Genomic DNA, 72,089 nt, shown 5'->3' with positions numbered 1-72,089 from the left:
TCCATTGGACTCATAATACTCGAATTCAATAGGATCCGAATTCGGAACAGGCACATAAAGGCACAGGCCAAGCATGTTTAAATTAAAGTTTAAACCATTCCACAATAAATAAATAAATAGTACACCAGAGTGTCAATTCCCTTGGCGTGTTAATACTAAAATACCGGTAAGGAAGTGACTCATTTTATAGAAATACATGAAACCACGCCCTTTTAAATATAGACCTAATTTATATGCTCCTATGATTTTTTCCCCCTCTCTCGGTAACGTCATTTGCTATCGACCAATCACCGCATCATTCAATTGACAAGCCTTGATCTTGAGTAAAAGGTGCGCAATGATAGGTCAGTCCTACAGGTTTTATACGCGGGGTTTTACAAGGTGTAGGCCTATGTGCCTATGTGTTGTTTTGCAGTCTACCTCTAGAATACATCATATACATGAGGTCATTACATTTAAATTCATTAAATTCTTTATTTTCATCAATGTTTGTCATTCTATATTGTCATTTAAAGCTGATTGATTCTACCAGCAGACTGAATTGTGGCTGGGTAAAATACACTTAAAGATGGTCTGAGTTCAGCCAACACATCATTATAGCAACTTTCTGAGAATTTCCGTCTTAGACAGAACAAGCAGTTCCTTAGATTGTTACTTAGATTGTTATTCAACCTGGTAGTAACAATGTTTACAAATGCAGGAATTCTGAGATAACAAACAGTGCCTTTTATCATCTTATCACATGTTTAAAGGTCTAATACAGCTGTTTTCTTTTTAAAATCTCAATATCAAATAATCTCTGGGTAACAATTAAGTACCTTACTGTGATTGTTTTCAATTAAAATCGTTAAATTTTTATATATATATATATATATCTCAAGCAAGAGTTTTGCTAGGAATGTCTGGGAGAGGTCTGAGTGGGGAGAGGAAAACTATCTGTTATTAGCAGAAAGGTTTGGAACTCTATTTCTTATTGGTCTATTAACTAATTTACTATCTGGTGATGTCACCAGGCAGGCTAAAGCTCAATCTCACCAAAACAGGCAGAAATTTCAGGTGGTCTTTTCAAACAGCTTTTACAATAAAATGGCATTATCATCATTTTCTCAATTTCTCAGTATTATTCAAAGCACATAGTGTGGAAATGCAGTATATATAAAACACAGGACAATTACGTTTTTGACTGCACTGGGGGCCTTTAATACCAACATTCCAGAAGGGCTCAGTAGCAGAATTGATACAGTAAATTAGCTGTATTATAAAAGGCCTAATAGTTTGGGTGATCGTTGGCTTTCTCCAGAGAATAAATAGTAATCAACAGATTCAAACTTTTATATTCGTTTTTTTTTTGGTTTGTATGTCCTGCAAGGTCTGCACTTCTCCCACCAGACCACCAGGTACTATAGAACACCGTGAGGTTGTGTGTAATGGAATGATGACAACATACCTAGATTTAAATGCCAGGCGACAAGCGCCAAGTGATGGTTGTGCTGGAACAAAGTCAAGGTTTTGGGTTAAACCATGTTGTGGACAGGGGTGGACTTGGACAATAATTCAGCCCTGGCATTTTCTCCACACCAACCCACATCACCAATTAGACTATAGTTGCTATTTTTACTGTGAAAATAGGAATCAGAATTTCAAGAATTGTTCAATAGAGAAGAATTACATACATTTTTATGTGCACTAATTAATATAATCGGCTAATTAATTTGGGGTTCAACACCTGAGGAAGTGGAAACTCAAAACACATTAACTAGATCGCTAACTCTAAATACAATACCCACTGCTAGTAGCCATGTATTCATCCAACAGTAAATGTAATGTCCTAAAAAAACATTGCAGTTGTAGGCTACTACCCATGAGACCTATGTCCTCGCAGTGGCCGGTGCGCATTTCGTAAGTGCGCCGCTCCATATCTCAAAGCTATATCAAATATCTTGGTTGTAAAATAGTTGCTATTGAGCTGTATATTGAGAGTTAGGAAATAAAAAATACCAACAGAAAGCTGATACCCTCCCCTCTCTTCGACAGGGACAAAACTTCCAAAGCTGTGTGCTTCACGTAACTGCATTTTGAAATGTTATACGATCAGAACACATTTCTCTTGAGCAGGCCACAGCGAGGACACCGGCACAGGGCCAGGGAGACACATTCATTACAGGAATCACGAGGATAACACGCTTTACTGTTTGACCAAATAATGCTGTTAGCCGCCCAAAAAATTTAAATTTTGAGTGAGATGACAATGGAGAATGTACTTTTTTTATTTATATATTTTTTATAGTATTTTATTAGGATCCCCATTATCTGTTGCTGAAGCAGCAGCTACTCTTCCTGAGGTCCACACAAAACATAAAATATGACATAATACAGAACATCAATAGACAAGAACACCTGAAGGACTGAACTACATAATAAGAACACGCATACATTAGTACATATACATAAAGTGCATTCGGAAAGTATTCAGACCACTTCACTTTTTCCACATTGTTATGTTACAGCCTTATTCTAAAATGTTTTAAATAGTTTTTTCTCCCTCATCAACCTACACACAATACCCCATAATGACAAAGCAAAAACAGGTTTTTAGAAATGTTTGCAATTAAAATGATATAAATAAACTGAAATATTACATTTACACATGTATTCAGACCCTTAACTCAGTACTTTGTTGAAGCACATTTGGCAGCGATTACAGCCTGTATTTGTTGAGTTTCTCCCATTCTTCCTCTGTCAGGTTGGATGGGGAGCGTAACTGCACAGCTATTTTCAGGTCTCTCCAGAGATGTTTGATTGGGTTCATGTCCGGGTTCTGGCTGGGCCACTCAAGGAAATTCAGAGACTTGTTCCGAAGCCACTCCTGTGTTGTCTTGGCTGTGTGCTTAGGGTCATTGTCCTGTTGGAAGGTGAACCTTCGCCCCAGTCTGAGGTCCTTAGCGCACTGGAACAGGTTTTCATCAAGGATCTCTCTGTACATTGCGCCGTTCATCTTTCTGACTAGTCTCCCAGTCCCTGCCGCTGAAAAACATCCCCACACCATGATGCCGCCACAACCAAGCTTCACGGTAGGGATGGTATTGGCCAGGTAATGAGCGGTGCCAGGTTTCCTCCAAACGTGACGCTTGTCATTCAGGCCAAAGAGTTCAATCTTGGTTTCATCAGACCAGAGAATCTTGTTTCTCATAGTCTGAAAGTCCTTTAGGTGCCTTTTGGCAAACTCCAAGCGGGCTGTCATGTGCCTTTTATTGAGGAGTGGCTTCCGTCTGGCCACTCTACCATAAAGGCCTGATTGGTGGAGTGCTGCAGAGATGGTTGTCTTTCTGGAAGGTTCTCCCATCTCCACAGAAGTTCTCTGGAGCCCTGCCAGAGTGACCATCGGGTTCTTTGTCACCCCCCTGACCAAGGCCCTTCTCCCCCGATTGCTCAGTTTGGCCGGGTGGCCAGCTCTAGGAAGAGTCTTGGTGGTTCCAAACCTCTTCCATTTTAGAATGATGGAGGCCACTGTGTTCTTGGGGACTTTCAATGCTGCAGACAGTTTTTGGTACCCTTCCCCAGATCTGTGCCTCGACATAATCCTGTCTCGGAGCTCTACAGACAATTCCTTCGACCTGATGGCTTGGTTTTTGCTCTGACATGCAATGTCAACTGTAGGACCTTATATAGACAGGTGTGTGCCTTTCCAAATCATGTCCAATCAATTAAATGTACCACAGTTGGACTCCAATCAAGTTGTAGAAACATCTCAAGGATGATCAATGGAAACAGGATGCACCTCAGCTGAATTTCGACTCTCATAGCAAAGGGTCTGAATACTTATTTACATAAGATTTTTCAGTTTTAAATTATTAGTAAGTTTGCAAACATTTCTAAAAGGCTGTTTTCACTTTGTCATTATGGGGTATTGTGTGTAGATTGCTTATTTTTTATTTTAGAATAATCTGAAACGTAACAAAATGTGGAAAAAGTGAAGGGGTCTCAATACGTTCCGACTGTATGCCTATGAGTTAATTAGGTCAGATTGGGGAGTGTAGCTGGTGATTTGGACGGAGTCAGGCGCAGGAGGTGTAAATCACAGAATAATGGTTTATTCGGCGGTTCACAGCAATGCGTAAAACAACTACAGTGCGACTTAACGGCGCACTGAGAAAAACAAAACACACAAATGAACGTCCCGGCGATAAAGTACATAATGCTCCACCGAACTATCGACACCTCCACATGGAAACAATCACACACAAAGACATGGGGGGCAGAGGGAATACTTATTCAGGGACTGATGAGGGGATATGAACCAGGTGTGTGGAAAAAACAAGACAAAACAAATGGAATGATGAGAAGAGGAGCAGCAGTGGCTAGAAGGCCGGTGACGACGAACGCCGAAGCCTGCCCAAACAAGGAGAGGAGGCAGCTTCGGAGGAAGTCGTGACTGGGAGAGGCATTGTGCTGTGAAGTATTTTTTTTTAAAAGCAAATTTAGCTGTTTGCTTGAGTAACTTGAGATGGAAGGGAGTTCCATGTGATATATTGCTATATATAATACTGTGCACTGCCTTGAATTCGTTCTGGATTCGGGGACTGTCAAGAGACCCCTGGTGGCATGTCTGGTGGGGTAAGTATGTCTGTCAAATCAAATCAAATCAAATCAAATTGTATTGACTACATGCGCCGAATACAACAGGTGGAGACATTACAGTGAAATGCTTACTTACAGCCCTTAACCAACAGTGCATTTATTTTTAATAAAAAAGTAGAATAAAACAACAAAAAAGTGTTAAGAAAAAAAGAGCAGAAGTAAAATAAAATAACAGTAGGGAGGCTATATCAAATCAAATCAAATCAAATTTTATTGGTCACATGCGCCGAATACAACAGGTGCAGACATTACAGTGAAATGCTTACTTACAGCCCTTAACCAACAGTGCATTTATTTTAAACAAAAAAAGTAAAAATAAAACAACAACAAAAAAAGTGTTGAGAAAAAAAAGAGCAGAAGTAAAATAAAGTGACAGTAGGGAGGCTATATATACAGGGGGGTACCGTTGCAGAGTCAATGTGCGGGGGCATCGGCTAGTTGAGGTAGTTGAGGTAATATGTACATGTGGGTAGAGTTAAAGTGACTATGCATAAATACTTAACAGAGTAGCAGCAGCGTAAAAAGGATGGGGTGGGGGGGGCAGTGCAAATAGTCCGGGTAGCCATGATTAGCTGTTCAGGAGTCTTATGGCTTGGGGGTAGAAGCTGTTGAGAAGTCTTTTGGACCTAGACTTGGCACTCCGGTACCGCTTGCCGTGCGGTAGCAGAGAGAACAGTCTATGACTAGGGTGGCTGGAGTCTTTGACAATTTTGAGGGCCTTCCCTCTGACACCGCCTGGTATAGAGGTCCTGGATGGCAGGGAAGCTTTGCCCCAGTGATGTACTGGGCCGTACGCACCACCCTCTGTAGTGCCATGCGGTCGGAGGCCAAGCAGTTGCCATACCAGGCGGTGATGCAACCAGTCAGGATGCTCTCGATGGTGCAGCTGTAGAATTTTTTGAGGATCTGAGGACCCATGCCAAATCTTTTTAGTCTCCTGAGGGGGAATAGGCTTTGTCATGCCCTCTTCACGACTGTCTTGGTGTGTTTGGACCATGATAGTTCGTTGGTGATGTGGACACCAAGGAACTTGAAGCTCTCAACCTGTTCCACTACAGCCCCGTCGATGAGAATGGGGGCGTGCTCAGTCCTCTTTTTTTTCCTGTAGTCCACAATCATCTCCTTTGTCTTTGTCACGTTGAGGGAGAGGTTGTTGTCCTGGCACCACACGGCCAGATCTCTGACCTCCTCCCTATAGGCTGTCTCATCATTGTCGGTGATCAGGCCTACCACTGTTGTGTCGTCGGCAAACTTAATGATGGTGTTGGAGTCGTGCCTGGCCATGCAGTCATGGGTGAACAGAGAGTACAGGAGGGGACTGAGCACGCACCCCTGAGGGGCCCCCGTGTTGAGGATCAGTGTGGCAGATGTGTTGTTACCTACCCTTACCACCTGGGGGCGGCCCGTCAGGAAGTCCAGGATCCAGTTGCAGAGGGAGGTGTTTAGTCCCAGGATCCTTAGCTTAGTGATGAGCTTAGAGGGCACTATGGTGTTGAATGCTGAGCTGTAGTCAATGAATAGCATTCTCACGTAGGTGTTCCTCTTGTCCAGGTGGGAAAGGGCAGTGTGGAGTGCAATAGAGATTGCATCATCTGTGGATCTGTTGGGGCGGTATGCAAATTGGAGTGGGTCTAGGGTTTCTGGGATAATGCTGTTGATGTGAGCCATGACCAGCCTTTCAAAGCACTTCATGGCTACAGACGTCAGTGCTACGGGTCGGTAGTCATTTAGGCAGGTTATCTTAGAGTCCTTGGGCACGGGGACTATGGTGGTCTGCTTGAAACATGTTGGTATTACAGACTCAGTCAGGGACATGTTGAAAATGTCAGTGAAGACACTTGCCAGTTGGTCAGCACATGCTCGGAGTACACGTCCTGGTAATCCGTCTGGCCCTGCGGCCTTGTGAATGTTGACCTGCTTAAAAGTCTTACTCACATCGGCTACGGAGAGCGTGATCACATAGTCATCCGGAACAGCTGGTGCTCTCATGCATGCTTCAGTGTTGCTTGCCTCGAGCGAGCATAGAAGTGGTTTAGCTCGTCTGGTAGGCTTGTGTCACTGGGCAGCTCGCGGCTGTGCTTCCCTTTGTAGTCTGTAATAGTTTTCAAGCCCTGCCACATCCGACGAGCGTCAGAGCCAGTGTAGTACGATTCAATCTTAGACCTGTATTGACTCTTTGCCTGTTTGATGGTTCGTCGGAGGTCATAGCGGGATTTCTTATAAGCGTCCGGGTTAGAGTCCCGTTCCTTGAAAGCGGCAGCTCTACCCTTTAGCTCAGTGCGGATGTTTCCTGTGATCCATGGCTTCTGGTTGGGGTATGTACGTACGGTCACTGTGGGGACGACATCATCGATGCACTTATTGATGAAGCCAGTGACTGATGTGGTGTACTCCTCAATGCTGTCTGAAGAATCCCGGAACATGTTCCAGTCTGTGCTAGCAAAACAGTCCTGTAGCTTAGCATCTGCGTCATCTGACCACTTTTTTATTAACCGAGTCACTGGTGCTTCCTGCTTTAGTTTTTGCTTATAAGCAGGAATCAGGAGGATATCAGGAGGATATCAGGAGGATTATGAGCATATATACAGGGGGGTACCGGTGCAGTTGATTATACAGACAATTTGGACTACTTTGAGCTAAGAGAGACTGACATGAATACTGTTGGCATTAGCCCTCTGTGTACATTGAAGGGCAAGACGCACTGCTCTGTTCTGGGCCAGCTGCAGCTTTTCTATGTCCTTTTTTGCAGCACTTGACCATATCAAGATTAGATCAAACTGTGCTCTTTCTACATTTATAGGCACTGTTTCCGTTTTTACGATCCATGATCTTGGCTGTCTAACTGATGACAGAGTTTGACTTTGAATGTGAGTTTGCATGATCTCAGCTCAGCCGATCAGAAAACCGGGCCGGCCCATCTTGGTAGGGGGGCCAGCCGTTGCCAAATGATTAGCCAAAGGCTCATTATAGATTAGTTAACAGAGCAATTGAGCATTAAACAATAAATGAATAATGATCTTAAGAGGCCCATCGGCCGCCTTTTTCAATGTTTTATTTTAATATAAAAAATATATTTTGGTGTGCCAATTTCGACCAGCCCACCGAACAAAAAAATGGTCCAGCCCATCTGGCATTTGCCAGAATTGCCAGATGGTCAATCCACCCCTGATATAAAGCCAAATCAAGTAGTATTTGCATGTGAAAATGTCACAGGTTGCATTTGCTCCATTAACCACGTTTCCATCCACAGTTTTTATGCGAGTAAAGTCATAACCTATAAGAAACAGCTGTGATGGAAACAGAAAGTTTCGGTACAATTGTATAAATGTAGCCAGATAATGTATTCGTTCGACATGATGGGATCTTTTTGAGTTGGTAAAATGTATTATGTGAGTAATGGTGGCAGAAACGTCATTATGAGCAAAAATTGATATAATAACCATCATTTCATTTATTGTGTCAAAATTGGACATGAATAACAGAAAACAAATAACAACATATGTTATTCAATCTTTACATTTTCGGAAGTACACACCCCCTCATAGAATATTCACATGACTTAGGGGGTGTGTTTACAGCCTAGGTCGGCAGCACAAATAATAGATTAGACTGTGTGAGTGTGACAGGAAGATAAAAATACTAATATTAGCTCAAATGCAGAATTTATCATGAAGTTAGCATGCCAATAGAGCAAACTCAACAACAACTGAACAAAGTTTGCTTGCACTAGCTGGCTAGCTAGCAATGGCTGTATGGGATTATAATGATTGCAGAACTATTATGGTATTATTTTATGTATCATTAAGGCAAATATAGGGAGAGGTCAAAGGTAAAATAATAATATTAGTAATAAGCATGGATATGTTGTAAAATTAAAAACCTATATGCCTTAAAATGTTTATGGATTGAGAACCAGTTGAAAGGTTAATACAGAGCAGAGACATTTATGTGCTTTTCATGGACTCTCTGCAGCTGGTCTGGGTATGTCTATGACATGTGATGTACATACAACTCCTCGTGATGGCTGTGTGGAGATTGGAGTAATAATGGACCTAGTGTTATCATTTGTTTTGCTTATGACCCTATGACCTGACACATGGCCACATGCACATAATCTCAAAGGCCAGGGAGGATGGTAAATGATAAATGTTTAAATCATGTTTAAGTATTAATGGATATGTTTTATAATGTGTTATGAAATGATAATGGTGAAACAGAATGAACATGATTGATACTTTGTACTCCAGATGCATGCCTGGATAGTGAATATAGTCAATACAGAGTGTGATTGTTCTTTAACGTACGTATGTGCATAATTTTTGAGTCATGCCACTAATAAGACACAGTGGCCCCACTTAGAGAAGCGCAAGTAGCCCTCGTGAGCAGCCAACATGTGATACTGAAAGATGCTATTGATTCACATAGGGAGGTGTAACCATCAGTTGTATCAGTGTGACTGTATAAAAAGGAGCACTCCGGTTCAGGACAAGCAGTTGTTGCTCCATGGAGCAAAACTCTGGCTTTGTTATGCAATAAAGTCTAATTCTTGAATTCACAGGCTCCGATGTCTTGAGAGATATTTTTGAGTTGATTATCTAGTCAAATATTTCTACCACGACACTATGTGAGTTTGTATTTTCAATTTCGTGGTTGCACATTGAGATTCGTGGTTGCAAGTACAATTCACAAATGTGTAATTTAATTTCGCAAGTTTGTATCATGATGTGTGAAAGATTTAACAACGGTCGCAAAATCTATGCAGGTTTGTCATATGATTTTCAGGAGCCTGGTGGACATGGATACAACCATACTCCAAGGCAGGACATTCCCCTGCATCCAGGTTGAGGCCTGCTACCAGCAGGAACACGGAGCACTCCATGTCAGTGTCAGTAAGTCATGCATTTACAAAAAACATATATAGCTAATACTCCACTCATATGAGGAATGAAGAAGCCCTATGCACCATAAACCTGTCTACTCCTGGAGTAACTCCCTGTCAGAGAGACTGATTATAGGGTTTTGCCGGAGGCCCTGGGCCAATGGGAGGTCATGGGTGAGGACTTAGGGGTCAGAGGGAGTGAGAGCGATGATACAACTTGAACCACAGAGTAAGACTGCCTTCAAACCAAATTCCATGAAACCCATGTCCAACGCAGCTGTTTGAAAGGGGAAAAACGCAGTTTTACTTTTTAATTGGTGGATGGATAGTCTTTGCAACTATTCTGACGGACGGCACAACACAAGCCTCCCCCCAACACACTCCACCCATGGAAAACCATTGAGTTGCTGCATCTGTTAACACATCAATTTGTCTGATTGGCAGGCACCTTTACAGTCCTCAATAATCAACAATGTACAGTGCATTCGGAAAGTGTTCAGACCCCTTGACTTTTTTCACATTTTGTTACAGCCTTATTCTAGAATGGATTAAATTAATTTTTCTCCTCATCAATCTACACACATTACCCCATAATGACAAATGAAAACAGGTTTTTAGAAATGTTTGCAAATGTATTCAAAATAAACAGAAATACCTTATTTGCAAAAGTATTCAGACCCTTTGCTATGAGACTCGAAATTGAGTTCAGTTGCATCCTGTTTCCATTTATCATCCTAGAGATGTTTCTACAACTTGATTGGAAAGAAACACACCTGTCTATATAAGGTCCCACAGTTGGCAGTGGGTGTCAGAGCAAAAACCAAGCCATGAGGTTGAAGGAATTGTCCGTAGAGCTCCGAGAAAGGATTGTGTCGAGGCAAAGATCTGGGGAAGGGTACCAAAAAATTTGCAGCATTGAAGATCCGCAAGAACACAGTGGCCTCCATCATTCTTAAATGGAAGACATTTGGAACCACCAAGAGTCTTCCTAGAGCTTGTCTCCTGGCCAAACTGAGCAATTAGGGGAGAAGGGCCTTGGTCAGGGAGGTGACCAAGAACCTGATTACAGAGCTCCAGAGTTCCTCTGTGGAGATGGGAGAACCTTCCAGAAGGACAACCATCTCTGCAGCACTCCACCAATCAGGCCTTTATGGTAGAGTGGCCAGATGGAAGCCACTCCTCAGAAAAAGGCACATGACAGCCCACTTACAGGTGTGCCAAGCTTGTAGCGTCATACCCAAGAAGAATCAAAGCTGTAATCGCTGCCAAAGGTGCTTCCAACAAAGTACTGAGTAAAGGGTCTGAATACTTATGTAAATGTGATATTTCCGTTTTTTATTTTTAATACATTTGCAAAAATTAAAAAAAACGTTTTTTGCTTTGTCATTATGGGGTATTGTGTGTAGATTGATGAAAAAACAACATTTTAATACATTTTAAAATTAGGCTGTAATGTAATAAAATGTGGAAAAAGTAAAGGGTTCTGAATACTTTCCGAATGCACTGTATGTATATATCTATATATCAATCTAGAAAATAATTATCTATTTTGGATGCAAAAGGTGGCTCTACAAAGTATTGACTTTGGGGGGGTGAATAGTAATGCACGCTCATGTTTTCTGTTTTTTTGTCTTATTTCTTGCATATTCAAAGTGGTAGGCATGTTGTGTAAATCAAATGATACAAACCCCCCAAAAATCAATTTTAATTCCAGGTTGTAATGCAACAAAATAGGAAAAACGCCAAGGGAGATGAATACTTTTGCAAGGCACTGTACAGGATAACTACATGTATAGCTAGCACCATGTAGATGACCAATTAGCTAGATGGAAAATGGTGGTTGAAAAATTGTTGTACATAGCTAAATCCTTCCAGTTATCTAATAGAAGTGAACTGCTTAACGTTACCCTGAATTGTGAATTTCTTTGCCCCCTAGTACTTTGCCTGGTTGGAAAGATGAAAATCTCCTCGAGGGATGCCATTGAAGTGCAAGCTGCATACAAACGGAAAGATACAATAAAAGTTAGCTAGGTAGCTAACGTTAGGTAAATACAGTGGGGTAAAAATATATTTAGTCAGCCACCAATTGTGCAAGTTCTCCCACTTAAAAAGATGAGAGAAGCCTGTAATTTTCATCATAGGTACACGTCAACGATGACAGACAAATTGAGATTTTTTTTTCCAGAAAATCACATTGTAGGATTTTTAATGAATTTATTTGCAAATTATGGTGGAAAATAAGTATTTGGTCACCTACAAACAAGCAAGATGTCTGGCTCTCACAGACCTGTAACTTCTTCTTTAAGAGGCTCCTCTGTCCTCCACTCGTTACCTGTATTAATGGCACCTGTTTGAACTTGTTATCAGTATAAAAGACCTGGACCTGCACCAGGCTGGGAAGACTGAATCTGCAATAGGTAAGCAGCTTGGTTTGAAGAAATCAACTGTGGCAGCAATTATTAGGAAATGGAAGACATACAAGACCACTGATAATCTCCCTCGATCTGGGGCTCCACGCAAGATCTCACCCTGTGGGGTCAAAATGATCACAAAAACGGTGAGCAAAAATCCCAGAACCACACAGGGGGACCTAGTGAATGACCTGCAGAGAGCTGGGACCAAAGTAACAAAGCCTACCATCAGTAACACACTACGCCGCCAGGGACTCAAATCCTGCAGTGCCAGATGTGTCCCCCTGCTTAAGCCAGTACGTGTCCAGGCCCGTCTGAAGTTTGCTAGAGTGCATTTGGATGATCCAGAAGAGGATTGGGAGAATGTCATATGGTCAGATGAAACCAAAATAGAACTTTTTGGTAAAAACTCAACTCGTCGTGTTTGGAGGACAAAGAATGCTGAGTTGCATCCAAAGAACACCATACCTACTGTGAAGCATGGGGGTGGAAACATCATGCTTTGGGGCTGTTTTTCTGTAAAGGGACCAGGACGACTGATCCGTGTAAAGGAAAGAATGACAGCCCCAAAACATCACTGCTCTAGAGGAGATCTGCATGGAGGAATGGGCCAAAATACCAGCAACAGTGTGTGAAAACCTTTTGAAGACTTACAGAAAAAGTTTGACCTGTGTCATTGCCAACAAAGGGTATAGAACAAAGTATTGAGAAACTTTTGTTATTGACCAAATACTTATTTTCCACCATAATTTGCAAATAAATTCATTAAAAATCCTACAATGTGATTTTCTGGATTTTTTTTTCCTCATTTTGTCTGTCATAGTTGACGTGTACCTATGATGAAAATTACAGGCCTCTCTTATCTTTCTAAGTGGGAGAACTTGCACTGTACAACTGTCTTTTCCCCACTGTACAACTGTCTGGCCAGCTAGCTAGCTGACTAGGCAGGATGAGGTAAATAAGTACAGTAGCTAGCAATGTCAATCTAAAAACAGCTTAAATAATTTCTTCCTATTTTAACAATATTTTCTTATATAAATACAAATATATGGTAAAGAAAGTGTTCTTTTTCCAGTCTTTTTGGTACTCTGAAGCAGTAGATAGTTAGCAGGTAGTCACTGTCAAAAACACTGTCCTTGGTGAGCAATTCTGAGGTAAAAATGTTGCGCGGAGAGCGAGCTCTTATGAGGTAAAATAGAACTAGACCTGCCCGCGTCCTCCGTCCTCTGCGTCCGCTACGAGGTAAAATAGAGCCAAGCAACCAGCATAGCAATGGACGCTTTGGTTCATTACGTAGGCCAGTCAGAATTTTGCAAGTTTTAGCAACAGCCCTAGCAACGGAAGCTAGAACTCATCAAATTCTATTGTGACGCAGGGGGGTGGGACACCTTTTGGCAGGGGGACACTATTTGGCATGACAGGCCCAAGAAGCAGAAAAAATATATACACTTCCGGTCAAAAGTTTTAGAACACCTACTCATTCAAGGGCTTTTCTTAATTTTTACTATTGTCTACATTGTAGAATAATGGTGAAATAACACATATGGAATCATGTAGTATCCCAAAAAGTGTTAAACATATACAATATATTTTATATTTGAGTTTCTTCAAAGTAGCCACCTTTGCCTTGATGACATATTTGCACACTCTTGGCATTCTCTCAACCAGCTTCACCTGGAATGCTTTTCCAACAGTCTTGAAGGAGTTCCCACATATGCTGAGCACTTGTTGGCTGCTTTTCCTTCACTCTGCGGTCCGACTCATCCCAAACCATCTCAATTTGGTTGAGGTCAGGTGATTGTGGAGGCCAGGTCATCTGATGCAGCACTCCATCACTCTCCTTCTTGGTCAAATAGCCCTCACACAGCCTGGAGGTGTGTTGGGCCATTGTCCTGTTGAAAACAAATGATAGTCCCACTAAGCCCAAACCAGATGGGATGGCCCAGCCAGAGCCCAGACTTGAACCTGATCGAACATCTCTGGAGAGACCTGAAAATAGCTGTGCAGCAACGCTCCCCATCCAACCTGACAGAGCTTGAGAGGATCTGCAGAGAGGAATGGGAGAAACTCCCCAAATACAGGTGTGCCAAGCTTGTAGTGTAATACCCAAGAAGAATCGAGGCTGTAATCGCTGCCAAAGGTGCTTCAACAAAGTACTGAGAAAAGGGTCTGAATACTTATGCAAATGTATCTTTTGGCCGGCAGGGATTTGGCTCAGTTGGTAGAGCATGGCGTTTGCAACGCCAGGGTTGTGGGTTCGATTCCCACTGGGGGACGAAAAATAAATAAATAAATAATGTATGCACTCACTTAACTGTAAGTCGCTCTGGATAAGAGCGTCTGCTAAATGACTAAAATGTAAAATGTAAAAATTATAGCACTGCAGTGCTAGTTTTATTGCTGTTTTCAGGCTTCTACTCCTATTGTAGACATACTGCCTAGTAGCCAACAATAACTGGTAGAATGTGCATTCAATCCTGACCTTTTGTTTTCAAGTGTATCTCCACAAACAATAGTGGGCAGACAAGGCCACACAAAGAGCAAGAGATAATCAGACGCCAGCGGATAATTGAAGTACCCAAAAAGGCCACTAGATGTTATACTGACAGAGATTTTTCTTTACTGTCGATAGTATATGTCATATAATAGATGTATCTCTACTAGAAAACGTGTTAAATGTAGTGTACAAGGAACCTATACTCTCAAGAAGTGAGCAATACAACCGTAAAATGGCAAAAACAGATACAACAATACACAACACTATATACATTGCTCCAGGAGATGCCAAGAAAACAACTCAATTAGATGTAAGTATTGTGTACCTATGGTACACTAAGGGCAGGTTTCCCTGACACAGAATAAGCCTAGTCCTAGACTAAAAAGCACTTTCAATGAATAATCTCCATTGATCTTGCTTTTTAGTCTAGGACTAGGCTCAATCTGTGTCCGTGTCACGACTTCCTCCGAAGCTGCCTCCTCTCCTTGTTCGGGCAGGCTTCAGCGTTCGTCGTCACCGGCCTTCTAGCCACTGCCGCATCACATCTCATCATTCCATTTGTTTTGTCTTGTCTATTACACACACCTGGTTCATATCCCCTCATTAGTACATGTATAAGTGTTCCCTCTGCCCCGTTGTCCTTGTGGGTGATTGTTTAATGTGAGGAGAGAGTAGCTCGGTTGAGCTACTTGTATTTTGTATTGCCGGGGTATATTTTCCCTGTGTGCCTGTTTTGTTCCAGTGCGCCTGTTTTGCGCACTGGACTGTTTGACGCTATCCTGCGTAACTCTGTATTCCGGAATAAACTCTGTATTCTGTGATTACACTCCTGCGCCTGACTCCTTCAAATCACCCATTGCAGTCCGGGAAACCATCCCTAAGTCCATTAGCAGCAACATAAATATTACACTAAGTAGGTATAAGTAGTGGCAGAGCCATAGTGAGGCAAACTATTCTCCAACTTGGCACAAAAATTACTATGACATTCTCATTCATAATTTAGTTGTATTGTGGCCATGGAACCTTTGGGCCAGCATAGCACCCACCAATATTATTATGTCAAACACCCTACGAGAGCTTTTAAACCCAGTCTCTACCTTCAGCTTCACTTTTGTCATTAGGATATCCTGTAGGAGCAGCAAGAACCTTTTGGTACTGAAGTTGCAAGTAGGTAAAACAAATGTTTGGCTCAGTTTCACGACCAGGGACAAATGGTAATTCTATCTATCTAACAAAATGGCTGTATGGACTATCTGAGTTTTTATTTTTGCACTGTCTCTATACACACTAACAGGACTCGACACACTCATGCACACTGACACTCCAACACGCGCACACACACACACACATAACATGCACACACATTTATACTGACTCTACACACACGCACGCACACACACTCACATACAATCATTATATACGCTGCTGCTACTCTGTTTATCATATATTCTGATGCCTAGTCACCTTACCCCCATACATATCTACCTCTATCACCCCAGTATCCTTGCACATTGTAAATATTGTATTGAAACTGACCATGTATATAGCTTACTTACTTCTCGTGTTCTTCTTATTTTTATTTATTGTGTGTTTTTGTTCTACCTTATTTAATTTTTAGTACTACTTTGATATTGATTACTGCATTGTTGGGTTTAGAGCTTGCAAGAAAGGCATTTCACTGTACTTGTGCATGTGACAAACTTGAAATGAGCAAAATTTACTACATTGAAATTAGGACCGGGATTGGTGTGTTTTACTTTGTTTTACTCTGAGACGACAACTAACTTGAAAATGGCTTTATGCTCATGTTACCCTTTGAAACAGCTAACTCCATACAAGTGACATCTGTCAACTTTCAGTAGAGGTAGTAGCACATTACTGACATCTAGTGGATTAAAAAGTGTACAACACATGGTTATTCTGTACATACACTTCAATTCAGCCATATTTTAGATTTGACACAGGACCATGCTTTTTGGTTGTTGTTTTTTTGGCACTTTTTGCTTTTACTGGTATTTACAGCATGATCGACTAGGTTTGCTGCAGGTAGAAAATCCTAGGAAATGTTATTTAATTGAAACAAGCTGTCTCCAATCAACCAATGTCTGGTTGTGCATGTGTGTTTGGTGGGGGGATCGCCTGTGCCAGGGGAGGTGAATCTTAATCACATAAAACCTATTATTTGACAGGGAATACTATTTGTAGATCAGTGATTTGACACCTTACTTTGCTCAAGCTGATCCTCTCCAATGGACTCAGAAGTTGTAGCTAAAAATTGGTCAATTTGGGGCAGTTAAAGGGGAGGGTCAATGAAACCAATGATGGAAGTATATTGTAGCGAATTCAATCCAACACCTTAACTGTACGCAAAAAGGTTTGGACCACACACACACACACACACACACACACACACACACACACACACACATATTCACACACACGCTCTCACACACACCCAGCAGTAGCCAGCCAGTGCTAGCTAGCCAGCTAATGCAAGCCAACTTTGTTCTGTTGTTGTTGAGTTTGTTCTATTGGCATGCTAACTTCATAATAAATTCTGCATCTTAGTATTTTTTATTTTCCTGTCACACTCACACAGTCTAATCCATTCTTTGTGCTGCCAACCTAGGCTGTAAACACACCCCTAAAGCCCTGTGAATATTCTATGAGGGAGCGTGTACTTCTGGGTATGAAAAAGGAAAATCAAAAATCAACATTTTGTTGTTATTTGTTTTCCGTTATTACATTTCCAATTTTGACACAATAAATGAGAAAACAAGTTGATGTCCAATTTTAATTTTGCAAATTCAGAAACCAAAATTGAAAATCTATCCGTTTTCCCTTTTTCCACTTTGTCTTTTGAATCAAATTACCAATGAATGACGATACATGGACCAGATCAGGCTACAGATGAAATACATTTAAGTTATGATGAACTTCACAAGGTGGTGAAAGTGCATGGTGATGAGCTTGATGCCTCCTTTCCAATAAATATCAAGGGTCTTATTCTGGTGACATGATGATTAATGCTTGACTGCCATTTGACAAATAAAAATATTCTCGCTCTTATCCATAATAATATCATCCTGTAGCCTAGACTAGCCTACCTGCACAGCCTGCCTGCACTGTATCTGGGAGCTGTTGGCTAGAGCGCATGTGCCAAGACCAGAGTAGGCACATTTGCTATTTAACGCAACAATTTTTGTGACAAAACTATCGGTAGATTTGAAAGAATGATGGAAACACATTGAATTTTCAATTTTTATTCTGTACATGAAAACTTAAAGGGAAACTTCACCACTAGACACTATTTGGGGTGTCCCTACATAATTATGAATGATGATAGGGTGTTTCAGACATAATTATGCAATATAGCTGTATTTATGAATTTTTCGCACTGGGAGAGTTCAACCAATGACGGCATTGGTTGATTGAGCCTGCTGTCTGATCTAAAAATGAATGGAGTCATGTTTTGTAGCAATTATTGTGGCCTTTGGGTTTTTCCGATTGCACAATCACACTAGCAGATAGTAGATATGGTTGTCCTTGTTCAACACAGCCAATGGACTTGTCTCAACAATGTTCCTATTTGCCAGGATATTGCAGGATATCTAGGTTGACAAATTTTCCCTGGCTTTGTAAAGACTACAGCCTGACGGGAACCCTACTTTCTTGTTTCCACCCTCAAAGGCAGGCTTTTCAAAACGGGGGGAGGGAGGTGGGGGGTACTAGTTTACAGGTTCACGGAAGCTATGTTACCATGCACTGTCTATCCGAGATGGCTAAATAATTAGCTACCATGGCTGCTTCTGATGATTCCACTTTCCAAGAAGAGCTGGGTGATGAAACATTGTTGGATGTTTCTTTTACATAGGAACATACAGCCCTATTTATTTGAGCCGAAATACACTGAAGAGGAGTTGAGCCAGCGAGGAAAAATAATGGCAAGACCAGCAAGCAGCGGTGGCAGCCTAGACCAGCTGGAGCAGGACTCAGGAGGGCAAATGACAAACAAGTAAGTTGTTTTGCTGTTGGTAGCTAGCTAGCAATATAAGCTTTCTTTTTACACGAGGCAGTGTTGTTCAGTACAGTACAATTTGGTGATTGATTTGGCAATAACGGGGCTTGCTAGTACCACTACAGGGCAAGTTAGCCAAGTTTAGCTAGCTAGCTGTGCATTTGCTATACCTATAATGTACTGTTGTCTAAAGTTATAGCTAGCTAGCTAACTAGTCTAGCTAGCTTTAGTGCCTCTCATTACAAGCACAACTGGAGAAATGTTTCGATGATGACGGCGCAGAGTAAAGAAATGACTTTGGCTTTATTGCTCATATTAGTCTTGGAGTAACTATACCTGTGTGTTGTAGCTAGCAAGCTACAGTAGGAATACAGACAATAAACAACGATACACAATGATTTCTCATGAATGTGTAATAGCGTTTTTTTCTTTCTCTCACAGACAATACCGCTTGGATACAAAGAAGTTGATGACTTTGAAGAGAAGATGTGAAAAGTCCCATGACAACAATCTCCCCTTGTATCAAAGTGACTCCGAACACCTCACTGCACCCCCCAAACACACCATATGCAAGTAATCCCTTTGTAGAACTGTAATATTTATTATAAGTGTTAGTAGTATATTTTTATTCTACTGTATATATGTCATACATTGCCATAACTGTTCCTGCATACTGCTGTGTAAACTCACCTCAGTCTCCAGAGCAAATAAACTTTGTCTTGAATACAAGCCATGTCTACTTATTAGCTACAGTATATTGACAGACTAATCTACTGTTTTATTGAAACATGTTTACTTGCCAACAAATTTTAAATGATACACCAACTCCCTGCATCATTTGTTTTAGCAGTAAGACTGAAGCTGGTTTATCCAAATACATTTCATGAATATCACAATGAATGGATCCATTGACGTGAACACTTTATTGGTTTCTGATGCAGCTGGAATCATTTAGTCACTTGTCAGTACACTTGTAAAAAAAAAAAAAAAGATGACATAAAACACCATTATATACATATGTTCAACAGCTAGCAATATCTATACCACAATGCAGTTGTGAGCATACTAGGCATTCTATACTACCAGTCAAAAGTTTGGACACACCTACTCATACAAGGGTTTTTCTTTATTTTTACTATTTTCTACATTGTAGAATAATAGTGAAGACATCAAAACTATGAAATAACACATATGGAATCATGTAGTAACCAAAAAAGTGTTAAACAAATCAAAATATATTTTATATTTGAGATTCTTCAAATAGCCACCCTTTGCCTTGATGACAGCTTTGCACACTCAACCATCTGGTCATTTCTGCCCTCCACAGCCAAATGGACAATCCTCTCATACACTTTCTTCACTACCCACTGCTTCGACCTATTGCAGAAGATTTGCTTGTACTGCAAGTCTCCTAGAAAGACATGAAGACTGATCATGAGGATGTGTAAAACATGAAGACTGATCATGAGGATGTCTAACCATACAATGAACCATGTTCATCTGTAAACAAAAAGGGTACAGTAGACTGGTATGTGTTTTGCTACACTCAGAGTCAATAATGGGTAATTGAGATGGACTGTTAGCAAAGAGGTGAAACGTTTGACGGGGGCTTGACTTTTAGACGGTCTAGTCGTGTATGTTATGTATGAGCACTAACAGTTGTGCTGTTGAGTAGACAAGCACTGCCAACAATAGATTGAATAGGCTAGAAGAGTATACTAACAGCCCCTATTCCCCATTCCAAAGAACTGACTGCAAGGGTGTGAAAAGTTTGAGGAGAAAGTTTAGTGCATTGGTGATTTTGTTTTCTCAAGATGGTATTGTGCTTTCATAAATACCTTTGGTTGTGCTGGCTTGTTTCAAAGTCAGATGATGTTGAGTTTGAGTTTATTCCAGGCTGAAAGCTTTCATCCAATGGGTCTACAGGCTCTGTACTACTAAAGCTGGTGTCAAGATCATCATTATCAGCAGCCGCAGCAGGATTAGTCTGTAGGACACATTTTAATACTTTGTCCCCATCAATACACACTCAATCAAGGTACTATACCCTCATGTGAATTCATCCTAACCTTCACACACAATACCCACCTCCAACAGATACCAGTCAGTCACCCACACCATCCCCTCCTTACTAATACCTCCTTGTAGCCTACTTGTGAGCACACCAACTACAGTGGGGAAAAAAATTATTTAGTCAGCCACCAATTGTGCAAGTTCTCCCACTTAAAAAGATGAGAGAGGCCTGTAATTTTCATCATAGGTACACGTCAACTATGACAGACAAAATGAGAAAGAAAAATCCAGAAAATCACATTGTAGGATTTTTTATGAATTTATTTGCAAATTATGGTGGAAAATACGTATTTGGTCAATAACAAAAGTTTCTCAATACTTTGTTATATACCCTTTGTTGGCAATGACACAGGTCAAACGTTTTCTGTAAGTCTTCACAAGGTTTTCACACACTGTTGCTGGTATTTTGGCCCATTCCTCCATGCAGATCTCCTCTAGAGCAGTGATGTTTTGGGGCTGTCGCTGGGCAACATGGACTTTCAACTCCCTCCAAAGATTTTCTATGGGGTTGAGATCTGGAGACTGGCTAGGCCACCCAGGACCTTGAAATGCTTCTTACGAAGCCACTCCTTCATTGCCCGGGCGGTGTGTTTGGGATCATTGTCATGCTGAAAGACCCAGCCACGTTTCATCTTCAATGCCCTTGCTGATGGAAGGAGGTTTTCACTCAAAATCTCACGATACATGGCCCCATTCATTCTTTCCTTTACACGGATCAGTCGTCCTGGTCCCTTTGCAGAAAAACAGCCCCAAAGCATGATGTTTCCACCCCCATGCTTCACAGTAGGTATGGTGTTCTTTGGATGCAACTCAGCATTCTTTGTCCTCCAAACACGACGAGTTGAGTTTTTACCAAAAAGTTCTATTTTGGTTTCATCTGACCATATGACATTCTCCCAATCCTCTTCTGGATCATCCAAATGCACTCTAGCAAACTTCAGACGGGCCTGGACATGTACTGGCTTAAGCAGGGGGACACGCCTGGCGCTGCAGGATTTGAGTCCCTGGCGGCGTAGTGTGTTACTGATGGTAGGCTTTGTTACTTTGGTCCCAGCTCTCTGCAGGTCATTCACTAGGTCCCCCCGTGTGGTTCTGGGGTTTTTGCTCACCGTTCTTGTGATCATTTTGACCCCACGGGGTGAGATCTTGCGTGGAGCCCCAGATCGAGGGAGATTATCAGTGGTCTTGTATGTCTTCCATTTCCTAATAATTGCTCCCACAGTTGATTTCTTCAAACCAAGCTGCTTACCTATTGCAGATTCAGTCTTCCCAGCCTGGTGCAGGTCTACAATTTTGTTTCTGGTGTCCTTTGACAGCTCTTTGGTCTTGGCCATAGTGGAGTTTGGAGTGTAATATAATAATAATATGCCATTTAGCAGACGCTTTTATCCAAAGCGACTTACAGTCATGCGTGCATACATTTTTTTTTGTGTATGGGTGGTCCCGGGGATCGAACCCACTACCTTGGCGTTACAAGCGCCGTGCTCTACCAGCTGAGCTACAGAGGACCACCTGTGTGACTGTTTGAGGTTGTGGACAGGTGTCTTTTATACTGATAACAAGTTCAAACAGGTGCCATTAATACAGGTAACGAGTGGAGGACAGATGAGCCTCTTAAAGAAGAGGTTACAGGTCTGTGAGAGCCAGGAATCTTGCTTGTTTGTAGGTGACCAAATACTTATTTTCCACCATAATTTGCAAATAAATTCATAAAAAATCCTACAATGTGATTTTCTGGAGAAAAAATTTCTCAATTTGTCTGTCATAGTTGACATGTACCTATGATGAAAATTACAGGCCTCTCTCATCTTTTTAAGTGGGAGAACTTGCACAATTGGTGGCTGACTAAATACTTTTTTCCCCCACTGTATACCAACAAGATACGGACCATGTTTATGCCTAGCTCCAGTATATTTATTTGCTTATCGTGGAGTCATGGAAAGATTTAGTTGATTTTAGTACCATTTTAGAATGTGACTTACACTAGTTCCTGGTGCTGAGGTTGATGTTGATGTCTTTGGAGATGTTGATGGGATTGGACTCTTCATAAGAATAATGTATCTCATTATGTTCAGTTATACCACTTTGGGGACAGAGATGTATGTCAAGTGATTCAAATATTAGAGGGTGCACGTGCAACCATGATTCTGTGTACAGGGCACTTAAACTATGATGACACTGTCTGATAGACTCTGTGCCTAGAACATCACAGACTGTGCTGATTCTGAATCAATGTTGCTCCCCCACAAGAACTGTAGCAGAAAATCTTTTACATTTAACCACTCAGTTTCCAACTTTGAAACATGTAGTAGGGGGCTGGAGGAAACACAACCAAAGGTCTGTCACAAAAACTAACTGTAGCCTTTTGATTATAGGTTATTTTAAAATAATTGTTTTATTTGTAGCATCATGGTTTCAAAAGTGGTAAGCTCTGCAAAGACTATATTGTAATACAAAATTATGATTATATTTATACTTATACTTTGAAATGCCTTTTATTAAACAGTTATGCACCCATAGCACATATTTAGAAAAAGAAACATGTGAACCATATCAATGGGACAGCCCCAGTTAGAGTGTTGTGATTCGGGGGTTAAGACATGAAAAGAGAGCAAGGGTTTTTGTCCAAGCAGGCCACCTTGTAGGCCTATGTATCTATTTTGATACCTTGGGGCTCTATCGCTCTCCTGTGGCATGATATTGTTATGCCATGTGGCAATAGCTGTTTGACAGTACAGTAAGTATACATCTGTATGTAGTCAAATACATTATTGAAAAAATTATCAATATAAAGTGGGGAACCTGGCTATAACCTCACCTATGAAATATTGTTTCCCATATGACATGACAGATCCTTATTTACAATGGCCTATATTTGTGAAGACTGACAGAGGGAGGAAGTTATATATCTAGAACCTGAGCATAATGAGGGAAATGTGTGTTTTTAGTCACAAATGCAAAGCAGCACTGAAGTCATACCTCTATTGTGCTGGTATGGCCTCCCCAAGTTGTGACATTAGTTTTGATTCTGTATGCGGTGTTATGGAAGCCTGAAAGGACTTTGGTCAAATCTAATTTTGGGTGTAAAGGTCATCATCACATTTTGAAACATTAGATACAGATAGCATACAGTAGGATACTGAGCGGATGGTCCTGAGACTTACAGTGGGTATCATAACTATTCACCCCACTTTGATTTTTTCACATTTTGTTGCATTACAAAGTGGGATTGAAATAGATGTAATAGTTATTTTTGTCATTGATCTACACAAAATACACCATAGTGTCAAAGTGAAAAGAGAATTCTGCAAATCTTTTCAAATGAATAAACATTAAATAACTGTTGCATAAGTATTCACCCCCTTTGTAACCAGATCAGAGTCCGACAGGTACAGGACGGCAGACAGGGTCAGGGCAGGAAGAAGTTCATAAACCAGGTCAGAATCAGGTAGGTACAGAATGGCAGGCAGGCTCAGGGTCAGGGCAGGCAGAAAGATCCGAACCCGGAAAGGCTAGAAACAAAAAACAAGAAAGCAGGAAAGAACAGGAAACATGCTGGGATGACCTGACAATACAAGACAAACTGGCAACAGACAAACAGAAAACGCAGGTATACATACACAGGGGATAATGGGGGAAATGGGAGACACCTGATGGGGTGTGGAGACAAGCACAAGACAGGTGAAACAGATTAGGGTGTGACAACATCTGTAGGATCAAGTATTACATTTCAAGGACAGATTCAACTACAAAGACCAGGGAGCTTTTCGAAAGCCTCATAAAGAAGGGAAGTGAGTGGTAGATGGGTAACAATAACATATCAGACATTGACTATCTCTTTAAGCATGGCCAAGTTAATAATTATGCTGTGGATGATGTATTAAACCACCCAGACACATCAAAGATACAGTCGTCCTTCTGAACTGAGCTGCAGGACAGGAAGGAAACTGCTTAGGCCATTGGTGATTTTAAAACAGCTACAGAGTTCAATTGCTGTGATGTGAGAAAACTGAGGATGGATCAACATTGTAATGACTCCACAATAATGACCTAAATGACAGAGTGAAAAGAAGAATACAATTATACAGAATAAACATATTCCATCCTGTATGCAACAAGGCACTAAAGTAATACTGCAAAAGAAAAACATGGCAAAGGAATTCACTTTTTGGCCTAAATGCATAGCCTTATGTTTGGGGCAAATCCAACACAACACATCACTGAGTAACTGAAAGAAATGGGATGGAGCTAAGCTCAAGCAAAATCCTAGAGGAGATCCTGCTTCAGTCTGCTTTACACCATAGAGGAATTCACCTTTCAGCAGGACAATAACCTACAACACAAGGCCAAATCTACAATGGTGTTGTTTACCAAGAAGACAGTTAATGTTATTGAGTGGCAAAGTTACAGTTTTGACTTAAATCTGCTTGAAAATCTATGGCATGACTTGAAAATTGCTGTCTAGCCATGATCCCCAACTCCTTCACAAAGCTTGAAGAATTTTGAAAAGAATAATGGGCAAATATTGCACAATCCAGGTGTGCAAAGCTCTTAGAGACTTACTTGATACGACTCACAACTGTAATCGCTGCCAAATATGTTTTTAACATGTATTACCTCAGGGGGGTGAATACTTATCTAATTAAGGCACACTATATATATATATACAAAAGTATGTGGACACCCCTTCAAATTAGTGGATTCGGCTATTTCAGCCACACCCGTTGCTGACAGATGTATAAAATCGAGTACACCGCCATGCAATCTCCATAGACAAACAGTGGCAGTAGAATGGCCTTACTGAAGAGCTCAGTGACTTTCAACGTGGCACCGTCATAGGATGCCACCTTTCCAACAAGTCAGTTCGTCAACTTTCTGCCCTGCTAGAGCTGCCCGGTCAACTGTAAGTGCTGTTATTGTGAAGTGGAAACGTCTAGGAGCAACAAAGGCTCAGCTGCGAAGTGGTAGGCCACACAAGCTCACAGAATGGGACCGCAGAGTGCTGAAGCGCGTAGCGCGTAAAAATCTTCTGTCCTTGGTTGCAACACTCTACTGAGTTCCAAACTGCCTCTGGAAGCAACGTCAGCACAAGAACTGTTTGTCGGGAGCTTCATGAAATGGGTTTCCATGGCCGAGCAGCCGCACACAAGCCTAAAATCACCATGCGCAATGCCAAGCGTTGGCTGGAGTGGTGTAAAGTTCACTGCCATTGGACTCTGGAGCAGTGGAAACGCGTTCTCTGGAGTGATGAATCACGCTTCACCATCTGGCAGACTGACTGATGAATCTGGGTTTGGCAGATGCCAGGAGAACGCTACCTGCCCGAATGCATACTGCCAACTGTAAAGTTTGGTGGAGGAGGAATAATGGTCTGGGGCTGTTTTTCGTGGTTCGGGCTATGCCCCTTAGTTCCAGTGAAGGGAAATCTTAACGCTACAGCATACAATGACATTCTAGACGATTCTGTGCTTTCAACTTTGTGGCAACAGTTTGGGGAAGGCCCTTTCCTGTTTCAGCATGACAATGCCCCCGTGCACAAAGCGAGGTCCATACAGAAATGATTTGTCGAGTTTGGTGTGGAAGAACTTGACTGGCCTGCACAGAGCCCTGACCTCAACCCCATCGAACACCTTTAGGATGAATTGGAACGCCGACTGCGAGCCAGGCCTAATTGCCCAACATCAGTGCTTGACCTCACTAATGCTCTTGTGGCTGAATGGAAGCAAATCCTCACAGCAATGTTCCAACATCTAGTGGAAAGCCTTCTCAGAAGAGTGGAGGCTGTTATAGCAGCAAAGGGGGGACCAACTCCATATTAATGCCCATGATTTTGTAATGAGATATTCGATGAGCAGGTGTCCACATACGTTTGGTAATGTAGTGTATATTAGTGTTTTATTTTTCATTAATCTTAAAGAAAAAATAGAATGTTTCTTCCATATTTGTTTTTATTAAATATATTTTAATCCAAGGGGGTGAATACTTATGATAGGCAGTGTACCTACCAGTGGCGGCTGGTGAAAAATATTCTCGGTGGGGCTGTGCCATACTTTTTTTTTCCTGTAACCATCGCGATATATTTTAACACAAACTGCAGGACAGCAGTGCTCAGTGAAACATTCAGTAATTATTTAATGCCAATATTAAAAAGTTGAGGCATTCTTACACAAAAACATATTACACAAACCCAAGCCTTTCATTTGCATTTAAAGTGAACTTTTCACCATTGGTAGTAAACAGGCAACGCAACAGGCATGCTGTCAGAACAGAGTGGAAAGTGGACAATAACATGAAATTATTATAAAGTTTATAGGAAATCTTACACTGTATAAAAGGATGTATAATATAGAAATGGATATCAAGTGGATGAACTCAAACCTTTGACTGGAAGAATAGCATACAGTATTTTATGATCATACTAAATGTGACTAATTGTTAATGTGCTCCAGAACTGCAACAATTAATTGATACAAAACAACATATATACAGTAATATTAGCAAAGACACTATTAAGACTTTCTAGAGTACCATATATAACTGGATTTTTTATGCTAAGGTCAACTATATACAAAGAAACATGCGGCCAGAGCTGCTCTGTGTGTGTGTGTCTGTCATCTTATTTGTACAGGAATTTTGCCCGTCTGTCCTTCTGAGTGGCAAACCTCTCAATGACCCTTTGATTAAAGTCAGGAATGTCCCTGACAAGTTTCTTCTCCATGGAGAGCATGGCCAGAGCGTTCAGGCGATCCTGTGTCATGCTGTTTCTCAGGAAGGTCTTGATCCTTTTCAGTGTAGAGAAGCACCTTTCTGACTCAGCAGTTGTCATGGGTGTGGTGATGAGGATCTTGAGGAGGCTGGCAGTCTCTGTGAAAGTGCTCTGAAGGTTGTTCTCCATGAAGAACTGGTACAGGGGCACTGCACCACTACAAGCCTTGAACTCACTGTTCTCATAGATGAGGGACAGTTCGGGTTTTGAGCTTGGCCTTGTTCAACATGGGGTACGCCTCCACGGTTGTTTCAAGCGCTGTATCGGGGAACTTCACACTGTGTTGTGGGAACAACTCTCCGTGCAATAGTGTTGCGCTGATGAGGTGCTGGGTGAAGGAGAACCTCTCTTTGGCATGACTCAGGATGGTATCACATACCTGTAAAAGATACATCATCAGCTTTAATTTGCAATTAAGCTATTTTGATGCAAGTGATCCTGACTGACACATGCCTATGTCCAACTCAAGTATATGATTACCAAGGTGCTGATTGTTCAGGGTTTTGGCTACATACTACCAGGCCTGAAAAAAAGTTCTAGGGGGGAAACACTGACAATTACATCACAACTTACCTCTATAGCCAACCTCTGTTGTTCTCCTGGTCCCAGCATCCTCCGTCGCTTGATGGGCTGTTGCTGCTCGTCAGATGCGCTGTCCCCACACAAAGAGGGAATTGAGGCCCTGGGTCCAAAAATAAAGTTTAATTTGATAACTTGCAATCAGACTTCTTAACTCACTGTAATTCCCCCTCAACACACAACCAGTGACTTTTATATATATATATATATATATATATATATATATATATATATATATATATATATATATATATATATATATAGACAGACAGACAGACAGACAGATAGTGTGTATATACACACAAACTATGTCTAGTAACTGCTTTTAACCTGTGATGTACATAATTAACTGATGTTATTACGTTTTAAAGCCTTTTTCTATTACATTTGTGAGAGGGATGCAACATCATTTTGTTCTGCTGTGCACTTAGCAATAAAGTTAATCTTCAATAACAACTAGGCCTCTTCTAGAAATTGACCTGGTGGACACCTGAATAATTATTACAAACTGTGTAGTACTTTCCTGCATTATTATCAACGTCTGATTGTGTCTTCTCTTTCCTTTTAAAATACTAAAACAAATATAATTGTGACGGCTCTATGATAATCACTCACTTTGATGACCAGACACATTTAGGCTTTTAAACTGTTGTAAGTGAACTATTCATCTTTCTAACAACATCTTTATCAGCCAATAGTAAATATAGTTATTTACCTGATTGTTAGCATGCTGTCTGTGAACCTCTGGACAAGTGCTTTAATGAAGACAGGGTCGATGTTCCTCTTCTGGAGCTGGCTGAAAAGCATGTCCACATTTGGCATGATCTTGTGGAACAGTGCCAGGAAAAAACAGAAAGCCTCGTCTTCGAGCATCCTCACAAAGCCCCCCGCCTCTCTGACAGTCGGGGCATCAAAGTTCCCAGAGTCTCTGATGGTCTGGAAACACGTTAGGAGGTCATCCCTGTACTCGTACACAGTGTTTACAGCGCGACTGTGGAAGTTCCACCGTGTTGTAGAGGCTCTGGGGAGTCTATGCGCAACCACTTCGTCAAGCACGGTGGTTCGCTTGGGAGACCTGGAGAAGAAAGCAGAAAATCCTGCAAGGTCGGAAAAGAAAGTGCCGATCCTGGGGATGCGTGAAGTAGCCTGCTGCATGATGAGGTTCAGCTGATGTGCATAGCAGTGGACGTAGTGCGCATTTTCGTACACATCCACTATTTTACGCTGTACTCGCCGGTGGCTCCCCTCATCACACTTGCTCCGTCGTAAGCCTGGGCAATAAGTTTGGCCTTTTGTCCATGTGAGAGTATGGTGCTGAGCCTCTCCAGCAGCGCTGTAGCGATGGTGTCGGGCGGTTGCGTTCTCGATCAAAATGAACTCGAAAAAAACGCTCTTGGACGTTACTTTTAGCATCGATGTAGCGTATCACAAGCACCAACTGGCAGTGGGTGGAAACGTCAGTCGTCTCGTCAGCTTGAATGGCGATAAAATCAGCACTCTTTACTTCCTCCAGGATGTAATCCTTAAGCACTGACAGCATACAGTCCAACAGCTCGTTCTGTATCGTCTTTGACGTGCCCTTAAAAACGGTAGCTGTCTTCAGGTGCTCCTCCAGCACAATGTCGAGGGAGGCAACAAAATCCACTAAGCCCGGAAAATGCCGGGGTTGTCCGAGGAGTCAGTCTCCTCGTGCCCACGCAAGGCCAACTCAAAAGCCCCACAGAACTTCACACAATCGATAATTTTGGATAGAATGTGCCTGTTTTTATCCACCTCCTCATTGTGTTTCCTCACCGCAATCCTGTGGCCGTCATCCAGCTGCGTAGCAATGTTCACCCTTCCTAATACAGCTAGCTTTACAGAGTTGTCCATGTGTGCCCTGGTGTTCTCATGTTTCTTTACCTTCTCTGACAGGTGCTTCATATCCCTCACTCCGGTACCTGTCCATGCTGAATCTGACCCCGTCGTTTTAAAAAGCAAGCACGGAAAGCAAAATAAAGCATTAGCATCAGTGCACCCAGCTAGCCAAGCCTTCCTGGTGTACCAGCTATGGGAGAAGCCGCGCATATACTGCTTCCCTTTCTCGCTAGCCTGCTGTCTGATTGAGAGGTCAGGTTGATCTGGGCCCAGCTCTTTCACCCGAACTTTCTCTGACAAAGTTCTCCTCTCAAACGGATCTTGGAGGAGAGATTTCACCGAGTTAGGGTTGGGTCTTGGAGGAGTAATGTTTGCGCTCGCCATTGTCGTCTAGTAAAATGGCGCCACTGGAGCCCGGTCCTTATTTTATCAGGGCGAGCTTGGGGCGATAAAATAATCGCCCTCCTTGGATTCGAATTAAAATCGCTGATTAGCTACATTTTATGTCATACATTCATATCTTAAATTAGCAATTGGCTTAACTGCTACGTAGACCCGCCTCCTCGGGGCACTTTCTGTATCGCCCAGAGCTGACGAGGCGTTTGACAGGCAGAGGAAAGGTTGCGAATATGATTTTCTATCATATCTTACACATATTACTGTGTGCATTCCATATTTCAAACACACAAATATTGACATACTGATGTTTTTATTATTATTATTATTATTTTTATTTATTTTTTATTTTATTTTTTTAAATAATTTTATTTAAGGGGGCGGCGCCCTAGCGCCCTCTATCGGCCAGCCGCCACTGGTACCTACCAATGACTGTATTTGTGAGGAACCTACACACCTCTGCAACGTGGTCTCAGAGCATTTCGTATTATTCTGTAGGTAAATCTGAGACACTCCATTTAGTATGATATGTTAATTTTCGTATGATATGTATTAATTTGTTGATGTCTATCATCCCATTCATGTGATATGTTACGAATTACAATTCTTATGATATGTTATGAATTGCAATTCGTACAAATGTTACGAATTGTAATTCGTACAATATGTTACGGATTGCAATTCGTACAATATGTTATACATTTGCATAATGTACAATATGTTACACATTTGCAAAACATATATGTTACGCATTCCAATTTGATGAGGCTAACGCTAGCTACGTGGCTAGGTAGCTAACGCTAATGTTAGCTATCACTAGGGGTTAGGGTTAAGGTTAGGAGTTAGGTTAAAGGGTTAAAGTTAGGGTTAGAGGAAGGGTTAGCTAAAAGGGTTAAGGTTAGGGTTAGGCGAAGGTTTAGCTAACATGCTATGTAGTTGCAAAGTAGCTAAAAAGTAGTAAGTTGTTGCAAAGTTGCTAATAGCTCAAATGCTAAAGTTGCCCGTGATGAGATTCAAACACGCAACCTTTGGTTTGATAGACTTTTGCTTTATACTCCCACCCATCCAACCCCTTAAGTAACCTTCTATCATATGTAACCCATGTGTTTGATGTATTTGATACCATTCCACTAATTCCACTCCAGCCATTACCACGAGGTCTTCCTCCCCAATTAAGGTGCCACCAACCTCCTGTGATGTAACCATACCTAACATAACATATTATACTAATTTGAGTGTCTCGGATTTACAATTACTATGTTACGTCTAGTCTATGAGACCAGTCTGACCTCTTATGCATAGCCACAAGGGGTCGTATTCACGTCGTTAGATGGAAGCACGAGCCTACGCTATCAATGACGCCAAACCATCCAGGGGCGGAGCTAAATAAACAATAAGGGGATTCGATTATCGGGACGGGTTAACCCTGTGGAGGAGTTTACTTCGGGTGAAAAGTGATTGCATTCGGTTTGGAACCGGGCAGCCAGATGCCCCGTTCAAAACCCACGGCTAAATCTGCTCAAAACAAAAGTGATGTAGCCTAGGCTAGATTAAGCACCTGGAGTAATGAGTAGGATTATGTGTTTTCACATGCAAAAGTGATTGCTTTTGATAACAACGCGTTATCTTCCTTGCCAATGAAAACTTGTTTGAAAATTCGAAAATATATTTCATGGAAAAGAGATGTAAGTTTCTGTACGACGCACCATGCTGCCTTCTTGACAACATGACCGATTGGCGCAGATTACTGTTCGATTTGAGAAGGGCGTTCCTCCCGTCACGTCACGGGCCATAGACCGGTACACCGTGGCTCATGTAATATAACTCCCTCAAGGGTATTGTTGCGGGGTAATAATACTGTCCATTAGGGTTCTCTTTATTTAGGAGTGTGGGTCACCAATGGCATGTGAATTGTCTCTTTCCTAGCCTTAGCTGGTGATATGTGAAAAATAGATACATGTCAGGATTTGTATTTTATATAGCATCAGAGGCTGTTTTGAAAAGAAGTGTCAGACAAATGTGTTGCTTGTTCTACTGGCGGGTCGTTAGCCCAAGAGCATTTGAGCCCGCATTGCATGAAGCACATAAGAAAAAGTTGTGAGGTGACAAAACAAACTGTGGTTCGGTCTCAAGGTATGTAATCAATGTTTTGGGATGATACGTTTTGTCCGTTTGCAAGTTTGTTTCAATGTGTTATTCACCACATCGGTTTAGAATTTCATATTAATTAATATTTTATGTAGGCAGTCGAGTTTTCAATCTATGAACGTGGCTTATCTTCACCTTAATCATGTGTTTTTTATCCTTGTTTATAGGTTCATAAAAATATCCTTCATCAATGGCTTTTTTTGTGAAAAAGAAGAAATTCAAGTTTCAGACACATTTGACATTGGAGGAGCTGACCGCTGTGCCTTTTGTCAACGGAGTATTGTTCTGCAAGCTTAGATTGTTAGACGGTGGAGACTTTGTTGCAACTTCATCAAGGTAAAATGTTATTTTGTGCTCGCTGTGGGCATGAATTGTGCGCATGCCGCATGGGCAATACAGTAGCCTACAGAATAACCCAACTGCTGTCATAATGTTTTAACTTGTTAAATGCCTCATACCACTCTTACCCTATCATAACCCAAAATACAAGGTTGTTTTACTGCATTGTTTGTAAAAAATGTATTTGTAAACAAATGATGTTTAGATTCAAAGTAGCCTAGGCCTGACTAACATTGTCGTGTTGGTCTTATGCACGGTCAGTCCTTGCATCCATAGCTCCATCTATACATTTGAGTGGTTAGCCAACCATCCTTCACCTTTTATATCAGTGATTCCTCACGAAACAGTAGAAAAAAAGACCATGATGTTGGGGATTTTCACCAAATGTAATCCATAGAATAGTCCTTATTAGAAAGTATTTTTGACATATAGACATTTGTATCTAAAAGCATAATTGAGAAATAATTAATCAAAGTTGGCATGTTTATGAAATTCTGGCCTTACCCAGGCCTCCTTTTAAGACTGCATAATGTTTCATCTGTAGATGCTATAAAGCAAAAATTGGCTGTACCACTTGCTCTGTAATATGAGTAGTATTTTGATTTCAATAAAAAGTATTTTTACATTAATTTATGGAATATGGAAGAATATGAACATGAATATTGAAAATATACCACTTTTTCTATATATTGTTTTATATAATATACTCTACTGGCATATCAACGTTCCAGAATGCGATCGCTGCTGGTTTTAAAGTTATGGCCCATTTTATACAGAGAAATTGGCATATAGGCCCTGTGTAGCTCAGTTGGTAGAGCATGGCGCTTGCAACGCAAGGGTTGTGGGTTCGTTTCCCACGGGGGGCCAGTATGAAAATGTATGCACTCACTAACTGTAAGTCGCTCTGGATAAGAGCGTCTGCTAAATGACTAAAATGTAAATGCATAGTAGGCAATGTAACCAATCACAGCCCTCCTTTTAATTGTATCATTGTACATTCTACAAATCACCAGCAGAGGGACATCATTTTGAATCCATTTAAACCAGTGGTATTCAAAGTCGGGGTCGCGACCCGAACTGCAGTGGGGTTGCCAAAATGTACACCAAACAATAGTTATGTTTCACTATATTGGATCACTCCAATATATTGGTATCACTCCGCGGCAGAGGGATACATCTGAGGTGAGGATTTACAGATTTACTCCCGTGTACACTTGTGTCACGGCTGGGGTCCACCCCTATATATAGACACACGTTCTCTTTCATTTTCTCAGCGGATGTCCGTATGGTTGAGGTACAAACTTTCTGAAGTTCGCTTGGTAATATCTTGCGTGGAAGTATACTCACTGGATGTTTGCAGCCTGGAGCAGCTGGCCACATGGCCAGCCCCTCTTGAGTGCTCCACTCGCTGCGCGCGGTTGATCTGTATCTTCCACAAACTGTAATTTACCTTGCACAACTTGCCGACTGGCTTGTTCTATGTGTGTGTTGTGAATTGCTTTAACATGCTGCTCCCCACGCAGTAGGTGCGAGTTCTCTGCCTATTACCCTGCAGGGTTTTTCCTTGTTCTTTTCCCAGCAGAGTGTAAGAGTATTGTGGTGGGCTTTCCACTACGTTGAGACATTAACTTTGGAGTTCCTTAACGGATATACTTCATCATATGGTGCTGTTTTTGCTGTTGGATATTAAACTGGCTAGGTAATATTGCAGTTGGCGTAAAACAAAAAAAACAAATAAATCAAATCCATTACCTGGTTGCTGTTTTTTTTTGTCTGCCTGTTTTTCCCACACGGGTCTTCCCCGTTTTTTGCAGAGGTACTGGGTAATTTATCCCTCACCGGGTTCCTATTCCTCCAAGCGGGTCACGACATAAGCTCTCCCAGGGCGTCGGACCCCTGCTCCGTGGCCTTGTTGGCTTGGCTGAGTTTATGGCTTCCCTTTGTGACAGGTGTGATGGTGGCCTCCCCCCCCTGGGGATCCGCATACCTCGTGTATGCACTGCCTGTGTTTGAGCCACGCGGAGAGAGCGGTGGAGCGCCCACCCGAATGCCTGTTTTGTGTGGTGTTCTCAGAACGCCTGCGCCTGGCTCAATGGGAGGCCATGCGTGAGTGGGTCGGCCAGGTTCGGGCTCAGGCTGGGGACGAGCTCCCTCCCTCAGGAGTGGTGCGCCAGCGAGCTCTTAGTCCCTCTACTGGGCCCAGTACCCCTCCCAGGAAGTGTGGCCGGAGCCACCGCAGGCAGAGCCCATCTGCTGCCAGTCCTGGACGACGGCAGGAGTCGGACCGCTGGGACCACCTTGAATGGAGGACGCATGACCTGCGTCAGAAGGTTGATAGATTTGGTGGCGACGACAGCTGTTTCCTGTTGGCCAGTTATAGGCTCTTCCTGGGAGACGATGCTGGCACTGTTCACCGCCGTGAGCGGGGCTGACAGGCCATCAGAAGCCGGCAGCAGGGCTTCATCGCCCCCTGTGGCTCGAGAGGCTATGAGGAGCCTACTCATACCCAGTATGGAAATGTATGCACTCACTAACTGTAAGTCGCTCTGGATAAGAGCGTCTGCTAAATGACAAAAAATATATATAAAAAATGTAGCCACTGCACTGGACATCAGACTGGTGGACAGTGATGACTCTCCATCTGTCCCCATCTCTGCTGAGTTCCGCAAGGCCTTGCAGGAAAGCTGGGCCTCTGCCAGGGGGCGCTTCCGACTCACAGCAGAGAATGGACCATGGAGTTATGTTCCGGGCGCGGAGTCACTCGGCCTCTGCCATGGTCCTCCCAGACCGGGAGATTATAGGGCGGAACCCGTGACTGAAGCCGGGACCCCCCAGAGTCTTTGATGCGGACTTGAAAGCCACATATGGGTCCCTATGCTCTCTTGGCTGCCTTACCAACGTGGCCAATGCTGCTGCAGGCCTACCTGCAGACTCTGTTGCCCGGCTGCAGGAGGTTTCTCGCCTGCTTTTCCTGCTCCAGAGGGATGTGGCCCGCGCCAACGGACGGGCCATGGCGCAGGTGGTTACCTCCCGGCGCCATCTCTGGCTGGCCCAATCCCGTCTGCCAGCTGCTCTCCAGAGCACATTTGCCACTCTCCCCATCACCCCAGGGCTGACGTTTGGCCCAGGGGTTGATGACATTCTGGAGCAGACCGATAAGGTTCGTAGGGACCGGGAGACCCTGAGACGGTTCATGCCGCAGCCTCAGGCCCCACCTGCACCCGAACGACGGGGGGGTCCCTCTCCTGCCCCATCGCCTCGTACTGAGGGACGACAGCGGGGAGGGGCACAGCGTGCGGTGAAGCAACAACCTGTCAACTGTCACCACCATAGGGATGTGCCTGGGGGACCCAGGCGTGGCGCCAGAGGAGAGGTGGGCCCCCGGCAGGACCCCTGACACACCCTTCCCCGGCCTCGGCCGCTTCTCCCGGTCTCAAAGGGCAAAGTGGGAGGAGGGTGTGGAGTCCCCCTTGGTGTTGTCCACAATGCTCGAGGGGTACCAACTCCAATTGCAGGTGCTGGCCCCTGTCCTTCAGGGGCCTTCGTGTCACCACGGTGGTCGACCCCCTGAAGAAGAAAACCCTGCGGCTGGAGATCTCCTCAGTTCGAGACATCAGAACAGCTAGGTGGGTTCTACTCCACTTATTTTGAGGTCCCAAAAAGAGACGGAGGGTTACGACCGATTCTGGACCTCTGCAACCTCAATGGGTACTTGAAGGTACTGAAGTTCAACTTGCTGTCCCCAGCCTGCGTGTTGCAGGCCGTGTCCAGGGACCAGTGGTTTGTGACGCTGGACCTGAGGGATGCGTACTTCCATGTTCCTGTTCACCCAGCTCATTGGCAGTACCTCCGATTCGCTTTCGAAGGGACGGCTTACAAATTCATGGTTCTTCCCTTCGGCCTCTCCTTGGCACCCCGCACTTTCACAAAGTGCATGGACGCTGTCCTGGAACCTCTCACATCCCGAGGATTGTTGATCCTCAATTACTTGGACGATTGGCTGATTTGTGCCCCGACCAGGACCCAGCTCCTGTCTGACAGAGACACGCTCCTGACCCACATCGGCGAGCTGGGCATTACTGTAAACGACAAGAAGAGTCTTCTGACGCCCACCCAGAGTGTGGCCTTCATTGGCATGGAACTGGACTCAGTCCTTATGAGAGCATGCCTGCCCACCAGAAGGGTTCAGGTGATCTTATCTTGCCTCAACCACTTTCGGCAGGGGCGGGTGGTATCCACCCTGACCTGCCAACGCCTGTTGGGCTTGCTGACGGCGGCCTCTTTGCTGATTCCCCTGGGCCTGCTCCATCTCCAGCCTCTCCAATGGTGGTTCAACTCCCACCGGCTGCACCCGAAGCGCCACCGTCACCGCCAGCTGAAGGTGACCCGACAGTGCCTCAGGGCATTGTTGAGGTGGCGCTGTCGCTCCTTTCTCTCAGGTGGGGTGGAGATGCTGAGGATGTGCCGCCGGGAGCTGGTCAGCACAGACGCCTCCCAGATTGGCTGTGGGGGTGTGACCAAGGGCAGGTCAGCCAGCGGCTGTTGGCTACCCTCTTGGAGCGGCAGGCACATCAATACACTAGAGCTCCGAGCTGTACTGCTGGACCTGCGATATTTCCTTCCACATCTGAAGGGAAGACATGTCCTGGTGAGAACGGACAACACCACAGTGGTGGCTTACATCAACCATCAGGGTGGACTGAGGTCCCACCGTCTCCATCTTATGGCATGGGAGCTCCTTCTCTGGGCTCAGGGACGTCTAGCGTCTCTACGCGTAGCCTGGCATCCTGAATGTGGCAGCGGGGGGGCCCGCCACCTTGGGACTGGAGCCTACATTCCCAGGTGGTGCAGCACCTGTGGGACAAGTTCGGGAGGGCGCAGGTGGACCTGTTTGCCTCCCTGGGCAATGCACACTGCCCTCTATGGTACTCCATGTCGGAGCCACCAGGGCCTCTGGGCTTGGATGCTCTGGCTCACGATTGGCCAGGGCTGGAGCTTTACGCATTCCCCCCTTTTCCCCTGATCCAGGCTGTGCTGGACAGGACCAGGATGGCAGAGCATCGTCTGCTGCTGGTGGCCCCATACTGGCCCAGACGACCCTGGTTCCGCCTTCTCCTGTCCCTGTTGTCTGGGACACCTTGGCAAATGCCTCTGAGACCCGACCTGCTGTCTCAGGCTGGGGAAACTCTGTGGCATCCGAGACCGCACCGCCTCAGCCTGTGGGCTTGGCCGCTGAATGGCACCAATGGTCCATGTTAGGACTACAGGAGGGCGTAATGAACACCATGCAGAGCACAAGGGCACCGGCTACAACCGCGGCATACCAGTTGTGCTGGCGGTTGTTCTGCTCTTGGTGCACTGGTATTGAGGTTTTGCCCGAGTCATGCGGGGTGCAGTATGTCCTCCAATACCTCCAGGGCTTGGCAGCCTCTACACTGAAAGGGTATTTTGCCACTATATCTGCCTGCCATGTGGGGTGGATGGACAGGCCAGTGGGGCGCCATCCCTTGGTCTCCAGGTTTATGAAGGGGGTTCGTGGCCTGCGTCCAGCAAGGACCCACTCAATGGCGAGCTGGGATCTGGATGTGGTCTTGGCAGCTTTGGCAAAGCCGCCTGTCGAACCGTTGGAGTCTGCCTCCCTGAAACACCTCTCTATGAAGGTGGTGATTACTTCCATGAAGAGGGTGGGTGAGCTCCATGCTTTTTCTGTAAGTTTTGAGTGACCCCGGTGGGAGCAGTATATCTCTCCGCCCCAACCCTTCATTCCTCCTGAAGATTCTGTCAGACAAGCATGTGAACATCCCTTTTATCCTGTCTACTTACGACCCCCCGGCAGTGGCGGGGGAGTCTGGGCCTCCCTCCGGCATGCTGTGCCCTGTGCGGGCACTGGCTGCCTATGTGGAGCGGACACGGTCAGTGAGAACAACAGACCAGCTCTTTGTCTGCTATGGTGAGAGAGTCCTGGGGTCTGGGCTATCAAAGCAGAGGCTCTCTCACTGGATCGTGGATATGATTACGACAGCATACTGCCTGGCTGGCAGTGCTGGGATCTGTGGTGGCACATTCAACACGAGGTGTGGCTGCATCCTGGGCTCTACTGAGAGGAGTGCCCCTCGCTGATATCTGTGCTGCGGCCAGCTGGGCTTCCTCTTGCACCTTTGCTAGGTACTATCAGGTAAATGTGGCACCTCCCTCTGTGGTTGGTTCAGCAGTCCTGGGCGTCGCCTCCCCTTCCGGGGACTGTGCCGGGACCTCCCTTCCACATTGACGGCCCCTGCGTCTCGGTTCCGCACTGGGACTTCGCCGCTGGCTGGCCAGGTCCCTCTAGCACCGACTAAATCTGGGACGGGTATACCAAAATATTGGAGTGATCCAATATAGTGAAACATAACAAAGGTGTGACACTCTGGCTCCACGGACCTTGATATTTGAGCCAGGGTTGTTTAGTTTCATTGTTTGGGTGTATTTCTATGTTGGGGATTTCTGGTTGTGCATTTTCTATGTTTGGTTAATTGTTCTTGATTAGTCGTATGACTCCCAATCGGAGGTAACGAGTGTCAGCTGTCGGCTCGTTATCTCTGATTGGGAGCCATATTTATACTGTGTGAGTTCACTTTGTGTTGTGGGTTATTGTTTCTTTGTTGCTGTTAGTAGTATTCAGTATAGAACTTCACGGATCGTCATTTGTTGTTTTCTTCGTGGTTGCTTTAAGTTAATAAAGTCATCATGTTCACTCGCAACGCTGCGCATTGGTCTCCTCCTTCAGACGAGCGTGACAGAATAACCCACCAAAAAAGGACCAAGCAGCGCGTCCAGGAGCAAGGGGTCTGGACACAGGAGTTATGGAGGCCTCCTAAGGACTTTTGGACATGGGAGGAGATTCGGGCTGGAAAGGGTCCTTGGGCACAACCGGAGGAACATCATCGCCCTCGTGAAGAGCTGGAGGCAGCTGCAGCCGAGAGGAGGTGGTCTGAGGAGGAATATCACCGCCCTCGTGAAGAGCTGGAGGCAGCTGCAGCCGAGAGGAGGTGGTATGAAGAGGAAGCGCGGAGTCGAGGCTGGAAGCCCGTGGTTACTCCCAAAAAATTTTTTGGGGGGGGGCACATGGCTTGGGCGCCTGGGCAGCAGGAGGCTGCCACAGGGAGAAAAAGGAGAGAAGGCTATCGGATTACGGGGAGCCATTGGCGAGTAGAGGGAGGGAAGTTGTGGTGGCACGGCATGAGAGACTGAAGTGTGTTCCCAGTCTGGTCCGGTCCGTTCTTGATCCCCAGTTAAGGCCAGTGGTGGGTGTTCCCGGTACGGTCCGGCCTGTTCCTACTCCACGCACCAGGTCCACGATGTGCGTCGCCAGCCGGCCTGAACTGGCCGTCTGCCCAACGGGCGCCTGAACTGCCCGTCTGCCCAACGGCGCCTGAACTGCCCGTCTGCCCAACGCCGTCTGAACTGCCCGTCTGCCCAACGGGCGCCTGAACTGCCCGGCTGCCCAACGCCGTCTGAACTGCCCGTCTGCCCAACGCCGTCTGAACTGCCCGTCTGCCCAACGCCGTCTGTACTGTCCGTCTGCCCAACGCCCGTCTGAACTGCCCGTCTGTACTGAGCCTGCAAAGCCGCCCGTCTGCCATGAGCCTTCAGAGCCGTCCGCCAGACCGGAGCCGCTAGAGCTCTCCGCCAGACAGGATCAGCCAGAGCCTTCCGCCAGACAGGATCAGCCAGAGCCTTCCGCCAGACAGGATCAGCCAGAGCCTTCCGCCAGACAGGAGCAGCCAGAGCCTTCCGCCAGACAGGAGCAGCCAGAGCCTTCCGCCAGACAGGAGCAGCCAGAGCCTTCCGTCAGACGGGATCAGCCAGAGCCTTCCGCCAGACAGGATCAGCCAGAGCCTTCCGCCAGCCATGAGCAGCCAGACCCGTCAGCCAGCCATGAGCAGCCAGATCCGTCAGCCAGCTATGAGCAGCCAGATCCGTCAGCCAGCCATGAGCAGCCAGATCCGTCAGCCAGCCATGAGCAGCCAGATCCGTCCAGCCAGCCATGAGCAGCCAGATCCGTCAGCCAGCCATGAGCAGCCAGATCCGTCAGCCCGCCAGGATCCGCCAGATCCGTCAGCCAGCCAGGATCCGCCAGAGCCGTCCTGCCAGGATCCGCCAGAGCTGTCCAGCCAGGATCCGCCAGAACCGTCTAGCCAGGATCCGCCAGAGCCGTCCAGCCAGGATCCGCCAGAGCCGTCCAGCAAGGATCCGCCAGAGCCGTCCAGCCAGGATCCGCCAGAGCCGTCCAGCCAGGATCCGCCAGAGCCGTCCAGCCAGGATCCGCCAGAGCCGTCCCCGCCAGGATCCGCCAGAGCCGTCCCCGCCAGGATCCGCCAGAGCCGTCCCCGCCAGGATCCGCCAGAGCCAGCCAGCCAGGATCCGCCATCTAGTCAGGTACTGCCCCTTAGTCCGGTACTGCCCCGTAGTCCGGTGCCGCCCCCTTAATCCAGTGGGGTTTAGTTGGGGGGTGGTCATGAGGAAGGGAATACGGAAGCGGATAGTGACTAAGGTGGGGTGGGGACCACGACCTGGGCCAGAGCCGCCACCAGGGACAGACGCCCACCCAGACCCTCCCCGAGACTGTATGCTGGTGCGCCCGGAGGTCGCACCTTTAGGGGGGGGTAATGTGACACTCTGGCTCCACGGACCTTGATATTTGAGCCAGGGTTGTTTAGTTTCATTGTTTGGGTGTATTTCTATGTTGGGGATTTCTGGTTGTGCATTTTCTATGTTTGGTTAATTGTTCTTGATTAGTCGTATGACTCCCAATCGGAGGTAACGAGTGTCAGCTGTCGGCTCGTTATCTCTGATTGGGAGCCATATTTATACTGTGTGAGTTCACTTTGTGTTGTGGGTTATTGTTTCTTTGTTGCTGTTAGTAGTATTCAGTATAGAACTTCACGGATCGTCATTTGTTGTTTTCTTCGTGGTTGCTTTAAGTTAATAAAGTCATCATGTTCACTCGCAACGCTGCGCATTGGTCTCCTCCTTCAGACGAGCGTGACAAAAGGTTACGTATGTAACCACGGTTATGTGAGCTATATGGATCACTCCAATCCTCTACGGTGCTAGAGGCGCCTCAAAAATGATGTTGAGAACGTGTGTTGCGGCCATGGGGTCTATATATAGGGGCGGACCCCAGCCGTGACACAGGTGTAAATCAGGTGTAAATCTGTAAATCCTCACCTCGGATGTATCCTTCCGCCGCAGAGTGATACCAATAAATTGGAGTGATCCATATAGCTCACATAACCGTGGTTACATACGTAATCTTCATTTTTTGGGGGGTGACGACAAAAAATTAAGAGTACAGATCATAGTATACGACAATATAGAAACGTTTTTGAGAAAGATAATTTGAAAGATACAATTTTATTGAGTACATTTATTTAATGGTTTCTTTTCATTTTGATGAGATGAAAATGCAATGAATTGAAGGGTATTTGTTGATGTAAAAATGTAAATTGATCGATTTTAAGGTTTTGTAATAAGATTTGGGGTGGGGTCGCAATTAATACGTAAGGGAAAAATGGGATCCCCAGAAATTCTGGTGGAAAAATTGGGTCCCCGCTGAAAAAGTTGAAATACAACTGATTTAAACATTCACTCTGTTGGTAATGCTTACAAATTAGATCATACAGTGAGGGAAAAAAGTATTTGATCCCCTGCTGATTTTGTACGTTTGCCCACTGACAAAGAAATTATCAATCTATAATTTTAATGGTAGGTTTATTTGAACAGTGAGAGACAGAATAACAACAAAAAAATCCAGAAAAACGCATGTCAAAAATGTTATAAATTGATTTGCATTTTAATGAGGGAAATAAGTATTTGACCCCTCTCAATCAAAGATTTCTGCCTCCCAGGTATCTTTTATACAGGTAACGAGCTGAGATTAGGAGCACACTCTTAAAGGGAGTGCTCCTAATCTCAGTTTGTTACCTGTATAAAAGACACCTGTCCACAGAAGCAATCAATCAATCAGATTCCAAACTCTCCACCATGGCCAAGACCAAAGAGCTCTCCAAGGATGTCAGGGACAAGATTGTAGACCTACACAAGGCTGGAATGGGCTACAAGACCATCGCCAAGCAGCTTGGTGAGAAGGTGACAACAGTTGGTGCGATTATTCGCAAATGGAAGAAACACAAAATAACTGTCAATCTCCCTCGGCCTGGGGCTCCATGCAAGATCTCACCTCGTGGAGTTGCAATGATCATGAGAACGGTGAGGCATCAGCCCAGAACTACACGGGAGGATCTTGTCAATGATCTCAAGGCAGCTGGGACCATAGTCACCAAGAAAACAATTGGTAACACACTACGCCGTGAAGGACTGAAATCCTGCAGTGCCCGCAAGGTCCCCCTGCTCAAGAAAGCACATATACATGCCCGTCTGAAGTTTGCCAATTAACATCTGAATGATTCAGAGGAGAACTCAACTGGACAACTTCACCGCATCAAAGGGACGATGGACGGGGCCATGTACCGTCAAATCTTGGGTGAGAACCTCCTTCCCTCAGCCAGGGCATTGAAAATGGGTCGTGGATGGGTATTCCAGCATGACAATGACCCAAAACACACGGCCAACGCAACAAAGGAGTGGCTCAAGAAGAAGCACATTAAGGTCCTGGAGTGGCCTAGCCAGTCACCAGACCTTAATCCCATAGAAAATCTGTGGAGGGAGCTGAAGGTTCGAGTTGCCAAACGTCAGCCTCGAAACCTTAATGACTTGGAGAAGATCTGCAAAGAGGAGTGGGACAAAATCCCTCCTGAGTTGTGTGCAAACCTGGTGGCCAACTACAAGAAACGTCTGACCTCTGTGATTGCCAACAAGGGTTTTGCCACCAAGTACTAAGTCATGTTTTGCAGAGGGGTCAAATACTTATTTCCCTCATTAAAATGCAAATCAATTTATAACATTTTTGACGTGCGTTTTTCTGGATTTATTTGTTGTTATTCTGTCTCTCACTGTTCAAATAAACCTACCATAAAAATTATAGACTGATCATTTCTTTGTCAGTGGGCAAACGTACAAAATCAGCAGGGGATCAAATACTTTTTTCCCTCACTGTAACTGTAAAAGTAACAGAGATCCCACAATATATAGAAAAATTATAAAAATCCAAACTATTATATTTTCAATATTCATGTTTTATATTTTTCTATATTCATAAATTAATGTAAAAAAACGAGTTTTGGAAATCAAAATACTACTCATATTACAGAGCAAGTGGTAGAGCTTCATATGATACCAATGTTTGCTTTGTAGCACCTACAGATTAAACACTATGGAGTCTCAAAGCAGGCCTGGCTAAGGCCAACATTTGCGAACTTTGATACAAATTTTCTCAATTATGCTGTTGGATACAAATGTCAAATATGTCAACAATCCTTCCTCCAAATGACTATTCTATGGACTACATTTTGTGAAAATCACCAAAATCATGGTCTTTTCTTAGGGGGGTTTCGTGAGGAATCACAAAAACCAAATGGCTGAAAAACAAATTAAGGGTTTGTGGCTTGAATATGGCAAGCCATTGATACAGCATTAACCTCCAAGCTCTGGTTCAGAACCAATCCAAGTGGGTCAGACTGGTAACTGGGTCATAAGAAATAATTGAGTTGGAGAAAAGCCCTCTGCAGACATTTGTCTAAGCTCTCTGTCCTCCAAGTTGTACATTTCCATTCAAGTCACATACAATCCTTCCCCTCCCCAACCTCAACACATCAACAGCTTTTGTGTCTTTTCCATGTTGTCCCAGACAGAGCGGAGTGTAGTGGTTGGAGTTAGAGTACATTTACCAGGAGGGATTAGCTCACTTTGGGCAGACAGGGTGATTTGTAATGGTCTTGATCTAGCACCCTTTGTAGTGACACCACTACTGACACCTTCCCTAAAACACACAAAATGAATTGTACAGAGCTTTTAGGAAAAATTATGAAAGTAGAGACTGTAGAATGCTGTTGCTCTTCCTCTCCTTCAGCTACACACCCAAGCACTGGCATACTAACACATGGTGAAATAAAACACACCTTTATGTGAGGGGGGCATTGTTTATTTTAGTAATATAAATGGGAACACAGAAGGAGTCAGGTATTTGATCTGGGAGTGTTTGTTGAAAAGTAGGCTGGGGAGGAAAGGGATGCTCCTCTGGGGTTTAAACAGTGTTAGGTAGAGGGTTGTGTGACTTCAGATGAAGGGTAGCTGTGCAAAAACAAGATGATTAAGGGGAACCTGAGTTATTTCAACAACAAAAAAAACTGTTGGGATCTGATGTCATAAGCATTTGTCACGTCACATTTTTCCTAGATACACTACATAACCAAAAGTCGAACATCTCATTCCAAAATCATGGGCATTAATATGGAGTTGGTCCCCCATTTGCTGCTATAACAGCCTTCACTCTTCTGGGAAGGCTTTCCACTAGATGTTGGAACATTGCTGCGGGGACTTGCTTCCATTCAGCCACAAAATTATTATTATATAATTTTATTATGTTATATTATTACAAAAGCATTAGTGAGGTTGGGCACTGATGTTGAGCGATTAGGCCTGGCTCACAGTCGGCGTTCCAATTCATCCCAAAGGTGTTCGATGGGGTTAAGGTCAGGGCTCTGTGCAGGCCAGTCAAGTTCTTCCACACCAATCTCGACAAACCATTTCTGTATGGACCTCGCTTTGTGGACGGGGGCATTGTTATGCTGAAACAGGAAAGGGCCTTCCCCAAACTGTTGCCACAAGGTTGGAAGAACAGAATCGTCTAGAATGTCATTGTATGCTGTAGCGTTAAGATTTCCCTTCACTGGAACTAAGGGGCCTAGCCCAACCATGAAAAACATCCACAGACCATTATTCCTCCTCCACCAAACTTTACAGTTGGCACTGCATTCGGGCACGTAGCGTTCTCTTGGCATCCGCCAAACCCAGATTCGTCCGTCGGACTGCCAGATGGTGAAGTGTGATTCATCACTCCAGAGAACGCGTTTCCACTGCTCGAGTCCAATGGCGGCGAGCTTTACACCATTCCAGCCAACGCTTGGCATTGCGCATGGTGATCTTAGGATTGTGTGCGGCTGCTCGGCAATGGAAACTAATTTCATGAAGCTCCCGATGGACAGTTCTTGTGCTGACGTTGTTTCCAGAGGCAGTTTGGAACTCGGTAGTGAGTGTTGGAACCGAGGACAGACGCTTTTTTCACGCTACGTTCTTCAGCACTTGGCAGTCCCGTTCTGTGAGCTTGTGTGGCCTACTACTTCGCGGCTGAGCCGTTGTTGCTTCACAATAACAGCACTTAAGAGTTTACCGGGGCAGTTCTAGCAGGACAGGAGTTTCACGAAGGTTGCATCCTATGACGGTGCCACATTGAAAGTCACTCAGCTCTTCAGTGAGGCCATTCTACTGCCAATGTTTGTCTATGTAGATTGCATGGCTGTGTGCTCGATTTTAAATATATGTCAGCATAGGGTGTGGCTGAAATAGCCGAATCCACTAATTTGAAGGGGTGTCCACATATATTTGTATATATACTGTATATAGAGAAGGTTAACTGTCCATGTCAGCCCCCCCACTACCAGCAGGACTGCACACGGTCTTCCAGGACATTTCAAAGATGTGTCTTTTATTAATATACAGCCTAGTGTCCTTTGAAACTTTGAATTTGTTATTGATTCCATATTACCAGTCAGGTTCTTCCACATCAGAATAGCTAGAGCATGTCCCGTGAGGAAACCATTCCTCTGGGCTTTCAGATAAGAGCTCATCTTTCTCCACACACTGTAGAGAACCTTATGATGTACTATGTCCTAACTGAACTTCTGAACTGTGGCCACCCTGTGTCCCAAGACTGTGTATGGCTTTTGAAAGGGCACGAAAACAAACTAAAGCATCATGATAACCCTAACTATAACTGGTCAGCGAATGTTTCTCTCCTATACTTGTCATCATTGATAAACACAGAGTTAAAAAATAATGTTGCCCTCCACTCCCTTTCCCATGCAATGATACAAGACCCTGGTGTGCTGAAGTCTGTTTTTTAGCATTTTATAACAGGTTGTCTCCATCCAATCTGCTTGAGTTATCTGGCAACTCTGTCTCTGATTATCTCTGTTACCCGAGTGCAGAAAACAAGGGCTTCTTAGAAACAGAGACTGATTTGGGGGGGGGGGTCCGACTGTCACTGCTAGAGATGCCATGTTATGTCACAGGGCCTGGGGAGTACAGTACACAACTCTCTTTGTTCTGTTGTTGTGTCTGAAATAGTTCTGAAATCCATGGAGTTTGACCAATGGGCCATGCTTCCTTAGTGTGGAAATGCTTCAGTCCTATTGGTTGTAAGCAGGGGGGCTCACATGCTGTTAATGTGACTCTGGAACACAGGAGTTCCAAGCTCAGAAAAGCTCCAGCCCATTTTTGGGTCTTCTAATGAAGGTCTTGCTAAGAGCTACACTACACACTGTATATTGCTTTCTGTGCTGAATTACCACTGTTCTTCATGCCAAATGTAGAAGGGAAAACAGCCCAGTAGCTGCCAGCGAGCCATACATTCCCCTATAGGGTTTTGGCAGAGGAAGAGACATTTGTACTCCCTGCATGTGTTTGTGTTTTAGCACCAATATCTGTTTTGTTTGAGTCTAGCTTTAAGAGCCAGCAGTGAGCATAGTGGGTTGTTTGATGTGGCAGTGCAGCCTGATTGGATCCATTTCCTGAACTGGATACGATTTGGCCTGGGCTGCATGGTACAGACATGGTGGGGAATGTTCAGGTTCCCTCTTCCCTGCCTGCTGCACACAGCCAGCTCTCATTCTTGATTAGCAGAGGACAGATCTGATCATGGAGAGGGGAGGGGGTTATAGGGACAACTGGATGGAAGTAGCAACATGCATGCCCCGCCCACCTGAGGATCTGTCTTTTTCAGCCATCTATTTCCTGTGTTTGAGGGGTGCAAAATCCACTTGTCACTTAAATCATGCTGGATTGATTACTTTCATTTTACTCCTGCGACTCTTTCATACTCTTGCTTGTGCCTGTAGTTTTTTCCCGTCAACGTTACGACCACGGAAATGTTTGTAATGACCTGTCAAACACACCCCAGTAACGGCTGAAATGGACTCAATGGAACACATTGTCTTTTCGTTGCAATGACCTGTCAAACACACCACAGTAATGGCTGAAATGGGCTCAATGGAATACATTGTCTTTCCGTTGCATCATCTCGACACTTACATCACAAGAAAGATAACTTTATTTTGATGGGTGTTCATTTTTTGTGGAATTGATTTTTTAAATAATTTATTACAGTTGAAATATTTACAAATTAGATGTGCTGTAATGAAAGCAACTTCCGAAAATGTACACTCGGATTATAGTGATATTAGGTCTGATCTCGCAAACAATGTAAAGTATGCATACAGTAGATAGGTGTAATCTCGAGCCAAGTGTGTTGATTTTTAATCAGAGGGTTTCCTGCTATTGACACACTTGTTGAATAATGCAACAGAACGTTACAACAACAGTAATTAACGAGGCAGTCTAGACAGGGCAGGTGAGTGCAGGTAGGCCTAGACAGAGCAAGTTTTTGGTGATGGCAGCCCTGTTCCGCCCCTTTGTTAATTTATTAATATATGCAAATATACCCAGTGTATTTATGCAAATGAGGCACATCTACATTTTATTTTTATACACAATATTAAATACCTGATACCATTCGAAAATGTGCATATATGAGTGCATTCTAAGAAAAAAAAAAGTGAATAATAAATTGAATATCTGAATTCCCACCAAAATCCCTGAACTCCATTAATTATTTGTCTGTGCCAGTAAAATGTTTTATGTGCTATAATTCAGCCAGTATCCGATGGATTGAACAGTTTGGAGTATCTTCATTCGTTGTCCAACTGTTGCATTTATTAGAATTGTTTATAAAACCTTTTTTTAACCATTTTGATAACCGTTGCTAATGAATGAGTAAGAGAAGAGTGGAGGAATTGGAAGAAGAGTGAAATGAGCGGACGTGGAGGTTGACTCACTGGGACGGGCTGCTTTCCAGCTGTTTCCTGTTTTCCCATCACCTCTTTTGCCCCATCCATAGAACAGAGAGGAAGGTCTGCCACACCTCTTCTGGTCTTCGACCAGGTAATCAAGAGGAGCATCCTGTTTTAAAATGGCCTTCACTTTCAATTAATTTACAGTATACGTGCTAATTTAGCGTTAGTGCAGGCTACTGACTGTATTTTGTATTGAAATGCCACATTGCCTACATTTGATAACTGCATTAATGGCCTGGACTGGAGCCTCATACACCTTGATTAGACTAGGGCATTTCCATGTAAAAGGACCCATAAGCACCAACATGTAAAGTTCATAGGAGCATGTCAAATATCAGCTAGGAATAATATTTATTATTATTATTATATATTTTTTTATTATGGGATTTATACATATTTCAACCATTTTCTATCCTAAATATTAGGAATAAGCAAAGGCTTTGATTTCTGGTCAAACAGATGGAAAAGGGGTATTGGAAAACATCTACCAGAACAAGTCTTAAAGGGTATTATAAATACATCAAAACACAATAATTTTGAAGTAAAGACCCCTGCCAACTAATATCAACACTTATTAGTTTTGGAGAAATGATTTACCTTGTTTAAGAATTGGTAACAGAACTTCTGAAAAATCAGTAACGGAATTACTGCATTTGAATTGGCTACAATGGGAAATCATATTAGTCACAAACCACAGTTGGGTCACCTGCAAAGGAAGTGTTAAAACAGTCTGGACAACCCCTCCCTCCACCTTTCTGCTTCGCTCTCTTCTCTCTCCAGTTAATGTCACCTCTCCCGGCTCTTACTGACACCTACCCATGAGCCCTTTCTTTGCATTTACTGTAACCAGCATCCTTACCCACTGAGCACCGACCGATACCGGACATCCATGGATGTTGAAAAGTAGTTTGATATTTGGTCAGTTCGCCCTGCCTTGATTTCAACGTCGACAGATGTCGTTTTTGGTCCGGACTGACCTTGATTTGGCCCAAACATAGACGTCAATGAGTACGGTTACATTCACACAATAATGCGATTTATTGTGGATAGTCAGATTAATATAATAGTTTGATTTAAAATGTTTACATGCTTTGCAAGAAGAACGATTCCCCTAATAATCCTGTTTACATGGACACATCTGAAATCAGGCTACCTGGTGGCACTGATAAATGCAGAAAATCGCCAATCAAAATAAACGTTCTACCACAGCGAACATGTTATTTTTGGGAAGCATATTTGATTCTGAGTTCGTACATACAGTTGAAGTCGGAAGTTTACATACACCTTAGGCAAATACATTTAAACTCAGTTTTTCACAATTCCTGACATTTAATCCAAGTAAAAATTCCCTGTCTTAGGTCAATTAGGATCACCACTTTATTTTAAGAATGTTAGAAGTTTACATACGCTCAATTAGTATTTGGTAGCATTGCCTTTAAATTGTTTAACTTGGGTCAAACGTTTCGGGGTAGCCTTCCACAAGCTTCCCACAATAAGTTGGGATCATTGTCCATTTGGAAGACCCATTTGCGACCAAGCTTTAACTTCCTGACTGATGTCTTGAAATGTTGCTTCAATATATCCACATAATTTTCCTTCCTCATGATGCCATCTATTTTGTGAAGTGCACCAGTCCCACCTGCAGCAAAACACCCCCACAGCATGATGCTGCCACCTCCGTGCTTCACGGTTGGGATGGTGTTCTTTGGCTTGCAAGCCACCCCCTTTTTCCTCCAAACATAACAATGGTCATTATGGCCAAACAGTTCTATTTTTGTTTCATCAGACCAGAGGACATTTCTCCAAAAAGTAAGATCTTTGTCCCCATGTGCAGTTGCAAACCGTAGTCTGGCTTTTTTATGGTGGTTTTGGAGCAGTGGCTTCTTCCTTGCTGAGCGGCCTTTCAGGTTATGTCGATATAGGACTCGTTTTACTGTGGATATAGATACTTTTGTACCTGTTTCCTCCAGCATCTTCACAAGGTCCTTTGCTGTTGTTCTGGGATTGATTTGCACTTTTCGCACCAAAGTACGTTCATCTCGAGGAGACAAAACGCGTCTCCTTCCTGAGCGGTATGATGGCTGTGTGGTCCCATGGTGTTTATTCTTGCGTACTATTGTTTGTACTGGAATTTTCCAAGCTGTTTAAAGACACAGTCAACTTAGTGTATGTAAACTTCTGACCCACTGGAATTGTGATACAGTGAATTGTAAGTTAAATAATCTGTCTGTAAACAATTGTTGGAAAAATTACTTGTGTCATGCACAAAGTAGATGTCCTAACCAACTTGCCAAAACTATAGTTTGTTAACAAGAAATTTGTGGAGTGGTTGAAAAACGAGTTTTAATGACTCCAACCTAAGTGTATGTAAACTTCCGTCTTCAACTGTATGAAGTTCGTGTGTGAAAACTACTTCTACTACGCATACATTCATTTGTTCCGAACTCACTTCACTCGCACTAAAGAGGGAGGCTCGCTCGGCTGGTGCTAACACATGTGCAGATCAAATACACCGCTGGAACGCTGATTTAAGGTGTTTACGTGTCCTAATAATTCAAAGATTGCTCAGAAAACCAGGTGTTTTAATCAGCTTATGCTTCGATTTTGACCTTACGCCGATTATGATAAGCTGAGTAAGGTGTTTACATGACTATTTCATAATCTGCCTACTTCCATAATCCGTTTAATATCTAATGATTTGTGTGCTTGTAAACGTACTCAATGATTGGTTCAGATTATGAAATCTGAACCAATCATAGAAGTCTATGTTTCACAAGTTTGGAGAGTACAGTAAAGTTTTAAAAATAAGTGTTGAGTACAATAAAGTACATTTTAAAAAGTTACTAGAGTTGAGTATACTAGAGTTGAGTACTCTATAACGTACTGAACTGTACTGTACTCTACTATACTGTACTCTAGTTTGATGTCCAAACCTGTGAAACATACACTGAACAAAAATATAAATGCAACATGTAAAGTGTGGTCCCGTGTTTCATGAGCTGAATAAAGGCCCACCCATGGCTGCACCCCTGCCCAGTTGTGAAATCCATAGATTCGGGCCTAATGAATTTATTTCAATTGACTGATATCCTTATATGAACTGTAACTCAGTAAAATCTTTGAAATTGTTGCATGTTGCGTTTTTATATTTTGTTCAGTGACTGAACCAAATTTAGTATTTTTGTGGGGCGGAGTTCATTAAAATAATAGCCAGTGTGTAGAATAATACCCTAAATGCAAAGGAGGATATTGCATATTTCTAACTTTGTGTACCTATTTAGGATACATGAAGAGAATGACATTCATATCCATAATTATGCATTTCTGTGTAGTACAGGATCAGGGACCCATGATGAAATTCTGTTACCGCAATTCTGTTACCGGGTGTAAATGCACTTCACTTACTGTAGTTCAATAACCAACAGAGATTTTTCAAAGTCCAGTATAGGCCCAGTGTACTATTCTATCATGGCCTGAAGTCATTGTTGACTGAAGCTTCCTCAGCTCTCCAGACTGCTCTCGCCCAGCTCTCCACACTGCTCTCTCCCAGGGCTAGGCTGTTTATCCGAGTGCTGTCAGGGGCCAGTGGCTGACACAGGCCTGCTGCTGTTTTGTGTTGCTGCTGGAGAGGGCCTGATGACAGCAGCCAGCCTCTGGGACATAATGGGAGATAAGGATCCTATAGTCAAGCATATCTGACTGAGTGAGTCATCCTAAGATGGGGTACAGTAGGGGGTGACAGTGTACTGGAGAAGATCTGCAAAGAGGAGTGGAACAAAATCCCTCCTGAGATGTGTGCAAACCTGGTGGCCAACTACAAGAAACGTCTGACCTCTGTGATTGCCAACAAGGGTTTTGCCACCAAGTACTAAGTAATGTTTTGCAGAGGGGTCAAATACTTATTTCCCTCATTAAAATGCAAATCAATTTATAACATTTTTGACATGCATTTTTCTGGATTTTGTTGTTGTTATTCTGTCTCTCACTGTTCAAATAAACCTACCATTAAAATTATAGACTGATCATTTCTTTGTCAGTGGGCAAACGTACAAAATCAGCAGGGGATCAAATACTTTTTTCCCTCACTGTAAATTAATTCCTTTTGATATAGCTACTAGTGGATATGACTGTGATTCCATGTGGTGAACAACTTTTTGTTCCACTTTGACTTATTTCCTTTTTTGACAACAACATCTGCCGCGTTGTGTAAACGTTCAATCCGTTTCAGTCAATAGTCATAGTTCTCACCCTTTTTCCTTTTCCTGTGTGGTTTTATTGCCACAACTCCTGAATTTTCCTTTTGAGTTTTGTTATCTGATGTGTTTGTGTAGTTTTGTGATCACTTTCATTAACTCGCTCTGGATCTGGATGTAACAGGTCATGCTGGTGTTGAGAACTGGGCTGTCTTCAGTGAGGATTGTCTTTCAACATTGTTCAGATATTGTGTAGCTCCTCTTGTTTTCTCAGTATCGTTGCGTTTATTTGGTGAGATCCATGTTGATTACTCCCTGTGACATTGTGGCCTTGTGTATCTGTGAACTGACTACGAGAATGTCTCAGATACCTCTGTTACAATGAGTTTGGTTGTTAAGTGTTGTCTCCAGCCTCCCCTGAACCCCCCGCTCTGTCTCTCTCCTCAGTGCTCTAACTCTTTCACTCTCGTTTTGAATGAATGCTGTAGTCGGGGATTTGAGGCGTGTGGTTGCCATGGTGGTTGAATAAAGCCATCTGGTATGTGGAATGTGGCTGAGAACGTTTTCAGAGACAGACTGAAGGGGGGGCAGTGATTAGTGTGGCGCTCCTGATAAGAGCTAAACAAGTGTGTGTGGCACGGCATAAAGAACCAAGGCAAAACATAAAGGGACGACAATATAAATAACCTATTAGAGAAGAAAAATCTAAAATGGTAGTGAACAAGAATACTTGCATAAAAAGTGTTTTAAAGCATTTATAGAATGTACAAGATTAATCATTGAGAGAGGAAATGGGGAACTCTTGTATTTTAGGCTACATTTAAGTATGACCGAAGGATTATAGTCATGCAATTTGTTGGAGTTTGTGTAGGCCTACTATTACTAAAGGTTTGTAGCCAATCAAATAGCTGGAATCTGTTTTTGTAATATATAGCAGCAGTAGTGGAGTTATGACTTGTTTCTTAACAGTTTCTCAAGTAAACAACCATTTTATTTGGCCAAATTTGCTTAACACACCATAGCTGGTTTTCAGTCATTCCTGACCTAAAGTAAGAGATGCATAAAAAGAAAAGGGAGACTGGGAAGGGAGGAAAAAGTGTTACTGGACGTGCAGTGTTGGTGAGAGTTGCAAAAATATAATGGGTGAAGGGGAGTGTTAGCAGCAGCTGCCACCAGTTTGCACTGATCCATAACCGGCCGTTAACACTAAACAAGCCGTACTCGCCTAGCCACGCTATCCTTGCCATCGTCAGCCAATCCAGTAGGAGCTTTGATTGGTCAGTCACATCGCAATATCGCAGATGATTTGAATAAAGTTCAGCTTTTTCCAACCTTAGTCCTGCCCTGTTAAACTCCCTCGACCAACGGTCCCCCCCCGCCCTCTCCGCTTCTCTCGCTTTCCTTCCATCGAAAATTAATGGCGTCCGATGTTTCACCGCACGATGATGCTTCCAAGTGTAAATCTAAAATGCTTGCTGTGGTAGGGTTCAGTTTTTGTGGAACCGAAGCTCATACTAGAGAAGGGAATAATTGTATCAACTTAAACAGTCCTAGATATTCATTATGTGGAAGGCTGAATCACATCTCTTGCATTTTAGCCATGTGTAAATGCAGAGGGGACAGCCATGTACTAGTCAAGCACTGTATAAAGTGTCACTATCAGTCATGTGACTTCAGATAGTATGCCTACAGTGTGGCATTGATACTCAGGGTCTGCATAGTAAAAGCCATGTGTGCATTTGGGGACATGCTGTCCCTGATGTAGGGATCACATGTGGCTCCCCTGGAACATTTCTTTGGGCAGATGATCCTATGACGCCACTCCCTTGCATGGCATGGAGTAGGAACACGTGCCCTGGCCCTGTGCCCTGCAAGGAGCCGACGACTACCCACCACTATACTGAAGCCCCTCTGCAGCTCTATAGTCAATCAAATAAATGTGTCAGCTGGTTAGGGACCATGTGCTAACTGACCGCTGTTCACAGGGCAAATTCTGCCTCTTTGCACAACACCCCACCTGCATGGCAGTGAGTTTATTTTATGTTGCTTGACAAAAGGACTGTAGTATTCCCTTGTGCTTATTTTAACACAGTGATGGTCAGTCTTAGGTACAGTGCCTTCAGAAAGTATTCATACCCCCTGACTTATTCCACATTCTGTTGTTAGTCTCAATTCAAAATGTATTAAATATCTAATTTTTTCTCAGCCATCTACATGCAATACCCCATAAGTGAAAACATGTTTTTAGAAATTTTAGCAACTTTTATTGAAAATGAAATAGAGAAATACCCCTGAGTCAATACTTTGTAGAAGCACCTTTGGTGGCGATTACAGCTGTGAGTCTTTTGGGGGTAAGTCTTTAAGAGCTTTGCACACCTGGATTGTACAATATTTGCCCATTATTCTTTAAAATAATCTTCAAGATCTGTCGTTGATTGTTGATCATTGCTAGACAGCCTTGCCATATAATTTCAAGCCGAATTAAGTCAAAACTGTAACTAGGCCACTCAGGACCATTCAATGTCATCTTGGTAAACAATTCCAGTGTAGATTTGGCCTTGTGTTTTAGGTTATTGTTCTGCTGAAAGGTGAATTCTTCTCCCAGTGTCTGTTGAAAACCAACTGAACCAGGTTTTCCTCTAGGATTTTGCCTGTGCTTATAGCTGTATTTTTATCCTAAAAAACCCTGTAGTCCTTGCCGATGAAAAGCATACCCATAACATGATGCAACCACCACCATGCTTGAAAATATGAAGAGTGGTACTCGGTGATGTTTTGGGTTGGATTTGCCCCAAACACAACACTTTGTATTCAGGACAAAAAGTTAATTTCTTTGTGACATTTTTTGCAGTATTACTTAAGTGCCATATTGCAAACAGGACACATGTTTTGGAATATGTTTTATTCTGTACAGGCTTCCTTCTTTTCACTCTGTCATTTAGGTTAGTATTGTGGAGTAACTACAATGTTGTTGATCCATCCTCAGTTTTCTCATATCACAACCATTAAACTGTAACTGTTTTAAAATCAGCATTGGCTTCATGGTGAAATCCCTGAGCAGTTTCCTTCCTTTCCGGCAACTAATTTAGGAAGGACGCCTGGGTGTATTGATACACCATCCAAAGCCTAATGAATAACTTCACCATGCTCAAAGGAATATTCAGCGTTTGCTTTTTTATTTTTACACATCTACCAATCAGTGCCCTTCTTTTTTTACACTGCGGCTACTCGCTGTTTATTATCTATTATCTATGCATAGTCACTTCACCCCTACCTACATGTACATATTACCTCAATTACCTCGACTAACCTGTACCCCCGCACATTTTACACGGAACCGGTACCTCCTGTATATAGCCTCGTTATTCATATTTTATTGTTGCTCTTTTATTTTTTACTTTAGTTTATTTAGTAAATATTTTCTTAACTCTTATTTTTCTTAACTGCATTGTTGGTTAAGGGCTTGTAAGTAAGCATTTCACGGTACGGTCTACACCTGTTGTATTCAGCGCATGTGACAAATACAATTTTATTTGATTTCTTTGCGAGGCATTGAAAAACCTCCCTGGTCTTTGTGGTTGAATCTGTGCTTGAAATTCACTGCTCGATTGAGGGACCTTACAGATAATTGTGTGGGGTACAGAGATGGGGTAGTCATTCAAAAATCATGTTAACCACTATTATTGAACACGGAATGAGGCCATGCAACTTATGTGATTTGTTAAGCACATTTTTACTCCTGAACTTATTTAGGCATGCCATAACAAAGGGGTTGAGTACTTATTGACTCGAGACATTTCCGATTTTGCATTTTTTATGAATTTCAAAAATGTTCGACAAACAATTCCACTTTGACGTTGTGGGGTATTGCGTGTAGATCAGTGACACAAAATCTCAATTTAACTATTTTAACAACAAAATCTGGAAAAGAAAAGGGGTGTGAATACTTTCTGAAGGCACTGTACTCAGGAAGCCTGCTGCATTTACTGCCTTCTCACTTATACAGGGTGTTTGGGTTTTGCCTAATTAAAGGATAGTTATGTTTCACTGGGTATCCTCTGTGGTGTAGTTGACTGCAGTCTGGTAACACCTGATTGTTTGAGCACTCCCAGAAGGCAATAGGTAAACACTACAGTAACCAGGACGATCTGTCCACCATGGCTGTGTGTTTGCATTGGAGATGATGAGTCATGCATATCTAGCCCTGTAAATTTACATTAGCTCCTCTTGCTCTGTAAGTTATTTATTCTTTCCAGAGTCAACATTAAGCACTGAATTCACTAGAGTTTCTTCTGTGCATTCTGAGTGGCTGGATACTGGGTCCATGCCCGGGGCATGACTCATCTACTGTCAATGCTTGCACTCAGTCCAGTCGTCCAGTTGGGAGGAGGAGGGTTTAAAGCATCTTAAAATGGGAAGTAGATAGATTATCACCAGGAATGTTTTATGCCAACCACTTTGTATTCTTAGCCATTTTCCTCAATGTATGGATGACAGGGTGACGTCAGGCACTGGCCTATTTACAACATAAACGTATATTTTTACAGAAGCCTGCAGGCTATTGTTCACCGTTTCCTCGACAACAAGTTTACTTTTTCTAAAACTGGAGTGAGACATTGAAGAGAGGCCAAATTAATGCACAAGTGATGTCATATGCTACGTTGAATTAGTGACTTCTTTTTTTGAGACCACTCAAACAGTAATGACTGTCATTCACTCTCCACCTTTAGATTTCTCTTGACACTAATAACAGATGTGTTAAGATAACCAATTCCTTTTTATTGAGATTGATGCATCTGTGCTGTAGTGCTATGCCCTTGTTAATTCCTGTCCTCTTGTCGCACAGAGTGGAGGTTCAGGAAAACTGTGTTCGATGGAAGAAGAGGTTCACCTTTGTGTGTAAAATGAGTGCCAACCCCACGACTGGAGTGCTGGATCCCTCTATCTGTCGGGTCTCTGTGCGGAAGGTAAGTCTGTGTTGACTGATTGGAGACCTCTCTCTTACCAACACACAGCTCTATGCTGTTATTTCTGTGTCTGTGAATATCCGGGGCTACAGTTTCCTGCATGTACCACTGGATTATGTATCTTTCCATGTACTATTCACACCCCTGTTAACTCTCTGTAGCCTCTGTAATCTGATGGTAGATCAGTGCTAAACACACACTCCACTGCATGCCAGACTGCCAAAGTCCTCAGTAGTCATCTCCCTCTTCCTGTTTTCTCTACAGGAACTCAAAGGAGGAAAAACATATTCAAAGGTAAGAGCCCACTCCTCCTGAGCACCCCACCATGTATCCATAAATACATAGAAACAATTTACAGTAGCCTGATGTCAACACACATAAACACTCCTGTTACTCCATTTAAACATGAACATTAGTCACCCCACTTCTACAAACACAAGCAACAACTTTGGCACTCCTCTATAAGCATATGTAAACTATACCATGTTAGATGGGGAACGTTTACAGAGAATGCATACTCAGGTTGCCAGAGACCCTTCCTGTGTTTTCTCACGTTACGCTTCTGGATTTCCTTAAGCTAAATATAACCCCTTTCCTCCTTGGAAGTAGGCTTCCTTAAATACACACATCTGTAAACAGTAGCTTTGAGGAAATGAAACCTGGAGAAAGGGAAATGAGACTCATCTCCTCTTGGATAACCTGAGATTAATATTAAAAACAGGTGGGCTAAATGCCTGGAGCATACACGGTCTGTCTCTACATCCAGTCCCTTAGGGCTATACAACCTAAATGTGAAATTTGATGGCTACATGTATGTCACAGTGTATGCCGGTTTAAAACTACTGTTCTTAAAGGTAAACTCAGTGAAATGATGTGGCCATGAGCAGAACCGCAGATATTGAGATGAGCGAGATGCAAGACCTTGCTCTCACACAGTATCGGCGCACGTGCAAGGGTTCGCTTCATGCTGTTCACAGCGCAGTAGCCAGGGCAACTAAACTGAGCCTCACGCTTCAACACTCTTAGTTTGACCCACAATGCTGTTTACTTTCTTTATCTACGTCATATCGCTGAGTCTACCTTTAATGTAACTGTTGCTCTCCCTCAGCTGGGTTTTACCGACCTAAACATGGCGGAGTTTGCTGGCTCGGGTTCTGCGGTCCGCTGTTGTCTGCTGGAGGGATACGACACCAAGAATACCAGACAGGACAACTCCATACTGAAGGTAAGTGACTGAGCTAGGGTGGGCAGGAGTCAGGACTGTTGACCTTGGGACTTTTTCAGGGTTGGGTTTGGTTTGGTTGAACAGAAAAACGAATATATACTGAACAAAAATATAAACGCAACATGCAACAATTCCAACGATTGCCATGTGTGGGCCTGAGAGGGCATAGGCCCACCCACTTGGGAGCCAGGCCCACCCACTGGCGAGCCAGGCCCAGCCAATCAGAATGAGTTTTCCCCACAAAAGGGCTTTATTACAGACAGAAATACTCCTCAGTTTTATCAGCTGTCCGGGTGGCTGGTCTCAGATGATCCCATAGGTGAAAAAGCCGGATGTGGGGGTCCTGGGCTGGCGTGGCTACACATGGTCTGCGGTTGTGAGGCCAGTTGGACATACTGCAAAATTCTCTAAAACGACGTTGGAGGCGGCATATGGTAGAGAAATGAACATTAAATTATCTGGCAACAGCTCTGGTGGACATTCCTGCAGTCAGTATGTCAATTCCATGCTCCCTCAAAACTTGAGACATCTGTTGTGTGACACAACTGCACATTTTAGTGGCATTTTATTGTCCACAGCACAAGGTGCACCTGTGTAATGATCATGCTGTTTAATCAGCTTCTTGATATGCCACACCTATCAGATGGATGTATTATCTTGGCAAAGGAGAAATTCTCATTAACAGGGATGTAAACAAATGTGTGCACAACATTTGAGAGAAATAAGCTTTTTGTGCGTATGGAACATTTCTGGGATTTTTATTTCAGCTCATGAAACATGGGACCAACACTTTACATGTTGCATTTATATTTTTGTTCAGTAATATTTTATACTGAATGACTTTATATTGAGTGGTAAATGAAATCATCCCTCTGATCACCCACAGTGGCGGTTTTAACATGAAAATGGTGGTGGGGCAAACTCAATCAACAAAGCTCATATGCATTGAAACAAGTACTCTCCACTGGCTACTCATTGAATGCACTAATAACCAATCCCAGAAATTAGTTTTGAGCCACACACACAAACGTTATAACATTCGGGTTATGGCTACTTCCCATGTCTTTAGCTCTTATTGCACGGAAGACCACGGTAGTCGAGCATACTTTCATAGAGTAAACTAGCTAGTAATCGGTCTGCAATATTGCGACACTGTGTGCATCTGCCTGTCTAATATAAAGGGGCCTGGTTAACAATATGCAACGTTTATTACGCTATTCCCTTGCATCAGTCCAATCAAAGTTGCCGGGCATAACACGTTGATTTATCTGTGGCCAATGACAAAGAGCCTTCTTGGGCGGGCACTTCTACTGTAAATCAATGGAGCACTGACCACTGAGGTATAATAAGAACTGGAGACTGCGACCAAGATGTCCGCTCATTATTTTCAAGGTAATCTACACATGTTCGCATACGCCGATTCATGGACCATCTATATCCGGGTTGCATCCGGTTTATATGGACCAACATCACATGCGCACTAGCACTCAGTGCGCACAGGGAGCAGCACGAGCAGGGACGATGGTATCACATTATCCAAAAACATGGTAGACATTGGATGAATATTAAATTGTAATATCTTCGGTGAGTAAAACATTTTTTTTTTTAAACGGCCTTCAGCTACAATTATTTGAATAATTCAATGGATGTTTTGTGCACAAAGGTGATGACTATAGTGTCTTATTAAGAATTTTCAAATCTGACTTCCGTCTATGGAAATTGTCTTTTTCCGGGCATCACTTAAACTGCAGTACTGAAGCAAAACTGTAGGAGCAGTCGAAACTGTGCTTCTAGACCAGAACTCTGGCCCCTGGGCACCGAAGAGGGGCTTTTGCTGGCTAGCTCTCCCAGCAGGTGCTGCAGTGATGTAGTGTCCCCATGAGTGACAGCACCCTGTGCCAACGACACCTACGCTCTGTACTTTCTCTGTCTGCCCCACCACCACACAAAGCACAGAGCGACGCTGAAACTGCTGCATTTTGGAGCTGTCTTACTCAATGAAAATTGACCAAAACAACAATACAGTCGGAAAGCAACCACGTATGCTTTATTAGATCAAGCTATTTAAAAATTTTTTATAATAACATTGTTTGCTAACTGATATGATGTACTGTTGTGACATGAAATACCAGAATTGCATGCAAATATCCTGGCACATGACCACTGATCACCCAGAGCTGTTGATGCCCTGCACCTCAGCGGAACTTTTTATATAGCTACTGCAAACATGACTCGCTGTCTTTTACTTTTTACATTGTAATAAAAGTTGTCTTTGTCTGGATCTTCTCTGAAGGTGACTATCGGGATGACCCTCCTCTCTGGAGATCCGTGCTTTAAAACGTGAGTGACGTGATATATGTTCAAATCTCTGATCTGTCATTCATCATCATACATTTAGTAAATGTGATTCTGTCGCCCCTTTTCCCCACAGTATAACATGTGGTCTGACCAGTCATGTTTTTTGCAGCGCCCCCAGCACAGCCAAGTCCATCTCGATCTCAGGCCAGGACCATACCCTGCAGCTAGACTGTAAGGGGGAGGGCACTGGAACCCCTAACCGGCCCCCTTCTCTGGGCCGTTCCACTAAGCCCAGACCCTCTATCATCAGCTCAGGTATGACATGGCAGAAGGATCCGATTAAACCTGATAAGTGTGGTTGTTTTATGATTATCTCATCAACACTAAACAGTTAACCCAGGTCTGGGACACATGGTGAGGGACTAACTAAATGATGTGTGGTTCTGGTTGATGTCAGGACTTCCAGAGGAGCCAGACCAGACACAGGTGGCCAGCCCAGGAGAAGTGTTCCAGTCGGGCCACTCTCGCAACTCCAGCTACGCCAGCCAGCTGAGCAGGATCTCAGGTGTGTGTGTATTCCTGTTCCCCATCTTCCCTCTCCAGAGGTCATATTTCTTTGTTACTGTATTTGCACCAGTGTCAGTAATGTAAACTCTTGTTCACCAGGATATAGCACAGAGCACTCCTATTCCTCCAGTCTGTCTGACCTCACTCACCGGAGGAACACCTCCACAGGAAGCAGCACCTCTGGGGGCCTGAGTGTGACCGTAGACACCCCCCCAGAGGGGGAGAGGGACATCTGCCGGCCAGAGAGACCCCCTCGCCCCCCATGGCCCATCCTGCCATCCAACAGACCCCCCAGGCAAGACCTCCCACCCACCAGATGTGTTTAGCCCAATGTGTCTGTTTTCACAATCTATGAAACACTCCAATCCATCAGTGAAACACTACTGTTATTGTTCTTTGTATGACTGCTGTTTGTCACTTGCTGTTGAATGACTGGGCCTTTTCCCTCCACCCTGTGACAGGAGGAAGCAGGATTCTGTGGAGAGCCATCCCTCCTGGGTGAATGACACCCGCATCGATGCTGACGATATAGTTGAAAAGATCGTCCAGAGCCAGAACTTTGGTGACATAAGTAACACTGAAGGTATGAAACCTCAAACACCCTGCCCTTTCACTTGTCCAGCACATCTTTGCTGTCTCTTTTGTACATAACTTCCTCTATTGTACTGTGTTTCATTTGGCTCTCTCTTGGTGTGTTTGTTTCCTCTTCAGACAGTAACCTGCGACTGTTTGTCAGTAGAGACGGGACCACTTCCCTGAATGGGCTACGGCTTGGAAACAGGTGAGAACACACACACACACAGACACACACAGACACACAGACACACACACCTCTTACTCTGCCACTTTTTATTCTTTCAGGGTGTCCGCCGGTGTCTATGAGCCTGTTGTGATTGAGAGCCATTAGGACTGGTGAAGATGTGAGTTTGAGTTGAGGCCTCTGTGGTGAAGCTTGTGGACTAACTGTAGAAACATATGGTAGTCATCCTGGAGCACCAGCTCAGCTGGTTGCCATGAGAGGATGACCGTACCGCACAGTTCTCATGTTTAGTTGTGGGTCTGTTTACCCTATGGGGTTTGATTGATTGTAAACTGTTCTGTTTTTGTCTGGTAATTTTGCACTTTATTTCTAATGTGTTGTTGTACTCCCAGAAGATGTGGCTTAAGTCTGATCTCAGTTCAGCTGTATGTTGTTACAGTCTCTTTGTTTCCATGGTAAATGTCTTGTCCTGTTGATCAGGAAGTGACATCATGCATCTAACTCTATCCTCAGCCTTTCCACAAATATTGGGAAATAACGATCCGACAAATGTAATACTGTAAAGAAAATACCCAATACACATTGTATACGCTACTTTAGAATGTATTTTTCTCATACATGACCCAAAGCACCAGATAATCTCTGTGATGACAGTACTAGTCACTATTGGAGGAGAGCTGGTGATGGAGAAGAGGGAAAGTCCTCAGCAGTCTGATTGTGGTTTAAGTCCCATTTAGATTGTAGTACTCTGGCGCCCCCTTGTGAAGAAATGGCTTGCTGAGGGATCAGTCTGATTTTCAACAATGTCCCCAAAAAACTGATAGCTTCTAGCCTGTCTAGTTAGTGTTTACAGATCTCAAGGAACTGAGTAGGTGTAGTAATATGGGGGAAGTTTTATATGCTATAAGTTCTAAACCCATTAGATGGCTATTTGGTGCTGTCTGATTCTCTTAGATCTGCAAACACCAAAGGGGTAAGAAGCTAGGGGTCAGACTTGGCAATACATATTCAGCAGTCTTTTACACTGGCAGATGTCTTCAAACATTATCTTATGAAGGATCATCCATCATTTGTTTGTGTTTTTCCAACCAGCTTGCTGGTTTGTTAGATTTTTTATGGAATTTATCGAGCATTACAGAGGTTTGCAAGGTTCCCTGTTTTATTATGTTTTATATATTTACATTCTCAATAATGTTGAAAAATGCAGAACAAATTGTTTTCCTGAATATCTGAATGTAAACTGTGATTGACTTTTTCTATCCTATTTGACTAATAGAGCTGTTGTTATGGACTGAATGCTTGGAGGTTCGATACACTTGTTCAGAGTTAACATTTTGCAATGTCCTGATAACTATTATCTATCAGTTGTCTGCCTATGAATGCCTTAAATGAGATTCTGTATATATTGCTGTGCATTATCTACAAAATATCAGTTAACACATGGGCTTATATTGACCACAGCTGGGTTTACATTGGATGGTCTCAGGTGATGTGTCACGTTCATTGCGACAGCACTTTAGATTGAACTTTTTAAAAAACAAACACTTTCCTGTGTTTGAAGAGGGGTTTAAGCTATACACACAACCCCAGTGTCTTACACATAAATTAACATTTTGTCTAATCTTTTTCATAATATTATTTTTACAAAAATTAATTAATCTTAGATTATCATTTTAACAAATGCACATGTATACTAGACTAAAAATATCAGTAATCTTGGTCTATTTTTGTGATCCTCCCTAAATGTTTTATTAACAATAAAAAATAATTAGTGCTTATTTTTCTGTTTTCAATCTTTATTAAACTAAATGGGGCAATAACTTTGTTTCAAATGTTAGTCTAGTTGTTAGTTATGCTGTTCAATGCTATCCCACTGCTATTAACCCACTCAATAACAGATAGAAAATCATGCCTCCTCCATGAATATCAGTCACATCACTGGAAATATAATCTATCTCAAGCTCAAGTTTCCTTCAGTGTCATTTCATATACAGTAGCTTTGTGTCATCTTCCACTTTCTCATTCATCATTTATACTATCTTCCACGCTTCATAGGGTTTCCTCTCGCAGGGAGATGTATCTTCTCCTCCTCCTATCCCCTCTGCGTTCAGTGAACATGTAACAGAGCATGCACCACAGACTTTCCTCTGGAGCGATCTGCACTCCGCTGCCTGTCCTGAACGGCCGCAGAGCACAGGACCCTGTAGAAAGGAGCACAGAGGAGAGGGAAGGAGACGAGGGGAGGTTAGAAGGGGCTCAAAAGAGGGCACACAGTAATATAGTAAGACACCTGCTGTCACCTGTCTGTATCTAGATGTGGATACAGTGTATTTACCCAGGATAAAGTAGGCAGTGGCGCTGAGGGAGAGGATGATGAGGAAGATGGTGCCAGGACCCACGTCCCCCAGGGCACAGGCGTTTGGACAGGCACAGGGACTCTCCACCCAGATCTGCAGGGGAATGTCTCTATCAAAGTGTTGGGCGAAGGAAGTGGATCTGTTGGGGCTACAATGGTAGTGTACTACTGTCAGGGGGTGGGTGTACTCTAGGACTAGAGAAAGGGAAAGCTGATGTCAGTGTTGAGCACACAGACCACAATAATAATGACACTTCTGATTTACACTTCTGCTTACCAGAATATGAAACAGACAGTGTCTGCAAGCTGTTGTTGTAATGGAATACGTTGCCCTCATGTCTCCCATAGTTTATGTAGTGACTGATGTACCTGTTATTTCTGTAAAACCTGCTCAGTAAATGAATAATTTGATTAATCTTTGGGGTCCTCTGTAAAGACTTAGGCCTATATCGATGCTTCACAGAATGTAATATTGACCAACACAAAAGACTGCCACTACTTGTGTATTTTTTGTCAAACTATTATGATTTTTACAAAAAAGTACATACCTGACTGTCAAACAGGCAGCCACATCCGTGCAGTCTGTCCCTGCGAGGTCCTCGGGCTCAGAGAACGGCTGACAGGGGCTGAAGGAGAGAAGGATTTCTGCATTTGGTGGTGCGTTCTCCGATGGCACAGGCTTTAGGTGTCCCAAGAATCCGTCTGAATCCGCCATGGCTGCCAGGTTTATCACCCCTGAGCCATCCTTCATGATGCATCTACAGTTACTCATTTTTAAACAGCCTGTCTTTCTCCTCTTCAAGTCTGAGGGCGGAGGCGAAGGGTTGGACATGGAGGGAGACGATGAAATGACACCAAAGCAGATGGATGAAGTAAAGAAAACCATTTGAAACCTCATCTTGACAATGTTGAAGTGTAGACCTCTAGCTAGTTGTCTGTTTGGGAAGGTTCATTAAGGCAGCCATTTGTAATGTAGCAGCACAATGCCACTGACAAACCCATTAGAGCCTAACCGCTGACACATTCCAGGCGGTCCACAAAGCTCACTATGCTCCCAGACGCACATAAACGACCAATGACACCACACACAAACCCATACACACAATTTAGTTTAGACTACTCCTGTATTATGTATTACAGATACTCCCATACATTGAATTATACATTGAATAATTCCCCTGTATAATGAGCAGTTGCCAGCGTTAAACTTTCAGCTGGATGGAGGGAGGCAAAGCCAGAGTAGGCTAGTGTATGGAGGTATTGAAAACACAGCTGGGACAGGGACTGGATAGAATAAAACTATTCAACACATTTAAAATAGATTGTGAAAATAATAGTGCAGAAGACAGACTTCCCATTGGGCAGTGGTTTTTCATCTCATTTCAAGCAGCGTTGTAAACATTGAAATTAGGGTAAAATGTCAATTTAAATACAATGACAATCTGACTAACAGGTTGTTACATCAATCTAATTTCTACATGGAATTGTGTTAAATTCCATGTAGAAACGCAAAACATTTTTCATCCTATATTCAATATACTGTATATTGGATTGTTGAAATTATGTTGAATTTCATATTTGATTAGACATTTGATTTGACCTTGTTTCAATGTTGATAGTAAAATGGTATGTTTGAATCAACGTCATTGTTTCAACATCATGCCATCAACTATTGAATGTTATTTAGGTAGTCTACGCAAATGAGTTTGGAAGCTGATCAATGTCTAAATGTGTTGACATGATATCTCAGCTGAAACCAACACAGCTTATTTCCAAAGCTAAGCAGCGTACACAGACATGCATCTGGATGGTAAACTTGTTCTCACTGAAGTGCATTACCCCTCATATACCAGTAGGAGTCACTGTTCAAGCAGGAATCGTTGTTAGCTAGCAAGCTAATTTAGGAAGTGCTCTGTGGTGCTAGCCTAGCTAAAAACTAACTTTTCCAGTCAGTTAACTAGCCAGTTCATGTAGCTACCTAGACAATGAGCACACTGAGGCCGCGTGCGTCCCAAAAATGTCACGTGACAGGCATGCCTTGAAAGAGTTCTAATCTACATTACGTGGCTACGGGACAGAGGAAGGGGTAGCTTACTCAGCTCAATGCTCCTTGTCTTCAATGTGTGTGAGAGAGAATTTTCAGTGTTAGCTAATTTGGAAAATGTGCTAGGCTACTGGAGGTTAATAACACAAGAAAGTGTAGTGGACTAAACTTTCTGAACTTCACCAACGGAGTGGAGCCAAGAACAGGATTTGTGTAATCTAGCTCCGACTACATCAATTCGTCCAAGATGAGTACTTAAAAAAAGAAATATTTGGCCTCATGAGTGGAGCAGCGATCTAAGGCACTGCATTGCAGTGCTAGAGGCGTCACTACAGACCCAGGATCGATCCCAGGCTGTGTTGCAGCCGGCCGCGACTGGGAGACCCATGAGGCGGCGCACAATTGGCCCAGCGTTGTCCGGGTAAGGGGAGGGTTTGGCCGGCCGGGATGTCCTTGTCCCATCGCGCTCTAGCGACTCCTTGTGGCGGGCCGGGCACATGCACGCTGACTTGTGTCGCCAGTTGTACGGTGTTTCCTCCGACTCATTGGTGTGGCTGGCTTCCGGGTTAAGCGAGCAGTGTGTCAAGAAGCAGTGCGGCTTCGCAGGGTCGTGTTTCGGAGGAAACATGGCTCTCGACCTTCGCCCGTCTCAAGTCTGTACAGGAGTTGCAGCGATGGGGCAAGACTGTAACTACCAATTGGACATCACGAAATTGGGGAGAAAAAGGGGTAAAAAAATAATATATATATATTCTGAAATGCCCACCCTGTACCTATGTTTATCCTCTGTATTTGCGTGCCTTTCTTTATTTGCTGAAAACCATACTTTTTCAATAAACGTTAATCAAATACCACCACCAACTGTTTCTTTGTTGAGATTCAATCAGAGTTGCCAGGTCTAGCTACAGTTATGGCCAAATGACCAGAAAACATTGTGAAATGATGTTAACACAATGTTAAACATTGTGAAATAGTGTTCATACAAATCACATTGCTCTAGAATAATCGTATTTTCAACTGGAGTATAGAAATAATTTTGAAACTATTTAACCAGACGGGTGATTCAGATTTAGTTGCTTCAGATACTTACAATAGTCTATCCACTCAGAAATCGACTGTTTGGAACGATGAATTTAAGATGTTTTTTTGTATGTTAGCATTGTTTAAAACTTGGAGGTTGTAAGTCATGTAATGAGGCATGCCTTACCTTGTTTCAAAGTAGCCTAGCTAAAATCAGACCATATGTTGAGGGAATTACTTTATAAGCACTTACTTATGCCATTGAAACTGGCATTTTCTATTGTTCTAAATCAACTTTCTTTAATTGTCCAGCAGGCAAAGACACAATCCTAGTCATATTAGCAACCCATGCTAGTTGTTGCATCTTTAGATCTCCCCTCTTTCTAAATTTCTAACAGATATTTTCTTCTCTGTCACATGAAACCGCTGGCATGTGCCGTGCGCTTTGCATTTTTGGAACATGCGCGCGTAGCCTACTGCACTGTGTGCATTGTTGCGCTGATAATGTGAAGAAATAACTATCAACATTTTAAGCTAAATGTTCTGATCTGTTACATTAGCCTCATTGCTTTTTAATTTGTTTTAATGTAGCCTACAGTAGTTGAATTTTGGATCTACCGTCCCAGAACTGTCCCCGAGTCTGTTTGAACCTTCCCAGACATTTTTTTAATCATCCCCAGGAGAACGCCCTTCATTTCAAGCCCTGGCTACATACCCAGAGAGAAAGCACATTGTTTGATCCTCTCTCACTCTCTCTGAAAGGGTTGCGATTATTTCTCAGCAGGGCCGGCTCTAGCCTTTTGGGGACCCTAAGCGAGATTTGGTTGGGGTGGCCCCCCCACCAAGCGGGCCAGAAAAATGTGTGGCCCCCCTATACATTTCTTGCAGTGGCTGTCAATGGTACTGATTTCTGTGTGTGTGTGTGCATAAGTAGAAACAACATGTTGACTCACCCTACTTGTAGAGAAACGCCAATGCAATCCTCCTCTCTCTCATGTTGCCGAAACAGTATAGGACTCTGTCATACAATACATGCTTTTAGTTTTTGTTGTCCTAGGCTACCTGGCTAAAATGCTTGCTCGCTAGCCTAACTTCCTTTCATGGGAAACGATTAGCCAGCTAGTTAACATTAGCCTACTACATCTAGCTACATATTGAACATCCATCCTCCCAGGCCAGAGGCACAATGTATGAATTTATGGTTGGATCAGACTCATTGTTATAATCATTGGCCGGTCCTTGCCATTTTGCAGTCGTAGGCGAGACCAAGAAATGTTGTCCCCCTGCAAAACTAGAATTGTCCCAGTAAGCAAAATGACATTGAAAATATGTCTAAGAGACTTATTTTCCAGACGTTGAAGTTAGGTTCAATTTAGGTTCTGAATGTAAGGTGAAAGGTATTTTCCGTATGTTTAAAATACATATTTTTCAGGACGTTGAAAAGGCATATTTTACGGACGTTGAAAAATAAGTATCAAGGCCGGTCTGGACAGCACCAAAAACAATGTCTGTGGATATCAAGGTCGGTCCGGAACTGCACCAAAATAAGATGTCCAAAAGGCATCGGCGTCGGCCCGTGTTTACTGAGGTGTAGTCTACAGTGTTGTCTGAAATAGAATTGTATGAATCCCCATGTATGTGGTAAGCTTACCGTTTGTAAAACACCAAAATAAGACGTTGGCTCGTGCTTACTGGGCTGTAGCCTACCATGTTGGCCACAATGGTATTTTATGAATGCCCATCCATGTGGTAGGCCCACCGTTTGTAAAACAGGCCATTGTATTGGCTTTATGAGTCCTGATTCCTAATTAATCCATTTGGCTATTTAAGCTCTGAATATCAGCTACCCAACTTTATCAGGAGTTATCATGAACCTATTTGCAATGTGTTTACACAAGGGGAAATGCAGAAGTATTTTCTTTTTCGCTATGATCAGCTTGTCAAATTGACGGATACAAACTTGAAACCACTGATCATGACAATGGGGTGAAACAAAAGTTGTGATTGTCCATTCCATATTGTCCATTTTACTTTGACCTGTCCTGTTTTTAGTATATGTTGTTTGTTAACATGACAGCTATTTTTTTATTTGATTGAGCACCTTTTAGGTTAGGTTATTTGATCGGAAAAACCTGCATGATGTAAATAGTGTCCATCTCATTACATTGTCATACATTTTATCTCCAGCCTGTAGATTACAGAAAAGGCCACTTACTCTTTCTACCATATCTTATATCTGCTACATGATTTATGTTAGATACTTTTTTGACAGAACGTTGTGGAATGCTACAGAGATGCATCTCTCCAACAGCACCCTGGAGAGGCGCGCTGGGAATGGACAAGCTAAATATTTTGCGCCCCTGCCTTTGACAAAGGGTGCACTGCTTATCAAAGGGCGGCATCCTCATTGTTTTTTGGCAGAACTAGGTGAGGTTTTATGTGTTAGGCACCGGAGGACAACAACACAACGAGATGCAACAACTGACGTTTGGCTTGATGTGATGTCATTGGAGTGAAGCGAAATCCAAACTGGCTTCCCTTGACACTTTTTTTTGGTGCGCCAGGACCATTCACAGTTGAGCTCACTCAGTTGATTGGCTATTATTGTATTTATTTTTTTATCAAGGGAGGCCAAACGCTTGCTGGCTTCCCTTGCATTCAATGCTACAGGCGGCAACAATATTATACACTTTTTGACCAGACAGCATCAGAAAGATGGGTTACACGTACAGAGACAGAGGGGCACTGTTTCGCTCGCTCTGATTCTTTCTCTGGTGAGATACATTCAACCTCTTGCGAATTGAAGGAAAATTATGAAACACAGAGAGACGAAAGATAATTTATTTGGTATGTTTTTTGTGTGTTTATGTTAGTCTATCTTTTTTGGGGGGGGGCTTGGGGGGGGCCTGGCTTCCCTTGGCATCCATGAATACACGCCACTGTGCACCTTGTATATTCTACTATTCTAATTCTCAACAGTAAGGTGAGGCCTCGACTGAGTTCCTAAAAAAATTGTCCAGACCTAAACCTGATCGAGATGTTGTGGCAGAACCTGAAACGAGCAGTTCATGCTCGAAAACCCACAAATGTCCCTGAGTTAAAGCAGTTCTGCATGGAATAGTGGGCCAAAATGTCTCCACAGCGATGTGAGAGACTGATCAACAACTCTTGGAAGCGTTTGGTTGCAGTCATTACAGCTAAAGGTGGCACAACTAGTTATTGAGTGTAAGGGGGCATTTACAGTGCCTTCAGAAAGTATTCTTACTCCACATTTTGTTGTTGTTAGTCAAAATGGATGTAAAAAAAACAACAATTGCACCTATCTACACACAATACCCCATAACAAAGTGAAAACATGTTTTTAGACATTTTGGCTACTTTATCAAAAATGAAATAGAGAAATATAAACACAACATGTAAAAAAAAGTGTTGGTCCATGTTTCATGAGCTGAAATAAAAGATCCCAGAAATGTTTCATAAGCACAAAAAGCGTATTTCTCTCAACTTTTGTAAACAAATTTGTTTACATCCCTGTTAGTGAGCATTTGTTCTTTGTCAAGATAATCCATCCACCTGACAGGTGTGGCATATCAAGAAGCTGATTAAACAGCATGATCATTACACAGGTGCACCTTGTGTTGGGGAAAATAAAAGGCCACCAATGTGCAGTTTTGTCACACAACACAATGCCACAGATGTCTCAAGTTTTGAGTGAGCATGCAATTGGCATGCTGACTGCAGGAATGTCCACAAGAGCATTTGCCAGAGAATGTAATGTTCATTTCTCTACCATAAGCCGCCTCCGACGTCTTGGGTTTGCTCACTGTGGATGTCCATTGGCATGCTGGAGAAGTGTGCTCTTCACGGATGAATCCCGGTTTTAACTGTACCGGGCAGATGGCAGACAGCATATGGCGTCGTGTGGGTGAGCAGTTTGCTGATGTCAATGTTGTGAACAGAGTGCCCCATGGTGGCTGTGGGGTTATGT

General features: G+C 43.4%; 3 protein-coding genes across 3 annotated transcripts in view; 1 reads left to right on the top strand and 2 right to left on the bottom strand.

Annotated features, from left to right (window-relative positions):
* Positions 1-167, bottom strand: part of LOC121550326 (calcium-binding mitochondrial carrier protein SCaMC-2-A) — an 8,465-nt gene extending 8,298 nt beyond the window's left edge. The window contains exon 1 of the mRNA XM_041862552.2: positions 1-167. This exon is cut by the window's left edge and continues 84 nt beyond it. Coding sequence (XP_041718486.2) covers positions 1-75 — 75 coding nt within the window. The 5' untranslated portion in view covers positions 76-167.
* A 31,802-nt stretch (positions 168-31,969) lies between these two features.
* On the top strand, positions 31,970-64,438 carry fam102aa (family with sequence similarity 102 member Aa). The gene is made up of 12 exons (XM_045226961.1): positions 31,970-32,247; positions 32,430-32,598; positions 57,711-57,831; positions 58,096-58,125; positions 58,940-59,056; positions 61,350-61,396; positions 61,524-61,669; positions 61,812-61,919; positions 62,021-62,216; positions 62,383-62,504; positions 62,633-62,702; positions 62,783-64,438. The coding sequence occupies exons 2-12, from the start codon at positions 32,453-32,455 to the stop codon at positions 62,826-62,828; spliced, it is 1,149 nt and encodes a 382-aa protein (XP_045082896.1). The 5' UTR covers positions 31,970-32,247; positions 32,430-32,452; the 3' UTR covers positions 62,829-64,438.
* A 124-nt stretch (positions 64,439-64,562) lies between these two features.
* On the bottom strand, positions 64,563-66,060 carry LOC121551071. The gene is made up of 4 exons (XM_041863597.1): positions 65,586-66,060; positions 65,315-65,424; positions 65,017-65,232; positions 64,563-64,882 (listed from the first exon to the last, which is right to left on the bottom strand). Exons 1-4 carry the CDS (start codon positions 65,933-65,935, stop codon positions 64,731-64,733), a joined length of 828 nt encoding a protein of 275 aa, XP_041719531.1. The 5' UTR covers positions 65,936-66,060; the 3' UTR covers positions 64,563-64,730.
* Between the last annotated feature and the right edge of the window lie 6,029 nt (positions 66,061-72,089).

This window comes from Coregonus clupeaformis, chromosome 18, assembly GCF_020615455.1.
Source record: "Coregonus clupeaformis isolate EN_2021a chromosome 18, ASM2061545v1, whole genome shotgun sequence".
Taxonomy (NCBI): domain Eukaryota; kingdom Metazoa; phylum Chordata; class Actinopteri; order Salmoniformes; family Salmonidae; genus Coregonus; species Coregonus clupeaformis.
This window is presented reverse-complemented; position numbering and strand designations above follow the sequence as displayed.

What these genes read in the sequence shown, in the direction of transcription:
- LOC121551071 (XM_041863597.1), bottom strand. Translation starts at nt 65,935, where the DNA reads ATGAGGTTTCAAATGGTTTTCTTTACTTCATCCATCTGCTTTGGTGTC. An exon ending in ACTGTCTGTTTCATATTCTG is followed by an intron (nt 65,233 to 65,314) that starts GTAAGCAGAAGT and finishes CCCTTTCTCTAG; the next exon opens with TCCTAGAGTACACCCACCCC. An exon ending in CACTGCCTACTTTATCCTGG is followed by an intron (nt 64,883 to 65,016) that starts GTAAATACACTG and finishes TCCTTTCTACAG; the next exon opens with GGTCCTGTGCTCTGCGGCCG.
- fam102aa (XM_045226961.1), top strand. Translation starts at nt 32,453, where the DNA reads ATGGCTTTTTTTGTGAAAAAGAAGAAATTCAAGTTTCAGACACATTTG. An exon ending in TGACATAAGTAACACTGAAG is followed by an intron (nt 62,505 to 62,632) that starts GTATGAAACCTC and finishes TTTCCTCTTCAG; the next exon opens with ACAGTAACCTGCGACTGTTT. An exon ending in GGGCTACGGCTTGGAAACAG is followed by an intron (nt 62,703 to 62,782) that starts GTGAGAACACAC and finishes TTATTCTTTCAG; the next exon opens with GGTGTCCGCCGGTGTCTATG.